Source organism: Schistocerca cancellata, chromosome 6 (assembly GCF_023864275.1).
Source record: "Schistocerca cancellata isolate TAMUIC-IGC-003103 chromosome 6, iqSchCanc2.1, whole genome shotgun sequence".
In the NCBI taxonomy this organism is placed as follows: domain Eukaryota; kingdom Metazoa; phylum Arthropoda; class Insecta; order Orthoptera; family Acrididae; genus Schistocerca; species Schistocerca cancellata.
In genome coordinates, this window is record NC_064631.1 from 219,491,150 (window position 1) to 219,563,238 (window position 72,089).

The window sequence follows — 72,089 nt, forward strand, 5'->3', positions numbered from 1 at the left end:
GGAAGCTAAGGGGAAATGTAAAAAGGAAGGTTTTCCTGAAGGGCTGACTCAGCATATAGAAAATGAAAGTAACCTTCTGTGAAATTAAAAGCAAGTGTAATAACGGTGAGAGTACAATGGAAATACCACTGTTAAATGCAGAAGAGAGAGAGAGGATAGTACACTGAAAGCCTCTATGTGGGGGGGGGGGGGGGGGGAAGGCTGTCTGATGACGTGACAAAAGAAGGAACAGGAAACAATATAGAAAAGACAGGGGATAAAGTATTAGAATCAGAATTTGAGAGAGCTTTGGAAGCCGTATAAAGCTGGAGGGATAGATAACATTCCGTCAGAATTTCTAAAATCGTTGGGGAAAGTGGCAATAAAACAACTGTTCACATTGCTGTTTGGAATGTATGAGACTGGCGATATACCATCTGACTTTCAGTAAAAACATCATACACAATTCCGAGGACTGCAAGAGTCGACAAGTGTGCAAATTACTGCACAATCAGCTTAACGGCTAATGCAGGCAAGTTACTGACAAGAATAATGTACAGAAGAGTGAAAAGTAAAACTGAGTGACTGTTAGATGACGATCAGTTTTGCTTTAGAGAAGGTAAAGACACCAGAGAGTAAATTCTGACGTTGAGGTTGACAATAGATGCAAGACTGAAGAAAAATCAAGACAGGTTCGTAGGATTTCTCGACCTGGGAAAAGCGTTTGACACTGTAAAACGGTGGAAGACGTTCGAAGTCCTGAGAAAAATAGGGGTAAGTTATAGGGAAAGGAGGGTAATGTACAACACGTGCAAGAGTGAAGAGGGAACAGTAATAGTAGAAGACGAAGAACGAAGTGCTCGGACTAAATTTAGTGTAAGACAGGGATATAGTCTTCCGCCCTGCTGTTCAATCTACACATGGAAGAAGCAACGATAGAAATAAAATAAAGGTTCAAGAGTGGAATCAAAATTTAAATTGAAAGGATGTCAATTGATAAGATTCGCTGTTGACATTGCCATCGTCAGTGTATGTGCAGCAGAATTACAGGATCTGCTGAATGGTATGAACAGTATAATGAGTTCAGAGTATGGGCTGAGAGTAAATTGAAGGAAGACGAAAGTAATGAGCCGGCAGCGGCGGCCGAGGGGTTCTAGGCGCTGCAGTCTGGAACCGCGCGACCGCTACGGTCGCAGGTTCGAATCCTGCCTCGGGAATGGATGTGTGTGATGCCCTTAGGTTAGTTCGGTTTAAGTAGTTCTAAGTTCTAGGGGACTCATGACCTCAGAAGTTAAGTCCCATAGTGCTCAGAGCCATTTGAACCATTTGAATGTAATGAGAAATAGCAGTAGTGAGAACAACATAACATAACATCAGGATTGGTGATCACGAAGTAGATGAAGATATGGAATTCTGCTGCCTAGGCCACAAACAACCCATCATGGACGGAGCAAGCAGGACATAAAAAACAGGCTAGCACTGGACAAAAGGACGTTCCTGGCCATGATAACTCTTCTATTATCAGATAGGCCTTAATTTGAGGAAGAAATTTCTGAGAACGTACGTTTGGACTGTGAATCTGGACTGCGACCAAACCGGAAAAGAAAAGGATCGAAGCATTTGAGATGTGATGGTAGAGAAGAATATTTAAAATTAGTTGGACTAATAAGATAAGAAATAAGGAGATTCTGCGTAGAATCGGTGAGGTAAGAAATACATGGGAAACACTGAAAAGAAGGAAGGACAGCATGGTAGGACATCTGTTAAGACGTCACGGAACATGTTACTAGACAGAGCTGTAGGGTGTTAAAACTGTTGAGGAAAGCAGAGATTGGAATACATCAAGCAAATAATTGAAGACTTATGTAAACATATTTATGCACGTAACATATTTCATGTGCAGATACACGTGGTGAATATTAATAAAGCCGACAATCTGCAGGGACGGATTCTTTACTAGAAATGGAAGGAAGAAGAGGTTACCACCATGTGTTCTAAAATGGACGGCGATCTAGCAAAGAAAACAAATCGTCCCGGGACACAGTAGAGAGCTGTATCGCATTTACGTCACAAATATTCGACTTCTTGTAGGTCATAGGAATAGCACCGGTTGTCATGCTGGATACGCATAATCGTACTGTGGCTTACATCACGTTGACGGAACCTTGCCTGCATTTGTACTAGAATTCGTCTTAATATCCTGTGGAACCCGGTGCCCCAAATCTGGTATACGCACAAACCGCGACCTCCATGCACGTTTGCCTGTATGAAAGGACCCATGATCATAAAAACGCTCAAACAGAGCAAACACGAAAATGTAGCAGAAATGTGGAAAGGCAGCCACAATTTCGTCACAGTCGAGAACTAAATATGAAAAAATGCCCATTTCACTATCAGAAGACACGGCGTCGTTACTCTTGACCAGATTGACAGGTCGTCATAACGAAAGCAGAAAGACGAGAGAGTGTCTTTGAGTGCCTGCTACGAATCCCCGCGAAAATGAATTTTGTGTCATAGCCTTGCTACTGACTGACTCGCGCCAAAGCACGCACGCCCTGTCAACACAATAATATCATCATATTTATATGTGTGGTGTCTGATATTTCGTACATGTACACTAAGGAGCCAAACGACGGAGCTGATCCTCCTTGGTACACAAAACGGGTCAGGACACTGTTGCAGAAACAACGAAACAGACATGCCAAATTTAAACAGACGCCAAATCCCCAAGATTGGCGACCTTTTACAGAAGCTCGAAATTTAGCGCGGACTTCAATGTGAGATGCTTATAGCAGTTTTCACAACGAAACTTTGTCTCGAAACCTGGCAGAAAATCCAAAGTGATTCTGGTCATATGTGAAGTATATTAGCGGCAAGAAACAATCAATGCCTTCTCTGTGCGATAGCAATGGAGATACTATCGAAGACAGTGCTGCCAACGCACAGTTACTATACACAGCCTTCCGAAATGCCTTCACAAAATAAGACGAAATAAATATTCCAGAAGTCGAATCAAGAACAGCTGCCAACATGAGTAACGTACAAGTAAATATCCTCGGAGTGGTGAAGCATCTTAAATCAATAAAAGCAACTCATCGGGTCCAGACTGTATACCAATTAGGTTGCTTTCGGAGTATGCTGATGCATGAGCTCCATACTTAGCAATCATATACAACCGTTCGCTCGACGAAAGATCCGTACCGAAAGACTGGAAAGTTGCACACGTCACACCAATATTCAAGAAAGTTAATAGGAGTAAGCCACTAAATTACAGGCCCGTATCATTAACGTCAATATGCAGCAGGACTCTGGAACATATATTGTGTTCGAACATTATGAATTACCTCGAAGAAAACGGTCTATTAACACACAGTCAACATAGGTTTAGGAAACATCGTTCTTGTGAAACACAACTAGCTCTTTATTCGGATGAAGTGTTGAGTGCTACTGACAAGCGATTTCAGATCGATTCCGTATATCTGGATTTTCGGAAGGCTTTTGACACTGTACCACACATGCGGCATGTAGTGAAATTGCGTGCCTATGGAATATCGTCAGTTGCGTGATTGGATTCGTGACTTCCTGTCAGAGAGGTAACAGTTCGTAGTAACTGACAGAAAGTCATCGAGTAAAACAGAAGATAGTGTTATAGGCCCTTTGCTGTTCCTTATCTATATAAACGATTTGGTGTAAAAATTGGCAGTTGACCATAAATAACGAAAAGTGTGAGGTCATCCACATGAGGGCTAAAAGGAATTCGTTAAGCTTCACGATAAATCAGTCAAACCTAAAGGCCGTAAATTCAACTAAATACCTAGGAGTTACTATTACTAACAACTTATATTGGAAGGAACACATAGAAAATGTTGTGGAGAAGGCTAACCAAAGATTGCGTTTTATTGGCAGGACACTTAGAAAATGTAACAGATCTACTAAGGAGACTGCCTACGCTACGCTTGTCCGTCCTCTTTTAGAATACTGCTGCGCAGTGTGGAATCCTTACCAGATAGGACTGACGGAGTATATCGAGGAAGTTCAAAGAAGGGCAGCACGTTATGTAAGATCGCGAAATATGAGAGAGTGTCACTGAAATGATACAGGATCTGGGCTGGACATCATTAAAACAAAGGCGTTTTTCGTTGCGACGGCATCTTCTCATGAAATTCCAATCACCAGCTTTCTCCTCCGAATGCGAAAATATTATGTTGACACCGACCTACATAGGGAGAAACGATCACCACGATAAAATAAGGGAAATCAGAGCTCGTACAGAAAGATATGGGTGGTCGTTCCTTCCGCGCGCTATACGAGACTGGAATAATAGAGACTTGTGAAGGTGGTTCAGTGAACCCTCTGCCAGGCACTTAAATGTGATTTGCAGAGTATCCATGTAGATGCAGATGAACATTATGGCCGCTGCACATCGCGACATTTGATGCCGCTTAATGGCGTTGCGGGCACATGACGCGGTAACAAATGTATATGAGCGGAGCAGACATGGATGGGGATCACCCTACACCTTAGGGAAGATATGGGCTGAAAATGGGGAAATCCATTGAGGTAAGCGAGTCTGTGAACGACTATCTAGAAAACGGCGAAGCTGGTCGAGTGTCCACGTGCTACTTTCGTGAGATTCTACGGAAAATAATGGGACAGTGAAACTACCACTAGGGACTAAGTGGTCAGACGTCCAAGACTCTTCCCACAACGTGAGGTTCGGAGGCTTGTCAGCTCTGTAATATAGGATCTCCGCCGAAAAGACACAATGCTGGTGCAAGCACAGGTGTTTCAGAGCACACCGTTCATCGCACACTGCTGAACATTGAGCTTCGCAGCAGACCAACCCCACGTGTTCACATGCTGACCCAACTGCATCGGCAATTACGAATGCGGTGGGCACGGGACCATCGGGATTCGATCAATGGAAACGTGTCGGCCAGGTGATTCACATTTTTGCTCCACTAGGTTGATATTCGTCTCCACAAACGCCGTCATCGAAGTGAACGGCAGCTCTAAACGTGCAGCGTGCTACGGATGCAGGCTGGTGGCAGCAGTGGGAGACGTTTTCCTGCGCTAGCATGTGTCCTGTGGTACTAATCGAAGACACGCTTACAGCTACGAACCACATGCATCCCTTAATGCTTGAGGTCTTCAGCAGTATAATTGTCCATTTCTCGGAGCCTGAACCCTGTTGCAGTGGTTTGAGGAGCATTATAATGAACTCAAGTTGATGTCTCGGTCCACAAAATTCGCCTGGTGTTAATCCTATGGCATCCATGTGGGTCGCTATTTGGCGCAATCACCGAGTACACGAATCAGCGGCCCGTTTTTTACGTGAATTACATAAGCTACGCGTAGACATCTAATGCCTCATTCCTCCACAAACCTACCAACAAACTGTCGGATACCTAATACGCAGAATCAGTGACGTATTTCGTTCCAAAGATGGAAAAACAAGCTATTGAGCAGGTGGTCATAATATTTTGGCTCATCAGTGTGCACGCATCTTGCGGCAATTAAAGGTCATTAACTGCTGATGCACTATTCGTCCAACCTGTTGTGGGAATCAACGTGATGCAGCGAGCAATGATGTTCAAATGGTTCAAATGGCTCTGATCACTATGGGACATCTTCTGAGGTAATCAGTACCCAAGAACTTAGAACTACTTAAACCTAACTAACCTAAGGACATCACACACATCCATGCCCGAGGCAGGACTTGAATCTGCGACCGTAGCGGTCGCGCTGTTCCAGACTGTAGCGCCTAGAGCCGCTCGGCCACCCCGGCCGGCGAGCAATGAGGGTAATGGACAGGGGTACTTAGTGTGTAGTGTGTGACAAGTTGGGAACTTGGGTAGGACCTAAAATGTGCTCAGGTAGCCGAAGCCGTTAAAGCGATCTCTTGCGTAAAGCAGGAAATCTGTGTTCGCTTCCTGGTCCAGCACATAATTTCACTTGTCACCACTGAATTTGTTACACTGTCCGACTGCAGCTAATGTTGGAATTTATAATTTGACACAAAGTTTTCAGTATCCACAAGAGCTGTACTGCCCGAGCAGACAGACAGATGACTACAAATCTTTGACGCAGACAAGTACCTATCATCGAATACAGGAATACGCGATATAAACTGATTTTTTACATAGTCGCAGATGCCTTTTATATTTGTCTGGCAAATAGTAGTGTTATCTGGAAACGAAGTAGTTCTACACATTATCCATGAACAGGTTTCCCATCCTCTTTTTTTTCCAGTGTAATGACTTGGGAATTTCCTCGGAAGTGGATGAGAATAGTTTTGGTGACTTGTGGCGTTATGGCCTGTCCGACTTAATCAATATCCTCTTCAGTGTTTCAGATGGTTCAAATGGCTCTAAGTACTATGGGACTTAACATCTGAGGTCATCAGTCCCCTACACTTGAACTACTTAAACCTAACTAACTTAAGGACATCCCACACAGCCATGCCCGAGGTAGGATTCGAACCTGCGACCGTAACAGCAGCGCGCTTCCGGACTGAAGCGCCTAGGACCGCTCGGCCACAAGGCCGACCCACAACAGTGTCTCAATTGTTTTTTCTCTGTGACTAACAGTCTTCCTACAAACATATCACGTAAGTTACTATCTAATGTTTCTGTACAGTCATAACTGTGCCACTAAGTGGACTGTGCCTGTTAGTATAGACTATCCGTTTCTCGTCCTCGTGTCCACACTTCAACTCCTGACCTGTTGCCCAGGGTAAAATAAGCATCAATGGTTTGCTCTTGCCGCATGTACTTGGTGCTACTAACCAACCTAATAGCTGTAATTATTAGTCGACAAATGAGGTGAATAATGATGTAATGTTGTTCAGTATATTGTCCGGAGTCACCAATAGAAAGATCTGTACTTATTGAAACGTGCTACATACTGGAATTAAGGAAAACGTGTAAGGGAACACCCATCAATATAACTTTCTTTTCACACAACCTATTTATTTAACAATATATAACCATATTTTTTTTTACAAATAAGCAAATTTGCAAAATTTCTTTGACTTTAAATCTTAAGATGAATAAACTTTTGCAAAAGAAATCAAAACAGCAAACAATATGACAATGATTACAAGATGGCCTGCAGCCCGCCCGTTATCGGGTGAAACAGCGGTATTTACTACCGCGCTGGGCGCAGTCTCTCTTATTAAATGCCCTTCTGCAACACATGAAAACTATATAAGTACCATTGATGACCAGAATGATTCAGTTACTCAGAAGAGATGACGTAACTTTCAGTATGAAAGCTGTATGTCGAAAGGTTCGGGGTTTAGATGCGGACCTGTGCTTAAAAGTTAAACAGATTAGGTAACAATATGACAATGATAAGGCTTACTTCAAAGCAACCAACCTCTTAATTTCAATCGGCAACCAAGGTGCGACTGGATCCCAACCTGTCCCTTTTGACAATCTTATTTGACTAAAGCCTGTTGGTTGTTAATATTTTCAAAGTTAAACTGATTGTCAATTACTAAGACCGCTCTGAAGGAACGTCTTTAAACATTACTTGTGAACAATTATTACAAGAGAACAATTATTACAAGAGAACAATTATTACAAGAGAACAATTATTACAAGATAACTCACTCGGCCGAACCGCGGGATCCAGCTAAAATACACCAATAATGTAGAACAGGTTGTTCAGATTATAACTAATGACAGAGAAATGCAATTACAATCAAAGAATTGAACCTGTTAACATCTAAATCTAACCACAAGGCCACTGTTTTGTTTAACGGCAACCTGTGCCTTAGTAAATTGTTCCAGCTGCATTTACGACCAGAAGCTGATTCATTAGAACGTTAATGATCGGGTACAAATTAGAAAGGAAAGGCAATATAATAACGGAACAAATTTTTAAACGACAACTAGTGCCTTAGTACAACACTACGGCCTATATTTACGAACAAAGAGCCGACAGACTAAAACTCTGAGGGTCGGGTACAAACTAGAAAATAATAAGGAAAGGCAATGTAATAGCGACACGAATTTTTAAACGACAACTAGCGTTTTAGTACAATACTGCGGCCTATATTTACGACCAAAGAGCCCACTGAGTAAAACTCTGAGGCTCGGGTACAAACCAGAAAATAATAAGGAGACAAGCAGACAACGACACAAATCACCACGAAGATTACAGAATATTACTCCCCTTTATCAGCAAACAGTTCCATGAATCCACGGTGCGTCGCAGCGGTTACTGAGTGGTGCCAGTGAAAACCAGGTAGAAGAGAGCAGTCGGCCACCAGTGGTCGTCCGACACGAATGTTGCCAACCAACTGACGGAATGTCAGTATGCTGCTTGTAGTCGAGGCTGACCCCAGTGAAGTACTCCGGATCTTTGCTCTACGCAGGCCCTCACTGCGCAGCTCGTGGCTTCAGCCGCTCGGACCTTGTGACCACCTCTTTTCGCGACGCTACCGCCAATCCCTAAACTTCGTGCCTTTTTCGCGGGCCAGCGAACCTCATATATATCGGCAAGCAAAGACCTTCTAAGGACACAATCCACAGATACCAACTCTTCCTCATAGATATTGGCAATGGAGCCGCAAGAGGGATAGTCGATGCTACACCTGAGCCAATGGCGCCAGACAGAACAGTCTACTAATTCAATGGCGCCTCGGCTCACTTATACCCCTGAAATCCTGTATATTATTCGACATACTAATATAAGTTGATGAGTGCAAAATTCGTCAGTGGCTGTCAAACAGAATTTATTGAAACTGAGGCAAAAGATTTCTCAGAATTTACCGCTCCAAGACAAAGGAGTAATCACACTCATTGTTTCTTGCTTAGTTTCGTTCACAATCCTGTGTGCTGCAAGTACTTTTGAAAGTAGTTTGCATTTTCACCTGATTAAAATCTTCTTCTACGCGATTAGCGAATTTCTTGTACATTACAGGAATAAGACTAGGTGGAATTGTCTTCTTCTTAAAGCCGAAAAATTACAACTTGATCCAGTATCTGGTAAATCACTTATTCTGTAAATCTCTCATTCTGTAAACTTTTTGGAAGATTGTTTTATATTGCTTTGATTCCTGCATTAACCATGTTTATTGAAACACCATTGCTCCCAGGTACCTATGCTTTCTTAAAATGTTGAATGCATTTATGCTTCTCATCCAGCATTACTCTCAAATTTTCATCGTGTAATAGGAAGGACTGTAGCACAGCTTGGAGCCAAAACCAGTGCACCAGGAAATGGGCATCGACCGCAACTTCCACTCCCCTTCGTACTCAGCAGTCCTTAGCAGCAGAAGTCGCAGCTCCCGTGTCTTCAGACTTCTGCGTGTCAGTGGCCCAGGACCAGCCCATCGGGCAGCTTCTGTGAGTTGACTGACAGCCGTATAACAACAGTCGCATTACAGCAGCAGCATGACAGCAGCCACTCCAGTCATTCTGTGTCTTCCAGAACATTTCTGGACCGACACAGGTATGCCGTCCTCCTTTGAAGTCACCATTCGTTGTCGCCGAACATCTGGTCAACGTCGAATTGATGATGTGGTCCTCTCTGACATCGCCGAGCTTCGAATCCCTGTCCGCTGTCTGTGCATCCGGGCACGCAGACACTCTCCCACCTTCACGCAACGTTGATGCTGGGATTCAGCCACACCACTCTCCCCTCTACCTACTCACTATTGAGGTACCAGCGAAGGACCATCATCACCTTGACCCACTAACGTGGGACACAGTCTGCCATATTCACAGTAGACAGACACATGGGGCCGATACGCTGCAGGTCGAGTAACAAGAGGCTTTAGCGAAACAGCAGTAGCTACAGAGGGAGCGAACGGTCAGCATTTCCACCAGTCAGGTCGCGTGGAGTTTCAAGTCCAAAGGGAAGCCTTACCATGCACTCGCTTCACTGACCATCGATGCTAACAACTTCAGAGTCCCATGATTGTAAGGTGAGAGTAATAAAGAAGTCCTTGTATCTACCAATTGTCTTTTGCTGCTGCACCTGCGGCCAGCTTCGCCAGAAAACAGCCGGCAGCTCCTAGGTATCCCAGAAACAACGTTATAATTGCTGTCAGAAATACCTCTTTGGCGTACCCATTGTAACTTTGAATTATACGAACGCGACATGACATCCTGGAACGCCTTTATAAATTTGTCTCTGATGTTTGTTACCGTACGCACCCAACACAACTTCCTCATTTGTTTCCATTATACAATTGTTTCCGTCTCAAACCCTCTCCAAGACATTCTGCGATATTTCTTTTTAACTCAAGGTATTCTATCGCACGTACGGTCACCCACCCGGCTATTCATTCACACAGGGAGACCTCTCTGAGTTTTACTGGTTATCACGTATTGCAGGAGACTTCTACTTTTAACGAGTAACGCCATTTTGTTTCTCATTACGAACAATTTTTTTTTAAGTAAAAGTGTGTCTTACAGTTCAATAGAGCGGTACCAAATAGGCCTGGTACAATGCCTTAACATTTCACCAACTCACTAGATATTTTGTTTGCGAAAAAAAATCAGTTTTATATATCATACAAGTATCTAGAGCAGTGGTCGTCAAACTGCGGCCCACGAGCCGCATGTACTCCGAATTAAGTTTTAGTGCAACCCGTAGTTCACAGCCGTATTTTATAACAACATTCAAGTAAAAACTAACAGCCGAATCCAAAAACGTCGACTAACATTAAAAGCTTCTTAAGACTGTAGTTTTCCTGCCCAATAATAAACAAAAATACAGGGACATTAATATTTCAAGATGTGTTTAATTGTAATTGACGGTGATGTATTGGGCCGTAAGCTAAGTACAAAAAATGGTTCAAATGGCTCTGAGCACTATGGGACTTAACTTCTGAGGTCATCAGTCCCCTAGAACTTAGAACTACTTAAACCTAATCAACCTAAGGACATCACTCACATCCATACCCGAGGCAGGATTCGAACCTGCGACCGTAGTGGTCACGCGGTTCAAGACTGTAGCGCCTAGAACCGCTCCCGGCCGGCAGCTAATTACAGTTGGTCACTTACCACAGAGGCAGAGGGGTAAGTAAAGCTGGATTAGAGGATTTGAGAGGGGGGATGTTTTATTGTTCGTATTCCAGTACAGACAACTCACGCGTTTGTGCGATTCGTACTGATCAGCTGCTGCGCTATAGATCTTGACATGGAAGGAACATGGACTCGTGAATACACATTACAAAGACGCTCATTCCCAGACGCGGCATTTATTTGTAGCAAAGAATAAGAGAATAAATTAAGGTTGTTCTAATACAACGCTATGAGTAGAAGAAAAGTAACATGAAAACTTTTAGTAAACATTCTTGATTCTGTCAGAAATTTTATAATGCATTTAAATGTAAGTACAGTTACTGTTTGCAACGTCCCCTTAGAAAAATTATACATGACTATGCTTAAACTGACACACAATATTTTTTAGCGCAACGCAATCTGACTTTCAAAAATCCCTACAAAAGAATGGCCCTGACTAACATTAACCTACACCTTTCACAAATCATTTACCTCACCAAAAATCTTCGTTACTCGAACTACTGCGAACAGCGAGCGCCACTACTGCCAGCTAAATAAAAGATTCAAACTACGGAAGGCACTAACTACTGATAAGCATAGTTAGCAAATGAAAGATTTTAATAGAGAACAAACAATGTATTTACCTTAATAGTGTTGAAAAATCATAATATACATAGCAGTTCATGACATCCAGTCTTACAAATTTCAAAACTCCGCCATTTCTCTCCCCACATCCACCTCAAACTGCGCCACGCTACGCGCTATTAACATCCAGCTGCCCAACACTACAATGGCAGACAACAATGCAAACTAGCCACAGACTGAACACAGCACAGCCAGTGATTTTCATAGAGACCGCTACGTGGCGTTACCAATACAAAAACCTAAACAGCCTAATTACATAGCCCGCATGCTCCCCACAAAAAATTTTACAAATTGTTTTAGGCAGTGGCCAATACTGATTTGAAAAAATTTTTCATAATTACAATAACAAAGAAATCAAATGCACACACTTATTGATACAATGTTGGTCAAAAGTTAAAATTTTCTCACAGTCCATAAAGACAGTCCTGATCATTCATCACAGTAAAATTGCAGTGGTTTTTTTTTTCTCAAAGTCTGAGCAGTAAAAGAAAATGCACACAGAAGTGGTGGATTTCCATGCAGTCTTGAAGAAGTAGTGTTGTCCTTCCAACGGAAAGACGGTGCTGACTCTTGACATGCAGACAGGTAATGGGCCACAACAGAGGAAACCCACAGCAGAGTCATTCGACGTTTTGAAGAATATTGGTAGGTAGGTCATCACACATAACGTGTATCCACAGGACATGTGGCCTGTAATTGAAGAGGTGTCATGATGATCTCTCCCTTGGTGGAAAAGATTCCGGAATAGTCCCCCATTCGGATCTCTGGGAGGGGACTGCCAAGGGGGAGGTTACCATAAGAAAAAGATTGAATAATCTACGAAAGGATAACGTTCTACCAGTCAGGGTGTGGAATGTCAGAAGCTTGAACGTGGTAGGGAAACTAGAAAATCTGAAAAGGGAAATGCAAAGGCTCAATCTAGATATAGTAGGGGTCAGTGAAGTGAAGTGGAAGGAAGACAAGGATTTCTGATAAGATGAGTATCGGGTAACATCAACAGCAGCAGAAAATGGCATAACAGGTGTAGGATTCGTTATGAATAGAAAGGTAGGGCAGAGGGTGTGTTACTGTGAACAGTTCAGTGACCGGGTTGTTCTAATCAGAATCGACAGCAGACCAACACCAACAACGATAGTTCAGGTATACATGCCGACGTCGCAAGGTGAATGTGAACAGACAAAGAAAGTGTATGAGGACATTGAAAGGATAATGCAGTATGTAAAGGGGGACGAAAATCTAATAGTCATAGGCGACTGGAATGCAGTTGTAGGGGAAGGAGTAGAAGAAAAGGTTACAGGAGAATACGGGCTAGGACAAGGAATGAAAGAGGACAAAGACTAATTGAGTTCTGTAACGAGTTTCAGTTAGTAATAGCGAATACCCTGTTCAAGAATCACAAGAGGAGGAGGTATACTTGGAAAAGGCCGGGAGATACGGGAAGATTTCAATTAGATTACATCATGGTCAGACAGAGATTCCGAAATCAGATACTGGATTGTAAGGAGTACCCAGGAGCAGATATAGACTCAGATCACATTATAGTAGTGATGAAGAGTAGGCTGAAGTTCAAGACATTAGTCAGGAAGAATCAATACGCAAAGAAGTGGGATACGGAAGTACTAAGGAATGACGAGATACGTTTGAAGTTCTCTAACGCTATAGATACAGCAATAAGGAATAGCGCAGTAGGCAGTACAGTTGAAGAGGAATGGACATCTCTATAAAGGGCCATCACAGAAGTTGGGAAGGAAAACATAGGTACAAAGAAGGTAGCTGCGAAGAAACCATGGGTAACAGAAGAGATACTTCAGTTGATTGATGGAAAGGAGGAAGTACAAACATGTTTCGGGAAAATCACGAATACAGAAATCAAGTCGCTGAGGAATGAAATAAATAGGAAGTGCAGGGAAGCTAAGACGAAATGGCTGCAGGAAAAATGTGAAGACATCGAAAAAGATATGATTGTTGGAAGGACAGACTCAGCATACAGGAAAGTCAAAACAACATTTGGTGACATTAAAAGCAACGATGGTAACATTAAGAGTGCAACGGGAATTCCGCTGTTAAATGCAGAGGAGAGAGCAGATAGGTGGAAAGAATACATTGAAAGCCTCTGTGAGGGTGAAGATTTGTCTGATGTGATAGAAGAAGAAACAGGAGTCGATTTAGAAGAGATAGTGGATCCAGTATTAGAATCGGAATTTAAAAGAGCTTTGGTGGACTTAGGTCAAATAAGGCAGAAGGGATAGATAACATTCCATCAGAATTTCTAAAATCATTGGGGTAAGTGGCAACAAAACGAGTATTCACGTTGGTGTGTAGAATATATGAGTCTGGCGACATACCATCTGACTTTCGGAAAAGCATCATCCACACAATTCCAAAGACGGCAAGAGCTTCCAAGTGCGAGAATTATCGCACAATCTGCTTAACAGGTCATGCATCAAAGCTGCTTACAAGAATAATACACAGAAGAATGGAAAAGAAAATTGAGAATGCGCTAGGTGACGATCAGTTTGGCTTTAGGAAAAGTAAAGGGACGAGAGAGGCAATTCTGATGTTACGGCTAATAATGGAAGCAAGGCTAAAGAAAAATCAAGACACGTTCATAGGGTTTGTCGACCTGGAAAAAGCGTTCGACAATATAAAATGCTGCAAGCTGTTCGAGATTCTGAAAAAAGTAGGATAAAGCTATAGGGTCAGACGGGTCATATACAATATGTACAACAACCAAGAGGGAATAATAAGAGTGGACGATCAAGAACTAAGTGCTCGTATTAAGAAGGGTGTAAGACAAGGCTGTAGCCTTTCGCCCCTACTCTTCAATCTGTACATCGAGGAAGCAATGATGGAAATAAAAGAAAGGTTCAGGAGTGGAATTAAAATACAAGGTGAAAGGATATCAATGATACGATTCGCTGATGACATTGCTATCCTGAGTGAAAGTGAAGCAGAATTAAATGATCTGCTGAACGGAATGAACAGTCTAATGAGTACACAGTATGGTTTGAGAGTAAATCGGAGAAAGACGAAGGTAATGAGAAGTAGCAGAAATGAGAACAGCGAGAAACTTATCAGGATTGATGGTCACGAAGTCAATGAAGTTAAGGAATTCTGCTACCTAGTCAGTAAAATAACCAATGACGGACGGAGCAAGGAGGACATCAAAAGCAGACTCGCTATGGAAAAAAGGGCATTTCTGGCCAAGAGAAGTCTACTAATATCAAATACCGGCCTTAACTTGAGGAAGAAATTGCTGAGGACGTACGTCTGGAGTACAGCATTGTATGGTAGTGAAACATGGACTGTGGGAAAAGCGGAACAGAAGAGAATCGAAGCATTTGAGATGTGGTGCTATAGACGAATGTTGAAAATTAGGTGGACTGATAAGGTAAGGAATGAGGAGGTTCTACGCAGAATCGGAAAGGAAAGGAATATGTGGAAAACACTGATAAGGAGAAGGGACAGGATGATAGGACATCTGCTAAGACATGAGGGAATGACTTCCATGGCACTAGAGGGAGCTGTAGAGGGCAAAAACTGTAGAAGAAGACCGAGATTGGAATATGTCAAGCAAATAATTGAGGACGTAGGTTGCAAGTGCTACTCTGAGATGAAGAGGTTAGCACAGGAAAGGAATTCGTGTCGGGCCACGTCAAACCAGTCAGTAGACTGATGACCAAAAATAAAAAAAAGGTCATCACAGAGCAGACCCACTATAGTCTTGGTAGAGAGTATGGTATTGGTGGGCCACCAGAGGTGCAGACCCACTGCAGTCCTTGTAGAAATAATGGTACTGGTGGGTCATCAAAGATGCAGACCCACTGTAGCCTTTGTAGAGATGTCCAGCAGCCATCTGTTGTGACTGTGCAGGTGCACAATCACCATTGAAGAGTCTTGCAGATAATATACCAAGTCCATAACCACCACTTGTGCACTCACAAAGTTTTGGAATTGTCCTTAGAACCAGCAATGCTGTTATCCAGTCCCTTGCTGAATTATTAACACACGTGCAAACACAACAGTCCCTACTTCTCACGTATTGTCCATATACTATGACCAACAGAAACGTGTGCAGTGAAATGGAACTTGCAAGTTAATAATATGATGAACTGGTGTTAATTACAATTTTATAACATAAGAATACGATTACAAAGGTACAAAATACATCATTAAAGAACATAACAATACAGATAACATTTGTAGTACAGGCTTTACAAAAGAATTGAAATAACATATACATAAGTGTTACGGGAATTATGACATGAGTACATACATAAAAGATCAGAATATGTTTCGAAACATCAACTTCACACATGAGCATTAAAACAGAACAGAATAAATAATGTCTAAACATCTTTACAAAGAAAATAACATATTATCAGAAAAATTCTACAACATAACTCTTATTAGCTAAACACATTAAGACAGGAAAAACACAAATTCACATAGTGTAATAACACAAAAATACAGGACAAGGTTTGTTTTCAGTGTGACATTTGGTACTGCAGTCCACCCCAAAACTTCATTCCATATATCTTTCCTCTTATTTCAACATTTGTTTACACCAAAAAAATCCTATCCAAGCATGCTTTCTGTATTTATATGTTCACACATTCCTTACCTCATTATTTATTTTCCATTATCTTACCTCATCATTCATTTCCAAGAAAATCCTCCCTAAACCTGTTGTCCCTAAACCCTACTTTTTTGGTTCATATCCTCTTTCAAAATACTTTTTTGGCCAAAACCATTTTCTTATAGCTTCTCAATGCATTTCTTCCAATTCATCACAACTTGTTTCTTATATGGCCTACACCATCTTAAGCTAACTTAAATCTACTGAGCTCAGATGCTAAACTAAGGGACGAGGCAATGCAGCAGCACAAAACAATTAACACAAACAGCAATGACAAAAAAACGCAAATTGGCTAAGCAAGCAGCAATATTACAACAAATATAAGGCAATGTGCAGCAACAAGAAAAATAAATCAGTAGTAAAACTGGCTTAACAGAGTAATACAAAGTGACATTCAGTAGCACTATGCAGGCAATCAGCAGCAGCAAATGCAATAACTTATACCTAAACATGACAAAGCTCAAGCAGAAAAAATATTACAGTAAAAATGGCCATGTTTAATACCTATGTCACATCTTAACACTGTGATGCATCACCTTGGTTTATCTACGAAGCAAGTTACCCAGTCATTGACAAAAATTATATATGCAATTCCTGTGAAGGGAAATGTCTTTTTGTGCTCCCTCATTTTTTTTTTTTTTGAAGTAGATCATAAAATGGTTATTTACTGGATCTGTAGCCATAAAATGTCTATATTAGTACATCTATTACATTTTATTTTAACCAATGCTGCAGTGCAGCTATAAAATAGATATTAAACGAAATGAGCAAATATATATATAAAGCAACATATGAAATGTCATTCACGAGGCAAATGGCATCTCCAAAGGCAAAAAAATCTCTCAACTAGAAAGACAATAGATGTAAAATGTTTCTCATCATTTCATTAGGCATTTTAGTAAATATCATAAATTAAGAGCTCCACAGTGTAATCATACATTTTCAAGTTTGAGTGTGTCGTACTTGCGATGCTTTCTACAAAGGAATGTCAATAGCGAGGTTAATGGTCTCTCTTTTTTCTTTTTTCCACCTAATGGCTTTTTCTCCAGGCAGGTGGCACAACTGGGCGTCCACGACGCATTACGTGAAGGTCACTTAACTTTCTTACCGAAATATTTACGACACCAGTTTGCACTACAGTGACAGTCTCATATAAAATTTCACAGGTCGAGAATTTGCGTTACAAATGTGTAGAAACAAAATCCTTTAAATACAATAGTGTCCAAAAAATTTTCGTCGTCATTGTGATACATTCACGCATTTACACACATTTCATAATTCTTTAAAAGTACGATTCTTGGTTTCCATCATCCTTTTTCAAAGGTCAGAGTCCCTAACTCCTATTCATTATTCATATACATATAAACACGTAATCACATTCCTCATATATGGTAGCATCATCTTATTGACATAAACATAACTCAACAGCATAATACACATCGTCATCATAATAATAACATCATAACACCTCAGTCAAATCTCAAAATCGTCGTAGCTTCCTCCAATAATTTCAAAACCTAAAGAAAATTCTCTGCTCATTTCAATAGTGTCATTTACCTCAAACGTACTTTAAAAATCATGATCCCATACCAAATACGACATTCAAAGCTCTCATAATATCACAATGGTTCTGAAAAAATATGAACAGTTCACAAAGTACAGACAAAATACAGTTTCATAAGTGTGAAGTTACCCAACTGTGCAATTGTGTAAACATGTGTCACTGATGTAGTAAAAAAATGTTTGTTTCTCTGTTAAATAATCAGATAGCTGTGTAATTTATGTGTTAGAGAAATATGGTACCAATGTGTAAAGTTGTATAAGCAAATACCATATTAGCTAGGGCTCCTTGTGCTTGCCAAACACATGGTATACAAAGTAGGCGTGTACCCCCTGAGGATTAATGTAATTATTACAGCAATGCAATGAAATTTATCACGGAAAACTTTCTTTGTAATTCAAAAATCTTGAAAAATAAATGGTTTAAGTACAAAATTAATCTCTGAAATGCGTGTCCTGTAGCGCTAAATGTGCGTCTTGCTGTAAGATAATTCTGTGGAAGTATCATAGTTATCGTCCTCTGTAAGCAAAGTTCTGCTGAAATCAATGTACTTACCCCGTCATAAACGAAAGTGAAATGCTTTGCGTATAGATATTGTAGTTATTACGTAACTTAGTGTGATCAAGAAAGTACTATAATGTATCGTATTGTGCTACGAAAAAGGCTGTCTCATTGTAGTTATACTACAAAAGGTACTACTAAAACATGTTTTACTTTCCAGAAGAATTCAGGAAAACTGTGCAGATACAAAGCAGAAACACTGCAAAAACAACATTGTAAATTGTCACTCATTAGTAGCGTCATGATAAAATCGTGTAGCTGTCACATAAACTAACCACTGTGTCATCTGGTATCTCACTGAAAGTACTTTAAATCCAGAATGTATTTTCAAGTAAACCAAAATGTTGCATTAAAATGTCATTAGCAGTACCAGTATATGTTCTAAGTATTTTAGCCTTATAGTCATTACGTAATTGTGCAACTAACAAGCAAGAATGTACACACACAATAACACTGCGACGTCTGTTCACTATAACAATGCATTCGTAATTTCTGTTTAAATAAGTTCTCTTGGTTCTTGATTGGATATTTAACTTCAAACATTGTTGCATGGTAACAGTTTCTAAGCCTGACAATGCATACTAGAAATGTGAAGTGAAAAGTTTTATGGCAAAGACAAAGTTAAAAAGCAGATTATCTCTCAATAAATAGTTTTACATGTGAAATGTGGTGCGATCCTTTACTCTTCATAGTACTCAGATTTTCAACTTCGACGCAATTATCATGTGGTATACGTCGGTAAAGAATACTGAAATTTTTCTCAAGGTTAGCGTCCATGCAATTTTCCCTGAGCCAGCCGGCGCACGTGGCTGCCTGCGGTGCAAGTCATTGTCTGTCTCTTTGTTGGCGTGCATCGTTATTGGGATTACGAGACCTAACGTCTACAAATTCACCTTGTCGAGAGTGCCCTGCTCTGTCTGAATCCCGCCAGTTCTGATGGAATTTAGGTCTGTCGTTTTGTCGGTAGTTTACAAAGTTTCTTGTTTGTCGGTCATGTGGTCGAGAATTTCTCCCGGAATCGTAACTGCGCGCTGGACCGTTGCGTCTAAAGTTATTCTGTCTCCCTTGATAATAATTATTTGGGTTCTCATATTGTCTGTTTCTCTGATTGTCTCTGTGATAGTCACTACCGCAGAGAGGTAATCTTTCCCTGTAACTATTGTTCTGCCGACGGTTGTCATACGGGTGGAGTCTGTTTTGGTCACGATTTGCGTTGTAAGAATAGCCTTGTCGGGTCCAGTTATTATTTCTTTCATCGCAGAATTGCGACGGATGTGACCTGTAATTGTTGTGTTCCTGTTTTCGCGTTCCGCGATTGTCAGTGTCAATTTCTAATTCTTGTAAGAGTCCCTAAAAAGCTTCAATGTCGTCTTTGCAATGTCCTGCCAAAATAATATGTTGTAAATGTTCAGGTAATTTGATTAAGCAAATGCGCATGAGTTCTGAGGGGCTGTATGGGTTTGACAGGTACTGATTCTTGTGCAACATATCTACAAAATATTTCACAAGACTGGAGAATTCAGATTGTTCGAAATGTTTCATCATTATGATGCTATGTTTTACTCGGTCTTGTGTAGCTTAAGACCAATATGCTGAAAGGAAGGCATGATAAAATTCTCCTTCACTGTGGCAATCGTGAATGACTGATCGCATTCTTACAGCTGGTTCATTCTCTAAATAGTCACACATAAATTCTAATCTGTGCTGTAATGACCAGTTGGGAGGAAAACAATGAGAGAATTGATGGAGCCATGCTTGTGGATGAATGTCGTTGCCAGAATTCTTAAATGTTTTGAATTTACGTGTAGTAATGAACAGCTTACAGTCAAAATCATCGTGTCGGCGAGTAGCATATCGGTCATTGTTACGTCGTGTTGGCGGTTCCATCTCAAAATTCTGTGCACCTTGCCAATTTCTTTCATAATTTCCGAAATGCCCTGTGTTATTATTTTGTGGCTGTTCCGTATTTCTAAGTCCCTCTTCGCGTGTTGGAGTGCGAGTGTCCTCTGAAATATGTAATTTTTGTAATACTTGTGCCAACTGATCTTGTACTTCCCTTATTTCTCTTTTGTGTTGCGTATTACTTTGATTCTGATTTTGTTTGAATTTCTTAATTTGTTCATACACTTCTGTGTCAGTGATGGCTACAGGTCTTGTGTCATTCAGATCATCATCTACCTTTGCAGGTAAGTTAGTGAACTGATATGAAAGTTCGGCTACTTTCTCCGATAGCGTACTTATTTCCTCAGTGTGTTTTTCTGAACCAAATTTCAGAGTGTCCATTTGTGTTGAAATCGTATCTACCCTGTCCTTTAAGTTTTCTTGAGTTTTTGCAAGTAGCGTAACCGAATCGGTAGATGCAACTGAGTCAGTTTTAGCCCACATGGTCTCATGATTTTCATAAGCAATGGTTTGCAGTTTTTTTATGGCTGCTTCGTGATTCTGTAATGCATTTTCATGCCGCGAAAAAATAGGTTGAAAATGCTCACAAATTTGTGTTTTACGTCATTACAGACTTTTTGACATTTGGATTCAATGTTATGTAACTCAGTAGTTAAATCTTCATGTGTTTGTTCAAGCGTGGTGTCTAACTTCCGAAGATTTTGTTTCATTGTGTCTAACTTTTGAAGCTTTTGCTGTGTTTGTCTCTGATTTTGTTCCATTGTGTCAAACTTTCGAAGATTTTGTTCCACTGTGTCTAACTTTTGAAGCTTTTGCTGTGTTTGTCCCATTTGTTGTATTAATTGTAATAACAATGCACTGGTCTCTGAAACATGTTCCTCAGTGCTTTTCGGCAGTGAATTTGCACCGGCAACATTCACATTTTGACAACCAGAAAATGTGTCTTGACTTATTTGAGAAAACAGTGAAAATCCAAAACTTGAATCTAGAGTATTTGCGAGATTGTGTCCTGTCATTTCGGATTCCTGAGGCGAGCTATTGCCGACCGATCGATCGATAATGCTTCCCTGTTCACTAATTGTTTCACTGTCTACGCCATTATTTGCCGCCCGCTCCATTTCCCTACGCACAGTTACCAAATTACTACTTTGAACATTAGTTAATTCATTACACGGTGGCGCTAACACACTGCTTTCGTCTTCACTGTCATTTCTCAGTTTACTTTGGAGCCTAGTATTACGTTTTTCACACGCCATTATTGTCACAATATTTCACACAACACAGAAAAGCACAATTTGAAGAGCAAAATAAGAAAACACATTAACATAGCACTGAAAATAATATCTAGTTAATTGCAAGCGCAGCTGCGAAATACTTAGTGCAAATCTACATGCATGCCACAACAATAATGAAAGACTGCAACTACAAAGGAGATTCTCTCTACAATTACACACTAGCAATAAACAATAGCTACACTAATTACACAAACTAAAAGAGAAAAATCAGAAGATTCCAGTGAGGTATCCTGGGCTAAGGGTCGACATATGCAACGTCCCCTTAGAAAAATTATACATGACTATGCTTAAACTGACACACAATATATCCTGGCAGGGTCGCCATATGCAACGTCCCCTTAGAAAAATTGTACATGACTGTGCTTAAACTGACACACAATATTTTTTAGCGCAACGCAATCTGACTTTCAAAAATCCCTACAAGAGAATGGCCCTGACTAACATTAACCTATACCTTTCACAACTCATTTACCTCACCAAAAATCTTCGTTACTCGAACTACTGCAATACAGCGAGCGCCACTACTGCCAGCCAAATAAAAGATTCAAACTATGGAAGGCACTAACTGCTGATAGGCATAGTTAGCAAATGAAAGATTTTAATAGAGAACAAACAATGTATTTACCTTAATAGTGTTGAAAAATCATAATATACATAGCAGTTCATGGCATCCAGTCTTACAAATTTCAAAACTCTGCCATTTCTCTCCCCACATCCACCACCGCCGGCGGCTCACCTCCAACTACGCCACGCTACGCGCTATTAACATCCAGCTGCCCAACACTACAATGGCAGACAACAATGCAAACTAGCCACAGACTGCACACAGCACAGCCAGTGATTTTCATACAGAGCGCTACGTGGCGTTACCAATATAAAAACCTAAACAGCCTAATTACATGTTATTAATCCAGTAATCATTCATCCCCAAAAAAGACGGCACGGTGACGCCACTTTGGGTTCGTTCAGGCTGGCAGCAATCTCAAAAAGGGAACACAGTCGACACTAAGTGATCAGAATGATGATGAATTTTAACGAGCCAGACTTGGGGGCCAGGGGACAACTTATCACACCCTGAATGTGGTCTACTGCTCCTCAACAGAATAGGCCAAACTATACTCAAAAAATTCCCTATAGAACAAGCAGGATTCCGTCCCTATCACTGCTGTACAGATCAAGTCCTATCACTGACAACATATATAGAGGCGGGGTTGCAGAAGAAACATAAAGTATCTGCAGCATTCATAGACCTAACAGCAGCCTACGATACAGCTTGGAAACAGGGAAATTAATCTCTGTCGTCCCCTGTAAGAAGATAACCAACCTCATTGACGATATGTTGTCAAATAGAACCTTCCAAGTAATAATGTGGAATGAGAGAAGTAAACAGATAAAACTCAATAATGGATTCCCACAAGGCTCTGTCCTTGCGCCCCTTCTTTTCAGCCTTTACATCGCTGACATGCCTGCAACCAGATCGCGCAAATTTGGTTATGCTGACGACTGGGCTCTGGCAACAGCCCACAGATGTATAGAAACTGCCGAAGATATCCTTACGAGTGACCTAGGGATTATCAGCGAGTACTTTAGAAAATGGAGGCTACAACCTAGTGCTACAAAGACGGAAGTATCTGCCTTCCATTTGAACAACAAAATGGCCAACAGAGAACTACATGTATATCTAGACGGGAAAATACTAAATCACAACAAACACCCAAAGTACATTGGGGTTACCCTAGATAGGACACTAACATTCAAGGAACACCTGACGAAGACTGCAGCGGAACTTAAAACACACAACAACATATTGCAGAAGCTCTGTGGCACCACTTGGGGCTCCACAGCATCTACCTTAAGAACATCCGCACTTGGCTTGGTGTATCCAGTGGCAGAATACTGTGCCCCAATGTGGCTCAACAGTAAACACACACACATGGTGGATAGCCAACTTAATGCAACAATGTGTATTATATCAGGCACAATCAGGCCAACTCCTACAGTGTGGCTGCCCGTTCTCAGTAACATAGCCCCTCCTAACCTGCACCGAGAACACGCTCTAGTTATAGAATTTCAAAAAATCATGACCAACCCTCAATTACAAATCCATGAAGATGCTCACGATATCCAAGGAAACCGACTCCAGTCTAGGCATCCTCCACTAAAGACCGCACAGGCGCGGCACTCTGGTACACGCATTGTGACATTACAGCCTTTATCACTGCGATTTTTAACATGTAAAAGTTTTTTTTTCTGTATTCGCGTCAGTATGTGCGAACTTTTAACATATACCAATGAATGTTGTAACAAGATATCTTTGCCGCGCTCCTGAAAAGCGCAGAATATCACGATAGCTATAAACTGTTATACGCTGCTATCGATCAGTAAAAAAACGATGCACCTATGTTTCAAAATAACAATTGCCAATTTTTACTTCTGCAGGGAGCCGCGCCGCTCTCTAGCTGTTCTTCTGTGAATGTGTTGCGAGTCTGACGCAAAAGTATTGTGCTCCATACTGATATAATCATTTTATTGTAAATTTAAGAGTTTAAGTGATTAAAAATATATGTAGCCACAAACAAGCGAAAATATGTATCATGAAAATTCGCTCCACCGCCACAATGGGTGGCCATGTTAATGTAAGTTTCCGTTTCATAATATAATACTTGAAGCCTTGAAGTTTATTTAATTTCAAAGAAAATCTCTCAACCTTATTTTCATTAATTATACTTGTGATAATCTTTTCTGTTTAAAAGATTTATGCAGCTTATGATCCAGCGTGTTATCTGTCGGAACAGGAGGCTGTCGTCACGACATCGTTATAGTATTTATTCCAAGTTCTTTCAGTTCCGTTTATATGTTCCTACAAATCCAATTAGTTGGTCCCTTAGGTTTCTTTCATGTAACTTCCGTCTGTTTTCTCCGCGCGATCTTCCTCCGAAAAAAAAAATTCTGTTCATTTTTTAGTAATTTTCGATATCGCGAATGAGAAAAGACAGCCGCCTCCTGCTCCGAACGGAACACCACGACTTTTCTAACGTCGGAGAGTACCGCACGAATTTTCCGCTAAAAGGTAATAGAATTTCTTAAAGCTGGATCAATTACACATGTTGCTGCTGTTCTCCGACAAATCTGGTGTGATTAATAGTAATTTATTCTGTCACGACAAAAAGAACCAATTTTAATTTTACCAAAGCAATAAAGCTTTCAATTAAATTACTAAAAAAGAAAAACAAATCATACCAGAGCACCAAACCAACCTTAAAATAAATGACCGATGGAAAGAGGAATGGGAGAGCAGAACAGCAGTAAATTGCCACAGTATGCCATGTATATTTAGCAAACCAAAAGGATTTGATTGCCCTCGCAAAGTTTGGTCAACTCTTAATCGCATCAGAACCAACTACGGGAGATGCGCCGACTCCTTACACAGATGGGGTAAACTTCCTTCGGCCACTTGCGACTGTGGCGCTGAGAGACAGACGGTCAAACACATCGTGCACGAATGCCCACTAAGGACATATGAGGGTGACCAACAAGATTTCCTAATGGCGACCCAAGAGGCAATCGTATATATATATATTATCTAAGCTGGACGTTTGTTTGTGATTGCTCTTCTGTGAGTGTAAATTTACAATTGGTGGTGTCCTTAGATACAAACTGTTATTTATTGTTCTATTTATACATATGTGATTCTTTTTTAAATCGTGTTGATTCTGTAATTTTTACTGTTATGTTATGAGCCATACGCTAAATAAATAAATAATAAATGGGTGCATATAACATTCGAATTTACGAATTAATAAGAAAATCTATTCCTATGCGATCCAACGTCACACCGAACAATAACTTCAGCAAAAGAGACAACATGATGTACAAATTACATAAGTAATTGCATTACAGATAAATCGAAAGCTTACACTGCTTCGCTACCAGCATAAAGACGCGACCTCTCGTCACATCTAATTCAGTAATAAAACTTCTATACTATTCGTTTACTAGATTCGCTTCGTCTAGATTCCGCATAAAGACTTCTATCTGAAACAGAACAGAGGAAAGAGAAAACAAATGACGCAACTTCTTGTTGTGTACATAATTCCGCGTAGTCAGCGCGTTCACAACTTTCCCAATAGAGCGCGCCCCGCTGAGCACAACAGTGCAGGCGCAGGGCTCGTCCGACTCCACACTACGAGATGGTGCTGTCTTAGAGATGGACCAAATTCTGCTTCCGCCGATCCACGTATTAATATGTAACGCAGCCAATGAGATTGCTGCTAACGTAGAACCTTTTCTTCTCGCGGATCACACTCGCGTAGTGATACCTGAGCGCGTGAGGTATTATAATGAGTGTACAGACCTCCGATTAGTCAGTCTGCATCAGTCTGCCTTAGTCTGCATTAGTCTGCATTTGTCTGCTCCAGTCTCTACCAGTCTATAGTCAAGTTTCAGTCTGCGCCTAATAAGATTATCATATTCCTGTACATAGCCATGAAGATAAATGTATAGACACTTTGTCAAGTATCAGAGATGTGTGAGAATAAGATTAACGTACCAAGACCAAAGGAACTTCAGATTGTCAATTGTAAACAGCATCCAGAATCAAGTTAAGTAACGTCTATGCTTTTTATTATTTTAATAAATGTGTGTGAAAATTAATCAAGTTCTGTTTAAAGTTAGTCACCGTCAATCTGCTACTCTAAGCGTGCAAGTGGCATTTCTATCGTCTGACCTGACGGCAGAAGATAAACACGCCACGATAAGACCACGAGACATATTGCTGACAGTTGCCTACTTCGTTAGAGCGACAAGTCAAATAATCTGATGATGTGTGTACCGAAGGTCTTACAGTACGCACACCACATTGGCGAAGAGGTACTAAGGAAACAGATGATTTCAGCACAATTACGGATGACCACGTGTGAGCCTGAAATAAAATAGAATTACAGTGGACTTTGGGAAGATACATACTTGCTGTTAACCCGCTCTCTTGCAGCTAAAATATCATTATTGCAGTAATCTAGTCGCACTTGGAATTTTCAGATAACCATGGACCTCACGGCGCAGATCGTAAATCTCATGGCACAAATACAACAGACGCAACAGGCGTTGCTTACAAGAGTGGAACGTTTGGAGTCGCAGCCTGCCGTCGCGTCTCCGTTACAAATTAAACTTCCGCCACCACCTTTCGCAGTTTACAACAGCAAGGAAGAAGCGTGGCCGGACTATGCAGCACGCCTGGAACAGCACTTCCTCACACACCAGATATCAGGTGATGTAGAAAAAATATCTTATTTTTTGGCAAATTGCGGCGCAGCTATCTACAACCTTCTCTTAAAACTGAGTCCGACTTGTGAACCGACAAATTTGTCATTCCCAGCTATTAAAGACTTGCTCGAAAAATACTTCGACAAGCAAACGCATGTCGCTGCTGCAAGGCATAAATTTTACTTACGCAAGAAAAAGGCACAGCAGACATGCACGGAATGGATTATACAGTTGCAAGGATTAATTAGGAACTGCCAATTTATTTGTGAAAACGAAAAGTGTAAAAAGTCCTACGCAGATTCTTTAATACGTGATATGCTCGTAATGCATCACCAGACGAGAAATTAAGGAGAGAGCTCCTTAGTTTAATCAAAGCGTCCTTGCAAGATTGTTTACCAATCATTCGAGCACACGAACAAAGACAAGCTTCTGTGAGTGTCGTACAAGACGGCTGCTGTGACGTGTTCGCGACACAGGCACGCGACACGGGGCAACGCGGCCCACGTACCCAAGGCCGTAAACAGGACAGCAAGGTTAGGCTCATGCGATCTAAGAAGGGATCACACACCCAAACTAAAAGACTAAAGTTGAAAACATGTCGTAAATGTGAAATCAATCATCACAGAGACAATTGTTACTATCGTAACGCACATTGTGACTTTTGCAAACGAAAAGGGCACAAATCAGAAGTGTGTAATATGAAAAGTGTACAGCCTAGAAATAAGTTTAGCAATAAGAAAGTGCTTAATTTTCAGAAGTATAAAAAAAATGGTTCAGATGGCTCTGAGCACTATGGGACTTAAGGGGAGTTGGAATGCCCTATCTCGCCAATGTTAAATTTGCTAACTTTGTGTACCTTTTTCTTTGGAACTATTATCTTCAGAACTTTGAAATTCTGGCAGAGGTTTTCAGCATATATTGTGAGCCCACTGAACTAGAACCAATGTTTTCTTTTTGTTGGTATAGTATTTATGAATTTTTTACCATTAAGCCATTTTTTATTGGAAAAAGTATAACATAAACTTCCCTAGTTCAGAGAATAAGCCAGTTCTTGTCATGATTCTAGTTCAGTGGCCTCTTTGAACTGTTTTGCAGCATTTCTGAAAATTTGAATGTTGTTGGTTGAGTGGTTTATGAGATAAAGGTACATGTAACACTAAAAATGTCAAATGCCAGAAAATGCGATTAAAGTAATTTATTATGAAAATTCACAAATACCTTTTATTCTATTATCAAAAGTGTCCAGCAGAGTAATCAGGGTCATCTTCTAGTTCTTCTTCTTCACCTAGAAGCTTTCTTCTCCTTGCTGCCCTTGCTTTTTTTGTATTAAATTCAGCTGCATACTGAGCCTTCCTTACTCGCACGCTGTCCAGAAGCTGAAGACCTCTGATGGTGTTGATACCAGGAGCAATGCCGAGCCTTGCCATGACCTTTAGCCTACCCATATGACCATCATTGAATGAAATAACAGCATCACTGACTCCCCATTTCAATGTTTTTATCCCAACAAATACATTCTTAGGTACACGAGTCCAAATGAGGTTGTTGAACGACTCGTTTTGATTCTGGGTACAACCATGAAGACATTTTCGCAGAAGATCAGGATGCCCCAAGTCTCTATATATTGGTTTAATTACTTCCATAACAGCCAATGGAATATAATTTTTATGGTGATAAGGATCCCCAGTAGCTTGAGATTTTCTATAATTGCACCATGACTGAGGACCATCTGGACAAGCAAAATGTTGAGGATTATCATCAGTTGATGATCGATGTAAATATGTGGCCCATACAGCTTGTCTCATTTCCTGCAAATTATTTGCATTATTTCTTATTGCCATACCATAGTATTGTTGTAATTCATTTATAATTTTATCTGACAGGCGACCTCTAATGGTTTTACCATCTGACAAAATTTTGTCCTTCAGATTCTGTTTCAGTTTCCTTAGACGAGTGCCCATTCGTTTCTGAACATGACCGACACATTCTAGTTTAGTTATTGTCTTATTGACATATGGCATGGATTCTGTAACACTTTTGTATGCCTTGGAGTCCCCATCTCCAAGGAATTTTGTGTAAAATACTCCCCGTTCTTTTTCTGATCTGCTAAACATTTTCACAGCAGCGGCAGCCTCCATGCCTCCACTCGTACCTTCATAATTCTTGCTACATATGTGAGCTGCTTCTATCTTACCAGATGCACAATGGTAACAATGTTTAGTGAGCACTTCATAGTCCAAAACTTTACCGCTGTCCACACTAGTAACAGTAGCAACAGCATTTTTGGATGTGTGACCCCTTTTCTGCCAGGTTCCATCAAAAGCAACAGGGATATCTGGGTTTCCTTCATTTATATATTTTGCTTCACTGGCAGCAGCTTTCATTGATAAATCTGCTACAGACTGAACAGCATCTCCTATCACTTCAGTGTAATTGTCAATTTTAGCAGGTGGAGGTGGAAGATTCATTATGGCACAAAATGTTTGAGCAGCAGTATGTCCTTTACCAATTGCTCTCATTGCATACATTAGCCTGATATTACTCTCAAACAAATTGCTACTGCATGTTTTAGAGCTCCAAAAACAGGTCTCATTTTCACAACTGGCACAAACTATAGCAATTTTGCAGGAAAGTCCTATAGATTTTGTTATGTTCATATCAAAAGAACCTCCACAAAGATTACAACACAAACATTTCTTCATAAACTCAGTAAAAACAGGAAAGTCGACTAAAACATATTGTTCATTAGAAGCTTCATCTGTAATTTCACTTGCACAGTTTGATAACTTCTTTTTTGATGCACTGGTGGGCGTGTCTCCTTCACACATCTCAGCTGTACAAACGTCAGAACTTTCACCAGCATCAACAGGTGCTGAAGCAGAATCACTTGAACAAACGTTATTTGTAAATCTATTACCGCGAAACTTTCGCTTTTTAAATAATGATGCACTCCTAGGCATCGTAGAAACTACGCACTCACCACTGAAAGTCAAAACAAGACAGATAACAAACTCCAAATGAGCGACAAACTAAACTCGAGGCTCAAAACAAACACTCACAGATCAAAAACTGAACAATAAACACAGCTAGTCGTAAAAACAATGGTACCTATGGAAGGATCAAAGATTCTACAACTGAAGAGTGAAATCCACAGCCTTCTATATGTAATGTTTTCGGAAATGCGAAGATTTAAATGTGTACAAATCACAAGATGGGTAACTTTGCTGGGCGCACATGTAATTTTGAAAAATTAAATAAAAATACTTCCAATTGGAATTTCTTAACAAATTTTGCACCATTTTAAGCAGAAAATTTCAAATTAAGTTATAAGGTTAAAAACTGAAAATGTGAATTTTTTCCATTTTCCGGCATTCCAACTCCCCTTAACATCTATGGTCATCAGTCCCCTAGAACTTAGAACTACTTAAACCTAACTAACCTAAGGGCAGCACACAACACCCAGCCATCACGAGGCAGAGAAAATCCCTGACCCCGCCGGGAATCGAACCCGGGAACCCGGGCATGGGAAGCGAGAACGCTACCGCACGACCACGAGATGCGGACTCAGAAGTATACCTCCAATGCGTTTGACGATATGAATAGGCAAGACTATATAGGTTTCAAATGTTAAACATAAAGTTAATGCTATTGTACAAAACAGGGACAAATCTTTGTATGTCATATTACTGGTGAACAAAATACTTATCAAATTCCAGATTGACACAGGATCGTCGATCTCTATCATAAATCTGCACTCGCATAAACGACTAGGTTCTCCTAAATTGCAGCATTTTGACAGCTCACTGTACAGCTACAGTAATGAACAAATTCCAGTCAAAGGTGCACTGACGACGGCAGTAACTTACAGTTTACCAAGACAGCTACTTTAGCAGTAGTTAACACCCATAAGCCATCATACTTGCTGGGTCTGGATCTCTTTAACGAATTAGGTTTCACAATCCATGAAGCGAAACAGGTCACACATGACGTTCCGAAAGGAAAAGTACAAACAGTGTTGCAGAAGTACGACGATATTTTTTCCTCCGCGACAGGCAGTGTAACAGATTACCAGGCACACATTACGCTGACACCGAATGCAGTGCCGAAGTTTCGCAAAGCTAGAACTGTCCCTTACGCAATGAAAGAACGCGTAAAACAAGAACTTGACCGTTCAGAAGGTAATGGTATTATTGAACCAGTCACATGTAGCGCCTGGGCAACACTAATCGTTGTCATTGAAAAGCCAAATGGATCATTACGTATGTGTGGAGATTTCAAGAATACTGTCAATTCACAGTGCATTATAGGTACATACCCGATTCCGAAACCGGAAGAACTGATGTATAAATTAGCAGGGGGTGTGTATTTCACCAAGCTGGATTTAAAGGAAGCATATCTGCAGATCCCTTTAGACAACGATACACAAAAGTTTATGGTCATACCGTTCCACAGATTGCTTTGCAAAGGAGTCGCGTGGAATTGGTCCAAAGAATGCCAGCGCGCATTCCACAAACTGAAACAAAGTTTAGTAGACGCAAAATTTCTTAAGACATATGACCCGCAAAAGTTGATCACTATTGCGACGGACTCGTCAGATTACGGGATCGGTGCAGTCATGTCCCATAAACATCAAGGAATTGAACGACCGATTACACACGCGTCGAAAACATTAAACACAAGTCAACGAAACTATAGCCAAGTAGAAAAAGAGGCACTAGCAATTATCTTTGCAGTGAAGATGTTTCCTGACTACATACACGGACGAAAATTTATTCTGCTCACAGATCATAAGCCATTGGTGACAATATTCGGACCACATAATAGTGTATCCACTAAGACAGCTCAACGTTTACGACGTTGGGCATTGCTACTGTCTAATTACAACTAAGAGATCTTATATCGACCGACGGCAAAACATGCCAACGCCGATGTACTTTCACGTCTACCGGCAGGTCAAGATGAACATTTTGACAAATCAGAGGACGTATGTTTTCAGATAGACATAATCAGTGAGGACGTCATGGAAAATTTCTCCGTCAATGCCACCTTAATAGCTAAGTTGGTGCGCAAAGATCCAGTGTTATCAAAGATAAAGCAGTATATTCTTACGGAATGGCCAACCGATAAGAACATGTTAGCTCAGCCAGAAGTGAAATCTTATTGGAACATGAGACATGCTCTCACAGTGCACAAAGGCGTCATATCAGTTGACAGTGAAACGGGAAAAACAAGAGTAGTTATACCCAAAGCTCTCAGTACTAAAGTGCTAACAATGTTACACCAATGTCATTGGGGAATAGTACGCCCGAAACGCATGGCCAGAGAACATTGCTACTGGAAGAAAATTGATAAAGATATTGAAACAATGCTTTCTAACTGTAAATTATGTCAGACGCATCAATCAGCTCCGCCAAGACAATATTTTCCGTGGCCACAGGCAACAGAACCTTGGTCAAGATTGTATATTGACTATGCAGGTCCTTTTCTTGGAATTTCCTGGTTAATTGTCATTGATGCGTTTTCAAAATTCCCTTTTGTACTACAAATGCGTACAACTTCTTCAGCGACAACAATTCAAGCGTTGTCAAAGAACTTTTCCATTGAAGGATTGCCTCAAACCATAGTGACCGATAACGGCACATAATTTACGCCGCAAGAATTCCAGTCATTCTGTCAGCTGAACGGAATTGCTCATTACAGGACGGCACCATTTCACCCTGAGGCTAATGGACTCGCCGAACGATTCGTACAAACGTTCAAGGCACACATGACAAAGTTGGTGCAACAGTACAACAAAGAGACTTCCTTATTAATTTTTCTGTCACAATACAGAGCTACTCCGCACGAGGCACAGTCACCAGCAGAAAAACTGCATGGGCGACAACACAGGACTTTGATGTCTATCCTAAAACCCACAATGCATCCCGAAAATGATCAACGAACGTCGAACGGACGACGATTCCACGTAAACGACAAAGTCCTCGTAACTGTCTACAGTCGAGGAAAACGAACTTGGACACAAGGAATCATTGTAGAATGCATTGGAAATGTCATGTATAGAATAAGAACGCAAAGCGACATAGTTATTCGCCATACTAATCAACTACAGCAGCAAAGACAGCAGTCACATATAGGCAGAACTCCTAGGCTGTTTCATTTTGCAGACTCAGAAGAAGATGTCAATCCCGAGCAGCTCGCAGGATTCCAGACGCCGTCACCGGTAGCCGACGCCGCCGCCGACGCCGCCACTGCAGCCAACGCAGCCACCGCCGCCGACCTTCAGGGGCAGCCGACTACACCAGCCATCCACAGCCGACATCCCCCGAGAAGATGGACGTCGAAGAAGAATTAGATTTAAACTATGACCAATGTACCGATTCTGAAACGCAATTATGTAACAAAATTTTTGCTTCTCCGGATCCCTATTCCGTAGGTTTTGAGTGGGTTTTCCCAGCGGACCGCGGGCGAATGCCACGGGGAACAACATGTATGCACCCACAGACACATGCACGCCGGAAAGCAACGAAGCAGAAAAAAAGGCTTTTCAAGCAAACTTCAAAAGCTTTTTTTCTGCCCCCGGAAGGGAGGGATGTTGTGTACATAGTTCTGCGTAGTCAGCGTGTACACAACTTCCCCACTGAGCACAGCAGCGCAGGCGCAGCGCTGGTCCGTCTCCGCACTGCGAAATGGCGCTGTCTTAGAGACGGACCAAATTCTGCTTCCGCCAATTCATGTATTAATATGTAACGCAGCCAATGAGATTGCTGCTAACGTAGAACCTTTTCTCCTCGCGGAGCACACTCGCGCAGTGATACCTGAACGCGCGAGGTATTATAATGAGTGTACAGACCTCCGATTAGTCAGTCTGCATCAGTCTGCCTTAGTCTGCATTTGTCTGTACCAGTCTGTACCAGTTTATAGTCAAGTTTCAGTCCACACCTAATAAGATTATCATATTTGTGTACATAGCCATGAAGATAAATGTATAGACACTTTGTCAAGTATCATAGATATGTGAGAATAAGATTAACTTACCAAGACCAACCCCCCCCATGAACCATGGACCTTGCTGTTGGTGGGGAGGCTTGCGTGCCTCAGCGATACAGATAGCCATACCGTAGGTACAACCACAATGGAGGGGTATCTGTTGAGAGACCAGACAAACGTGTGGTTCCTGAAGAGGGGCAGCAGCCTTTTCAGTAGTTGCAAGGGCAACAGTCTGGATGATTGATTGATCTGGCCTTGTAACAATAACCAACACGGCCTTGCTGTGCTGGTACTGCAAACGGCTGAAAGCAAGGGGAAACTACGGCTGTAATTTTTCCCGAGGGCATGCAGCTTTACTGTATGATTAAATGATGATGGCGTCCTCTTGGGTAAAATATTCCGGAGGTAAAATAGTCCACCATTCGGATCTCCGGGTGGGGACTACTCAAGTGGATGTCATTATTAGGAGAAAGAAAACTGGCGTTCTACGGATCAGAGCGTGGAATGTCAGATCCCTTAATCGGGCAGGTAGGTTAGAAAATTTAAAAAGGGAAATGGATAGGTTAAAGTTAGATATAGTCGGAATTAGTGAAGTTCGGTGCCAGGAGGAACTAGACTTTTGGTCAGGTGACTACAGGGTTATAAACACAAAGTCAGATAGGGGTAATGCAGGAGTAGATTTAATAATGAATAGGAAAATATGAATGCGGGTAAGTTACTACAAACAGCATAGTGAACGTATTACTGTGGCCAAGATAGATACGAAGCCCACACCTACTATAGTAGTACAAGTTTATATGCCAACTAGCTCTGCAGATGACGAAGAAATTGAAGAAATGTATGCTGAAATAAAAGAAATTATTCAGATACTGAAGGGAGACGAAAATTTAATAGTCATAGGTGACTGGAATTCGAGTGTAGGAAAAGGGAGAAAAGGAAACGTAGTAGGTGAATATGGATTGGGGCTAAGAAATGAAAGAGGAAGCCGCCTGGTAGAATTTTGCACAGAGCACAACTTAATCATAGCTGACACTTGGTTTAAGAATCATTTTAGAAGGTTGTATACATGGAAGAACCGTGGAGATACTAAAAGGTATCAGATAGATTATATAATGGTAAGACAGAGATTTAGGAACCAGGTTTTAAATTGTAAGACATTTCCAGGGGCAGATGTTGACTCTGACCACAATCTATTGGTTATGAACTGTAGATTAAAACTGAAGAAACTGTAAAAAGGTGGGAATTTAAGGAGATGGGACCTGGATAAACTGAAAGAACCAGAGGTTGTACAGAGTTTCAGGGAGAGCATAAGGGAACAATTGACAGGAATGGGGGAAAGAAATACAGTAGAAGAAGAATGGGTAGCTTTGAGGGATGAAGTAGTGAAGGCAGCAGAGGATCAAGTAGGTAAAAAGACGAGGGTTAGTAGAAATCCTTGGGTAACAGAAAAAATATTGAATTTAATTGATGAAAGGAGAAAATATAAAAATGCAGTAAATGAAGCAGGCAAAAAGGAATACAAACGTCTCAAAAATGAGATCGACAGGAAGTGCAAAATGGCTAAGCAGGGATGGCTAGAGGACAACTGTAAGGATGTAGAGACTTATCTCACTAGGGGTAAGATAGATACTGCCTATAGGAAAATTAAAGAGACCTTTGGAGATAAGAGAACCACTTGTATGAACATCAAGAGCTCAGATGGAAACCTAGTTCTAAGCAAAGATGGGAAAGCAGAAAAGTGGAAGGAGTATATAGAGGGTCTATACAAGAGCGATGTACTTGAGGACAATATTATGGAAATGGAAGAGGATGTAGATGAAGATGAAATGGGAGATAAGATACTGCATGAAGAGTTTGACAGAGCACTGAAAGACCTGAGTCGAAACAAGGCCCCCAGAGTAGACAACATTCCATTGGAATTACTGACGGCCTTGAGAGAGCCAGTCCTGACAAAACTCTACCATCTGTTGAGCAATATATATGAAACAGGCGAAATACCCTCAGACTTCAAGAAGAATATAATAATTCCAATCCCAAAGAAAGCAGGTGTTGACAGATGTGAAAATTACCGAACAATCAGTTTAATAAGCCACAGCTGTAAAATACTAACACGAATTCTTTACAGACGAATGGAAAAACTAGTAGAAGCTGACCTCGGGGAAGATCAGTTTGGATTCCGTAGAAATACTGGAACACGTGAGGCAATACTGACCTTACGACTTATCTTAGAACAAAGATTAAGGAAAGGCAAACCTACGTTTCTAGCATTTGTAGACTTAGAGAAAGCTTTTGACAATGTTGACTGGAATACTCTCTTTCAAATTCTAAAGGTGGCAGGGGTAAAATACAGGGAGCGAAAGGCTATTTACAATTTGTACAGAAACCAGATGGCAGTTATAAGAGTCGAGGGACATGAAAGTAAGACAGGGTTGTAGCCTCTCCCCGATGTTATTCATTCTGTATATTGAGCAAGCAGTAAAGGAAACAAAAGAAAAATTCGGAATAGGTATTAAAATCCATGGAGAAGAAATGAAAACGTTGATGTTCGCCGACGACATTGTAATTCTGTCAGAGACAGCAAAGGACTTGGAAGAGCAGTTGAACGGAATGGATGCTGTCTTGAAGGGAGGATGTAAGATGAACATCAACAAAAGCAAAACGAGGATAATGGAATGTAGTCGAATTAAGTCGGGTGATGTTGAGGGTATTAGATTATAAAATGAGACACTTAAAGTAGTAAAGGAGTTTTGCTATTTGGGGAGCAAAATAACTCATGATGGTCGAAGTAGAGACGATATAAAATGTAGACTGGCAATGGCAAGGAAAGCGTTTCTGAAGAAGAGAAATTTGTTAACATCGAGTATAGATTTAAGTGTCAGGAAGTCATTTCTGAAAGTATTTGTATGGAGTGTACCCATGTATGGAAGTGAAACATGGACGGTAAATAGTTTGGACAAGAAGAGAATAGAAGCTTTCGAAATGTGTTGCTACAGAAGAATGCTGAAGATTAGATGGGTAGATCACATAACTAATGAGGAAGTATTGAATAGGATTGGGGAGAAGAGAAGTTTGTGGCACAACTTGACCAGAAGAAGGGATCGGTTGGTAGGACATGTTCTGAGGCATCAAGGGATCACCAATTTAGTATTGGAGGGCAGCGTGGAGGGTAAAAATCGTAGGGGGAAACCAAGAGATGAATACACTAAGCAGATTCAGAAGGATGTAGGTTGCAGTAGGTACTGGGAGATGAAGAAGCTTGCACAGGATAGAGTAGCATGGAGAGCTGCATCAAACCAGTCTCTGGACTGAAGACCACAACAACAACAACCAAGACCAAAGGAACTTCAGATTGTCAACTGTAAACAGCATCCAGAATCAAGTTAAGTAATGTTGTGAAAGTTAATCAAGTTCTGTTTAAAGTTGGTCACTGTCAATCTGCTACTCTAAGCGTGCAAGTGGCATTTCTATTGTCTGACCTAACGGCAGAAGATAAACACGCCACAATAAGACCACGAGACATATTGCTGACACTCGCCTACTTCGTTAGAGCGACAAGTCAAATAATCTGATGGTGTGTGTACCGAAGGTCTTACAGTACGCACACCACACTTCTATAAATAACATACATTAAATGTGAACACCTACTATCGGTATATAAAAATTCTGAATGTAAGTAAAACTGATTAGCATTTCTGTGAGCCAATACATTCACTTAAACTGTGAATAAATTTCTGAAGTAGACTGTTTTTACTCTGCTCTAAAATTCCATCTCACTTCCATTCCACAGAGTCAGTGGATTATTATAACGTGGCCCGTGTGTCGGTCAGCAAGACTTTTTCTCAGTCGTTGTGCTTGCAGGCCAGCACGTACAGTCTATTGCAGCTCTGATAATTACTGTTAGTTTCCAGATATCCTAGGTTGGCTTTGACCATCAGTTCACACTTTAATATGTATGACAACATTACTGCAATCATACGTGCCTTTTTGATTTCTGCAGTGTGCGTAAGTGGCTTGCACCAAACAACGATTTTTTGTAATGAAAAAAGTTATTTTAAACAGCTACTAGTTTTCGCAGACTACTAGTCCATATGTTACAATGGACTGGAAGCACCCAGAACATGCCATTACGGCACTCTTTCTTGCTCTGCCACCAAGTATGGGGTTAAAGTTGATGTTTCCTAATCGAGAGCAATTTATTTTATTTTAACCGAATGTCAGACTAATAAGATTGTATTAGGTTGACGCACATGAGCGTATCGTTATTCCATAAGGTAAATAAACACAACATATACACATAACAAAGGTTTTATTCAGAAGTAATATATTCTGCTCTTTTCAATTCCGTGACTATAGAAATCATATGATTTTGACGCGAAGAACTCGTCTAGCTACGATCGGAGCGCATTTCCACTCGGAATCGAAGTTTCTTGAAAGTTGTTCGATAGAGAGCGGAAAGATGAAAATCTGAGGGCCTAAAAGATCATGTCAATAAGGTGGGTGCGAAATGACTTTCCATCCCAAATCCTGTACAGTGCATTATGTCAGGATGGGATCTGGGGGGAAAGGGGGGCAAGGATCAATCGGAGTATCTGACCAGGATGGCAATTTCAGAGGGCTCCAAATTCATGTTCTTCAAGAAAAAACATTGTTTCATAAAGCGCCTAGCACCCTCTGCAAGTTTGTCTATCGATTATTCATGTGGTTTTTAAATGCAGCGCTGTTCGTTTTTGAACATTTTAACACATTCTAAGTTGATTTCTGAAGGAATCATAGGTTAATTTTTTAATACATGCATAGGGTACGTAATGCCCCTGATAGGGGAATCCCCGTTGCACCTAGAAACAAAACACTTTCCCGCAGACAAAAGTGGATGCGGCTATACGAACTGAGCCGAATAAACCCGAACGGGTGAATGCCGTTTGTTTACGTGGTTGACTGGGTGTGCGAATGATCAGCGTTGTTATAATTATTAGCGAAATCCGTAGATTCGACCTACCAGAGTGGAAATAAACGACTAACAGGAATAAGAGCTAAGAAAGATTACATATTATCTTCTCGAAGTATCCGAGTAAAAGAAATTTTGACAGAAAATTTTTGTCATATCGCTACACACTACTAAGGGCCAATTATACAATCCGCAGCTAGCAGCCTCGTAAGTCCTATTGTCGGAATAGCGCGGGAAACGCGTTGTACGAAAACGGAATAACGGGTAACTGGAGAATAAACACAGGTAAACTGAACCGGTCATTCTGGCAGGGTTAGTGAAGTTAAGTAGAGAGTAAGTTTTGACAATGGCAGGAATAGTACAGAATTAGGATGAGAAGACTGTTTGTTAGAACGACGATGGAGAAGAGATGAGGACATCATACAAATTATCTGGAAGAATATGACAATTTAAAATTTATATAAAAATTTCGTGCTACTATTTTTCGATCTCATGCTTGAGAAACTGGAGCTTATGAATGAAATGTGAAACTATTTCCTAACGTAAGACTTTTTGCCTGTAGTACGTCTAATAGGCATTTGATATTGGTACTTCGTATTCTGTCGTGTTATTTGTGTAAAAGAAGTACATAAAAATGACCGTTTGTGGCAAAACAGTATCGCTTATTTGGCGTATGTTACAATTGCTGCAATACTGGAAAGGCTAATTTCGTTTTATATAGCAGACACTGACAAAATTGACGTAATGAGATCTTCGGTACTATACGTGAACTTGCCTACTACACGTATTAACAGCTCTTTCAGTATTACACAGCGACATTTTGATTTTTTATGTAGTGTAACGCCTGAAAAACTTTTATGGGGTAATAGATCCTTTGACTGAAAGAAAGCAAGCCATGTGAAGCTGTAGCAAGATTAGAGAGAAAGAACTGCTGGACCTAATTATTGTAGAAATGTGCACCGTACTGTCTTGCTTGCCTTGTGTCTTTACCGGTTTTATGTTTCATTTTGTGTCACACAAAGAGAAAGTTATTAGCTAATAGGCTAATTTTCTGAAGAGTACTTATCCTCCTGATCTTAAATAAGCCCACCTAGTATTAACTGTGAGTTTTTTAAAGGGCGGTAGGATGTCAAACCGGCTGACTGGGAGCAAGAGGGGCACCACAGGACATTAATTTCCACTGTCCTGAATATAGGTTTGATGGCTTCCATTACAAAATATACACGTTTGAATTCCAAAGAGCGTAATACACTACACTTTCGCACAGTTAAGACAAAATAACATGTCTTACATTTCCTCGAACATATATGTTTTATACAGCAAAATCTTCAGAAAGTTGTGCGCTACAAAATGAACATATTTTAGAAAAATCGATTTTTTTAAATGTTTTACGTCCTACTTCAAACAGTCGAAGGATGGATAAGCGGGTGGGGTGGGAGAAGGGGGGGGGGGTGAAGGTCGCGCCCATAAGTTCCTGCCCCGTTTAGGAAGTACCATATATCCGTGGCTACTTTTGTCGATCTATCAGAATATGGGTGGGTGTTATTGTAGAGTAGGATCTCTTCACCACTCTTCCTGGTCGTTGTTCCGGGACTGCGTCCGCAAGCCGTCTCAACTATTGATAATAAATGTCAGAAATGATGATTACACCACGGGAAAACAGTTCCTTTTACACCAACCAACGGTGCTCCACCAGATGTAAACATTATCTGTTGGGACTTACTGCTTCGTTTGGGCTCAGTCATTCCTTTATTTTGCTTATGTCAGCATAAAGAAAACATTACTCGTAATCAGTAAAGACAAAGAACAGGAATGGTCGGTGTTGTTCACGAGCCAATTGATTACGAGAAAGCAGAGATACACAAAATGGTGACATACTGATTTTCGCAATTTTAGCTTAGGACATGCATTACACGTACACTCGATTTCTGAACCTTCTCCATGGCAATGAAATGTCACATGATGTTGCAATGATCATAGTTTGTCGCATTTACCAGCTCGTGTGTGCACTGCCATGGATCAGTGTGGATTAAAGCGGTTAAATAATCTTCATCAAATCCTGAAGATCTTCCTGAATGCGCAAAGACACTAATGTCAAAATGATCCTCCTTAGAACGAACAACTGTTTTTTTCTCGGACCTATCCAATGGCATTATCCTCAAACATGGCCGCCTCCGTTGCTGTCACCATTCTACTGTACTCCATCAGAAGAATATATCGCAGCTATACCACTTGGTACTCCATTTTCTAGCATCTGCCTACTTCCTCTAAAAGACAAAATGTTAATAAATAATCTCAAATTACAACGGTGAACTACAAAAAGAAAATGACAATCGCTATGTAAACCCATAGTAACCGGAATACAAACATGCACAACGAATAAGCGACGTATGTATTCACCAAACAAAGACAATGAGACTACAGACTTGAAAAGTTAAGCGGTAGTTATTCATAAGGACTCTTTTATGTCCATAGTATTAGAAAAGTGTTACTTCACAAGCATTTGGATTATGGCTATGGTGTCTGACAACTAACTGAAAGTCGTTTATGTAAATGAAAAACAGCTAAAGACACAGTGCACTGATTTATGGTGCTTCTAGTGTTTCTTCCTTTTCATCATGTGCCAATCTGACTTTGTCATCATATCCCCTGCACTGTTTTCTCGATACTACTGAACCATTTCTACTCTTCCAATCTCTGTAAAAGTACTCTACTGAAAGCTTTAGATATCTTTAAGAAGACTGTCGCAGCATTTTTGTTATTGTCTAGATTTTTTTATTATTTCGTCACTGTCGACCTTTATTGACTTCTGTTTGCTCATGCTTGATCGCTACACCTGCTAATTACTGTTCCGAAACTTGTGGTCGTTTCAGTATTTATTTATTTGATTCGCTGCTTCAGCAATCGTTCAAAACCTTAGGAGAATTTGGATAGGCCACATATGATTCGACAGTTTTCACCTTTGTCCCTGTTACTGTTCGAAAAATGGCATCACTATTGAATTTTTTAATATCTGGAATAATGCTTTCTTCACCAAATTTGTAAAACAACTTGTTGTTGTTATTGCCTCCGATATTTTACCTAAGATGTATGACATTTTCATTTCAGGCTTCTGATCACAGACTTTGTGTTTTATGTTGGAACTGCTCTCGTATTATCAGCAATAGTATATTTCGTGTTTTAATAATTGCTAAAGTTGATGTTTAACCCTTTCATGTACATGGGACACATTTGTCCCACATATAAATCACCTTACTAATTGGACTGTAATCACGTCTGGATATGTTCTGGACTGTAATCACAGTTGATGTGCTGCAGATGCTCTACTTGAAGCAGAGATATTTGGTTTCTTTAATATCGTATATCTTTGGCGGCAACAATTACTATAACTACCATTAGTCGTCTGTTATTGTTGGTGGTTCTTAATTCGAGCAGACATACAAATTTATTCACTTATTGTTCGCGTATTGTGTTCTCTGCTTTACTGTCAAAGCTTGAAAGTATATTCAGGTAAGTTTCTCTTTTACTTTAGACCATCATTTAGAAAATAACCGTATTTAAGCAGTGGAAATCTTTATTTTCATTCTTTGAGACATTGCTGTCCCAATGTACCACAATGGTAATTTGTGTACTTGTTTTTGAATGTCATGAAATCGTTATTATTACATTTTAAAAACTGAGCAGAATGGTATTTAAAATTCGGTTCAAAATATATTATCTTTCATTTTATTAAATAAGCGGAAAAAATTTGTACTGGTATAATTTCAAATCTGCTTTTAGGTCATGTGCTCCAGAAAAAGAGAATTTTTCATCACTGATGAAAGTGTTATGCAGATTTTGGAGGCTTGCAGTAGTGATAACGAAGGTAATCTGTTACTGGATGTACTGGTTTTTTCTTGAAGGAGATATGGAAGATGAAAGAGAACATGTTATTATTGAAGATCCTGAAAAAGAAATACGTAGCCCACCTAGCAAAAGAAGGCATACAGACGAAATATCAGAACCAAATGCTGAGGTACCTGATTCCCTTCCAGATTTACCAGCATTTAAATGGTCCAGAACTTACCAACCAAGACAGTTCAGTGATAACATGAATCATGAATTTGGGAACGTGCATTTGTTTAGTGTCAGTGAAAATCATGAAATGCCACAGCCATTTGAAATTTTTTCTTCCACTATTGGCCTAAAATATTTGGTGCATGATATATTAATTCCTGAAAGTATTCGGTATGCAGAACAATCAGGCAACACATTCAGCACAAATGAAGATGAAATCAAGGCATCTCTTGGTATTAACCTGGTAATGGGGTACCATATTTTGCCTACATTTAGAAGCTACTGGGCAACTGAACCCAATTATGTGTTCCTTATAGAGCTCAGATTATGCCACTACATCGGTTTGAAGAGATTCGAAAGCACTTACATTTTTCCAACAATGCAGATCAGTCAATAAAGGAAGACCGCACATACAAAATGAGACCTGTAATTACCCATTTGAACAAAACCTTCCAGGAATCTCTTAGTGCAACTAGAGCTCAATCTGATGCATATGATCAGATTCAATGGACATAATATTATGCGACAGTATGTCAAAAATAAGCCAGTCAAATGGGGTTTCAAAACGTGGTGCAGATGTGATTCGGAAACTGGCTACCTGTTTGAGTGTGATTTATACACTGGCAAAAAAAACTAAGGTCCTGAAGTAGGGCTTGGTGAGTCAGTAGTTCTGCAACTGACAAAATCAATATCCGGACTGGGATGTGAAATTTAGATAGATAACTTTTTTTAACTCTCCAGCTTTGCAGTATTACCTTGGTTTACAAAATATCAGATCATGTGGAACAGTGCGCACCAATCGTAAAAACATCCCAAAGACATTCCCTCCAGACTAGGAAATGAAAAGAGGTGATTCATACAGTCTCACTGGCAATCTTCTAACAATCCTCAAATGGATGGATAACAAGCCAGTTTTTCTACTGGCTGATTTTATTTCCCCAATACCATGTACGACAGTGAAGAGGCGTCAGTCTGGTTCTTCTGAAAAGATCAATGTTCAGTGTCCTATTATGATAAGAAAGTACAAGAAGTGGATGGGAGGGGTGGACCTTATGGACCAGAAGAAAGTGACTTATGAGATCGACGGGAATGCAAAGGTTAAGTATTACCTGAGAATTTTCTTTGATCTTCTTGACATTGGTGTAGACAATGCGTATGTAATATATTCAAAATTGGCAGAAGAATCAGGATTCAAATAAACACTATCATCCCTAGAGTTCAGACAATGCACTGCGAGAAATCTAATTGGAAATTATTCAAGTCGACAAAGGAATTTATCAACAGTAGTGAAAACATCAAGAAGATTGCAGACCAGTTGCAATCCAAAGAGTCCAGAGCACCGAATGATAAAATCAGACGTAAGGAAGAGATGTGTTCATTGTGCTTCAAAGTGTGTTGAAAATCGCACTTACAATATTTGTGAACAGTGTGGTGTTTATTTTTGCTTTACTTCAAGCAGAAACTGTTTTGCAGAATTTCTCATCAAATAGACAACATATACACAGCCTCTGTCATTTTTCGATGTATTAAGTGTAACGTGTTCTGTAACTGTCCGTTAAGGACCACAGGGACAGGTACATCCCAGCTCTTTTTTTTAGCAGTACAAATAAAAATGTTTGAAATAAGAACATATTTTGTTTATAAAACCTCCAGTTACCACAGAGATACAAAAACTTTAATCACTAGCACTTTGGTTTTCTTATGTACCTGAAAGGGTTAAATGATGAGAAGTGTATTTAAATGACCTCAGCATAACTGCTTATTCTGCAACACGACATACAAGTCCATTTCGAACCAACTGTCTGTGAAGAGCAGGAAGGGAGCCAACGTTCGAGGTTTGTTGGCGCATGCTTCTGATCTAAAAGTGGAGAGAGACATTGTCAAAATGTTTTCATGTGGAATCATGACATTCCTCTTAGTCCTCATTTAAATGCCATCTGACGGCGAAACATAACTATCCCGCACTGTCGGTAAAAGTAGCTTTGCCAGAATGTCTGTGTAGAAGGGATGTGGCGCGTTTGTGCCTGCTGTACTACTGCTTCTAGTCACGGCCCCGACAGATAAATTAAAACTAATTCCAGCGTCTGAGTAATTGAAACATCTTGCCAGCGCTGCACTAACCGCACTTGTCGCTATCATTCCACTGTCACACTTGTCTTTCCTTCGCAGTGCCGTTCTTTTAGCAATTTGTAGTACACACTCCGCCAGAGTGGGAACGGAGCCCAGAGACACATTCATATATGCTGACTGCACATTTTGTATTTTTACTTGTTATGGTAGTTCACTGGTGTACGTGAATATTTTGTGTTGAATTTTATTTGTCTCTCTCTTGGTGCTCAGTATGCAATATACTGTTGGATAAATCCTTTGATACGCCAGCATTCTTTCATTGAAACTCTTTTCTTATTCATGGCTGAATACTGGAGCCTCAAATGCCATACGTAGTACGTGTTCGCATCTGTAAGTACCAGGTGGCTATAATTAATTAAAATGAAGCAGCTCAATTGATTTAGAGTGTGGACTGGAGTTACAGCATGGCAGTAGAACACGCTTATGCGTTAATGCAAAACAGATTTATGCTGTGATAGAGTTGGTTCCAATTTTGACCACCAGGTGCAAATCTCTGTGTGTTTAGCATCTCAACGACGTCTCCGGTGCTCATCTAGAACAAATTTTGTAAGCGTTAGTTAATAATAAAATCAACATTACACTTTTCTCACTTGTTTGACCTTTTCTACCCAAGGTCCCTTCCTAATCATTACATACGAAAACCTTTCTTTCTGCCTTTATTGCATTCAGCACACCAGTTTTGAACATGGTTGCCTAATTTGCATGAGCATACTAATTTTCATCCTTCCCTGCGGCCAGCAATGAGTTTGAACGTCCTAACGCAAACCGTTCAGAAATTAGGATGATTTTATTTCACATAGTTCAATAACTGTCACCCTAGGGACCGCGAAGACAGCATCAGGCTACCAAAAAAAAGCTCTCGAGCTTCCATCTGGGTGGCAATCTTCTACATCTACATCTAAATACATACTTCGCAAGCCATCGTATATTGCGTGGTGGAAGGTACCCTGTACCAGTACTAGTCATTCCCTTCCTATTTCACTCCCCAATACAGCGAGGGAAAAACGACTATCTTTATGACTCCATATGGACCATAACTTCTCGTATCTTAATTTCGTGGTTCTTAGGCCCAATGTATGGTGAGGATAGTAGAATCGTCGGGAAGTCTGCTTCAAATGCCGGTTCTCTAAATGTTGAGACAGCGACGGTCCTAAGAGCATCAAATTTATCACATTATTGCAAAATAATAGGCAAACTATGAAATGTGTGATACTGGTCGAATCGTCACGCTATCTCAACATCGCCACGCTTTTCATGACTAGTCCCATTTTGTCTCTATGGGGGCAACATGGAGGCCTGAAATTTTACATCTCGTCCACAAGTCATTTAGAAGGCTCACGGAGTTGCGCATCCAGGAAAATTGGCACTCATTTGAACGCGCTGGAGGGGACTAATTAGTTTTTGTCGCATGGTAAAGTATAGCTGTATTTACTGGTATCTTGTATGTGTGGTAAAGTGATGCTGAACTCGTGATTTGAACAGGTTGACCAAACGTCCGGATGAATCTGCACATGTCCTCCAGTTTACCTGTTTGCCCAGAGTCAGGGCGGATTTTTACATTGTGCTCCCTTACCGCAAAGTTGTCTGTAAAAAAATTACATTTGCAGTTATTCCCGTTCTGTTGCCCTTTCCTTAAATACCTTTTCTACAGATGGCAGCAGGACCGTCGATTTTATCGAGTTTTCCCTATTGATCATAGACTGATGAATAAGCGCGTCCAAATGCCGATTATTTAAAACTTCGGTTCCGTATTTTCAGTTCCAAATTTACATTGTCTTGGCTTGGCGTCGTAGCTTTAACGTCATGTACTCAGTACTGTTCATTGATAGTGTTTCTGTTGTTTAGGAGTGTGGCATTGAGAAAGAAGTTAAACTTTTTTATGGAAAGATGCTGTGTTAATGCATCAATAGTGCCATGATTATTTAAAATATGACTCCATATGTTCGATGACTGTTCCCGTTTCAGGTGGGTGTCCCTTAAAAAAGTTTTTAACTACAGTGATGTTAAAAACATCTTTTTGTGTTTGGAGGCTAAATTTTAAGCTTTTGATATTGGAGATGTAAAATGTTTTGACAAATTCTGTAATTTTAGGCCATTTCTGAATCAGAATAGTAATGATCCTGAATTCAGTGGCATACCCTGTAGTAAAAAGAGGGCCACGTATTTTAGTGGAAGTAAGTCTGTTGAGTGTCATGCAGAATTATCAAAACTTGCTGAATACTTTTTCAGTATATCAGGTCACGATGCAAGTGCAGAAAGAGTATTTTTGCTCAGTACAACACGGTGGACTAGTGACAGGAATTGGGTAAACCTTGAATCTCTTAAAAGTATGTTCATGGTCCAGAAAAATTTAAAAGAATTTTTATGTCAATCTTTTTACAGCTCTCTGCTAAGTAGTTCTACACTTCTTCAGAAAATGTGATCTTCAGAGCAGTATCAATTTTTCTAACACTCTCCTCTCGTAATTCTTGAAAAGTGATGACCAATGCAAAAGTTAATCAGAAATGTTAGATTGAACTGTGTCCTACAATGCTAGTGGCGAAATTACAGTCTCTTCTGTTAAATTTCAGGAAACTGCCCTCTTAGCAATAATACAAGCAATCTGACTGTGAGAAAAATGTGAAATATAAATCACTACCAAAATTGCCCTCTCTGAAAAGTATGTCACTGTCGAAATGTTCATTGTATCACATGTAAATTATAAATGACCTACCTATTTAAACAGTGAATAAATTCTGTGTTGCTGCTGTCTCCAAACCACTGTGTCCATTGCTGCTATACTAGTTAAAAAGTAAATATTCAAAGTACTAGCAATGTGATGCGCAATACATGCTTTTTAAATATAGAGAAATGAACAAAACTTATGTGCTAATAAATCTCATTACTGCTATGATCATTGTCAATTAAAATTCTGTTACTGAGAAAGCAAAATTATGTATGTGAAACTTGATAAAAATAGATGAATGCTGATCGATGGAAAAACAATAACTGTATTAACATAACTTTAAATCACTAAGACCAAATATTTTAACACTTGAAATATTAAAAATTCGCTTTACATTAATAGTGGCAAAACCAGAACAAATTCTCTTTACTACCCTAAAAACACATATGCTATCCATCTTTGAACAAAAATCTGTAAATCTCACATTGTTACATTATCATAAAAATCTCCAGTTCTAAGTCCCTTACCAAATCAATTACTAGTCTTGGATACCTCGGAAATTTCGCTATTACTGTGCCTTTTCGAGTCTTCTGAATGAATTTACAATATATCTATAGATGAAAAGCAATATAAGAAATTTATTGGTGGCAAACAGCACTGCCTTAAGACATCTTACTCCATCACAAGATACAACTCGACTCATTCTCTCTCTCTCTCTCTCTCTCTCTCTCTCTCTCTCTCTCTCCCCAAAGTGGCACTCCACTACAAAGTAAATGTTCTACTAACAGTGCCTTGCAATACCATCTCTTTGTCAGAGATGTTGCCCACTATTACTCAGATGCAGGATGACTACTGTTTGTTTAGGCAAATCAGACTGAAATATCCTACACTAAAAGCAAAACAAGACGGAATCACATTTAACATAAAAGGAAAACTATAAAATTAAGGTTATTTGCTTGAACAATGTACATATTTGTAACTGTAATGCATTCATGCAGAAAGCAGGTTATTGAACATTACGTAAATTACACTGCAAAACTCTACACTACTCATAAAAAAGAAAAACTACAAGAAAAAATAATCACATTTAACATGAAAGGAAAACTATAAAATTAAAGTTATTGGTTTGTACCATGTACACATTTGTAGCTGCAATGTACTGATCCAGAAAGCAGGTCATGTACTTAAACATGAAATGAATACTTGAAAACTTTGAGCTTCATTTTAAACAGTCCTTCTCTAAGATACATCATTTCACTTATTCACTGTTCGTACAACAAAAATGTTGCTAACAGTTAATGACCATCAGCACTGTAGATTGTCGTTTGAAAATCGTTGAATAGAAAAGCAAAAGTTTCTAATGACAAAACGCTGAGTATTACATGAATTGCAGTACACTTCATTGAAATCAAATGCTATTAAGCAGTAGTCAATAGGAAAGCCTGCTTCCCACTGGCATTTTTCCATAGTGAATATGTAACTGAATATACTGATGGCAGACTCAGAAGAAGGACCCCATTGTTGTGTCCATGTTATCATAACCTCAACTGATAACCACTGAATAATGTTTCACTGCAATGTCAGCAAATAGTACCATTCAAATCTGTCATGTATGTTGTCACTTGAAGCCTGCTGTTGTTTAATTACATATATATATATATCCTGATTAAAAGTGCTCAGATCATCACTTACTGATCATTACATTGCTCTGTCATTAAAAGTCCATTAATGATATAAGTATTGGCTGCATCTCAATGTTCCTATGTGCAATACTGTTCAATCAAAAAGAGACCAAGTAATATTTACATCTCAGTGCAGAAAAGAACACATCAAGAAACCAGTATGAGAAATTGTCCATACTTACATTATGTTGTGCAATGTGGCACATAATATGTTGGCATTCAATTTGCATTTCAAAAATACACAAGAAATGAAACCTTAATTCTATACAAAGGCGAGAAAGAAATGTTGATTTATAGTTAAAATTATTTACAGTATTTTATGAGAAATTATATGATAATATAACTTTACACCTGCCATTACACAATTACACTATACATAGAAAATAGATGATAATACATGAAATATGACTTACATAAAAATGCAGAAATGTTAACAGTAGTACATGAAACGAAACTGCATGGTAAAACAAGTAATGCAAAATTTTTTTGGCGATATGAGAAAAAAAATGTGCTTTATTAGTCAAGGGGAAAAAGATTGCAATTTTGTACTGTAAATCTTTCAGTAAATGTGTGTGTTGTCTTATATGTAGGAGTAAAAACTTGCTGAACAACAGATTGCATAAAGAAATCACATCTCTCTCTCCATTCAAGTTTTGCAATGTATCATTCATGTATTTCAGTTTCTTCACTTGTGTCAACCAAATACTGTAATCCATACTAGCATACACCATCACATGAACATTGTTTCCACTCATAACTGTAGTTTATTAATCACTGTAATCTTTGCTCACATATTTTTAACATTGCACATAGTACTTTTTATTTCTCTTAAAACTACAATAAACTACCTGAGCTCATTTATACTAACACAGTTCTAATTAAATTACTCCAAAGGAAATGGAGAAAGGAAAGTGTGAGTCATAACATGTGTGCATGGCAGTAAAAGAAAAAGGTAAAGTATATCAGCAAAACCAAAGTAGTCATATGGATGAAAAAAATGTATCTCAGCAATCATTAAGGCACAGTGCAATGTAAAGAAAGTACCAGTACAAAATACTTAATATAAAAGCCAGGTCGTAACTCAACTGGCTCGCTTCTGTCTCACCAGCCCAAATTTTCCTAAGCTTTACATTGTACTATAAGCTCAATTTTCGGCTCTCGCTCATTTTCATATAAAAACACTTATTTCATTATAAAATCGATACAAAATAATGAGAAGGAAAAGCTTTTATTTTCTTATGTTCACTTCTCAGAAAACTACATTGTTTTTATAATAGGTGAATGTAATAAAATAAAAATCGAATTAGCAAAATAGATGTATAAATCTTATCTAACTGAGCAGTTAGATTTAATTTTTAAAAAATTCACAAAGTGAATTCCCGATCGTATTTTGTACGAAATACTCAACGAACTCATGGAGTAAATTCCAGGCCATGGAACTCATTATTATTCTTTTTATTCTTCTTAATTTCTTTATTCCTCAATTTAATATTACCTTCTTCAAAAAAACTGAAAGTCCCAGTTAGTAATTATTTTATGGAACCTCTCTGGAAAAACAATTTCAAATTTGCTATCAAGCTCCATACATACTTTTTCTTCAAATCTAGTATTTAAATATTCGCTACCTGTAATGTAATATAATTCATTTACTTCTGGCTCACTAATGTTTTTAAAGAATTAGAGCTGTTTGCATTATTGAGCTTCTTCAGAAGGTTTCCATTCCTATAGAAAAAATTTATTAGATTTTTTATGAAGTGTAAAGTGAATGCTGAAGCAGTCTCAGACAGTGTAATGTCCCTAAGGCTATAAATATTTTTTTTATTTTTCATAACATATCTTTTATCATCATGGGGGCTCCATGCTTTCTTGTTTACCTCAAATGTCTAGATTCCATCTTTTCCATTTTGAATCATATTGATATTTCTAATACTGTTCTTTACTGTCAAACAAAAAATCTTTACAGTTTTCTTGACTTATTCTGTATTAACAAAAGTGTAAAGTGAATGCTGAAGCAGTCTCAGACAGTGTAATGTCCCTAAGGCTATAAATATTTTTTTTATTTTTCATAACACATCTTTTATCATCATGGGGGCTCCATGCTTTCTTGTTTACCTCAAATGTCTAGATTCCATCTTTTCCATTTTGAATCATATTGATATTTCTAATACTGTTCTTTACTGTCAAACAAAAAATCTTTACAGTTTTCTTGACTTATTCTGTATTAACAAAACATTTCTCGACGCTTTTAGACATTTTCCTCTGTTTTATCACCAACTTTATAAGCATAGATTTTTATTTATCCATTGTACTCATCTTGCATTTTTCCAGAAATATTATCTGCTGAATAATCACTTGTATCAAAGTAATCAATCACTGACTTCATGTCTTCACAAAAGTCTTCAGTTTATTTATTGTAAATACAACTGTCCATATCTTCCTAACAAAACTCGATTTTTCCATATATTTTGGTTTCATTATTCTATAGTGAAAATCATACATCAATTCTTTAGATAACTCTAGTGTACACTTACCGACATACATGGGTTTATTGAATGTGAATTTATTTTTATTCATAGGAATAGCAACAAGATTTACATAAAATAGAGTTCTTTGTTTAAAGTTTGTCTTAGTTATTAATTTATCACACTTTTCTCCATGTGATACTAATTTTATATCCAATCTGTTTCTTATATTTACCACTGTCTTAACAAACAGATAATTATTTTTCAGTTCATAATTTTTTTTTTCAAAATCATTCTCTGATTGCATCCTCATTTGAGTATTCAAACCTATATATTTCTTTAAGTAATCAGATCGTTTAATTTTTAAGACTCTATGTATTTTTGCTATTTTCATGCCTACTGATAGATGCTGTTTAAGATTTCTATAGTAAACTACATTAATTAGGTCTATCCTTCAAAGTAACTTATTTTCTTTAGTTCCTAATAGTGTTTTGTTTTCTATAGTAAGTGGCAAATCTTTTCGTAAACATGCATCTATTTTGATATTCTAAATCTACTCCCAAAATACAATAAATTTTATCAGTGTCTGAAATTTCACTCTTTTTGCACAATCAGGAGAATCTGGATTATCGCACTCAAATCCATTGTATAATAAATACTGACACATAGCATAACTATATAAACTGTTCACATTTAAAAAAGCTTGAAAATTTGATACCTTTTTACATTGTAATCTTTCATATATTTATTATTCACTTTCACATATCAACTCATATTACATTTTCAATCACAAGATTCATATCCTAATCATGTAACAATTGTAGTGGTTTTCCACTCAATTTTAATACTATGATAAACCAGGTGCAGAAAAGAACCAAAATGGATCTAAATCATATACTTTTGTACACATTTTTCTAAAATTTTCAGTTACAATAGACAGTAACAATACATCAGTTTCATGATATAAATCATGATATTCACCAGGATTTTTCGTATTATATTTTTCCCGAACTAATTTTGAATATTTATAATCCATTTGACACCTTTTATGATCACTAAATTGAATAACTATTCTGAGAAAAATTTTCTAATGTTTGTTACTCAACTCGTTTTCAAATTTGACGAAAGTTTGTCCAAGTGAAGAGACGTAAATTTAAAAGTGTGAATAAGTATCATATTCAAAATTTCTAACCTTTCACCAAACCTAATACATTTGTCTTCTTGTTTGGTACTAAATCTATGTTTTTAATATCATAAACAAATTATTTCACAGGCAAATGAGAATCATACCGTCACAAATTATGTGAATAAATTGATACAAAACTCAGATAGTAAATTACAATTATTACATAAACGATTGATATATTTTCCTGTTAAATAATCATGATGACAAACGCTTTTATTATTTCTCATATAATGACATCTACACAGTGTGCTGATCTTAAATTTATCATGCCTTGATTGTTCTTCGCCTGTTCATGGTCTCATTTCTTCAGTTTCAGAATAGATTTCCCCGATTTCTTCTACCTCTTTTTCAAAACAGTCAATCAATTTTTTATAGCAATTTGGTCCTGAATATACAACAGTACCTTTGTAATGCCCTTTAACATTATTTATATAATAACAGAATCCACTTGTTTCACGTTTTTGATATTTCACTGTAAATGAATGTTCTGTATTTCATTGAGGATTTCTGATCAAGAGCAAGACCAACATTTTTATATTTTCTAACTTATGTTGAATTCTTATCTACATGATGTAAAGCAGATTTTAAAGTCCACAGAAACCACTTCTGATCTTTACTTTAACATTAGATAATACCCTTTCACTTTCCAGTTTACCTGTTAATTCAATGTAAGATTATCATCTCAATGGAACATACACTATGTGATCAAAAGTACCTGGACACCTGGCTGAAAAGAACTCACAAATTTATGGCGCCTTCCATCGGTAATGCTGGAATTCAGTATGGTGTTGGCCCAGTCTTAGCCTTTACAGCTTCCATCCACACAGGCATACATTCAATCAGGTGCTAGAAGGTTTCTTGCGGAATGGCATCCCATTCTTCAAAAAGTGCTGCACTGAGAAGAGGTATCGCTGTCACTCAGTTAGGCCTGGCACGAAGCCAGCGTTATAAAACATAGCAAAGGTGTTCTATACGATTCAGGTCAGGACTCTGTGCAGGCAGTCCATTACAGGGATGTTACTGTTAAGTAACGACTCTGCCACAGGGTGTGCATTATGAATAAGTGCTCCAACGTGTTCAAGGATAAAATCGCCATCCCTGAACTGCTGTTCAACAATGGGAAGCAAGAAGGTACTTAAAACATCAATGTAGCCATGTGCTGTGATAGTGCCACACAAAACAATAAGGTGTGAAAAACACGAACACATCATAACACCACAACCTCCGAATTTTACTGTTGGCACTATACACGCTGGCAGATGACATTCACCAGGCATTCGCCATACCAACATCCTGCCATCGGATCACCACATTGTGTACGGTGATTTGTCACTCCATACAACGTTTTTCTGCTGTTCAATCGTCCAGTGTTTTCGGTCCTAACACAAGCGAGACGTCGTTTCGCATTTACCAGCATGATGTGTAGCTTATGAGCAGCAATTCGACCATGAAATCCAAGTTCTCTCACCTCCCACCTATCTGTTATAGCACTTGCAGTGGATCCTGACGCAGTTTGGAATTCCTGTGTGATGGTCTGGATAGATATCTCCCTATTACACGTTATGACCCTCTTCAACTCTCAGCAGTCTCTGTCAGTCAACAGGCGACGTGGACCTGTACGCTTTTGTGCTGTACGTGTCTGTTCATGTTTCCACTTCACTATCACATTGGAAACAGTATACCTATGGATGTTTAGGAGGGCTTAAATCTCGTGTATGGACATATGACACAAGTGACACCCAAACACCTGACGACATTAGAAGTCTGTGAGTTCCACTGAATGCCTCATTCTCTCTCACGATGTCTAATGATTAGTGAGGTCGCTGATATGGAGTACCTGGCAGCAGGTAGCAGCACAATGCACCTAATATGTTAAACAAATGTTTTTGGTGGTGTCTGGATACTTTTGATCACATAGTGTATCTGTTAACTCCTAGTTGTAAACCAATAATTCTGCTTAATGACCATCTTGATCCATGAGCTTCAAAATTATCCATTCTTGACTGAATACTTTGTTTACTATTTTCAAAATTTTTAATTAACCATCTTTCATTTTTGATCCTCCAGTTTTGTGTTTGGAAATTAAATTCCTTAATATTTTTATGTGTCTGTCTATGTCTTTTTAGATTACCTTTTACAATTTTCATATTTTTTTGTTTTACTGGAGTTAAGAAAAGATTACATTCAATTGAGTTCGTAATATTTTCCAAATTAATTGTTTGCAATCCGTTTACAAATGCATTACCACTAGATAACATGAACTGTTTTTCTGTTTTTTTTTTCTTTCTCAAAGATGTTGTTAGTAAGCAGGAAAAATTTTTCAGTGGCTTATATTGACTATTTTTGTAAACAAGATAAAAAATTTTAATTTTACAATAAGGCAATGTTCCTGAAGACTTCCACCTTGCATTAGATGGTGTACATTAATAACTATAATTAGAGCAGCTTTCCTTGGTTTAGTATATCCTCTTTTCTTTTACAATAATCATAAAAATGGACAACTGTGAAAATCTCCATTTGGTCTCCCTATGTACAAAAAAAATTATTAGATTTCAACATTTAATACCTCTCAGATTTCTTAATTAATAGATATTTAAAAATTAAGTATGAGATGAACCTCCTTCATTATTTTTCATATATCCTACAATACACATTGTATTTTTATTATTTTGTACATTTTATGTCAAGGATTTATATAAAAACAACTTAAAAATTTAATTTCTCTGAAACCATTTTTTTAAATTTTGTTTGGTTTCTTGTTTCATATAATTTTCCATTAACAATAGTATTTACGAATGTTCATCACTTATAAATGACTTATAATAATATTCAGAAACATTTTTTCAAATACTCAAAGAATTTTTCTACCATTGTAATTTTTTACATGATACTCATTTACACATTGTTGGCACATCAATTCCATAACAATCTTTTCTATATTTCTGTGAAGTAAAATTATCAATTGACTTCTCAGTGTTGTGATACTTGCATAGTTTAGATTTGACCTGTTATATTTATACATAAAAAATTTAAGTTTTTAAAACTTATATATAAACATATTTTATGATCAAAAATACGAATAATGTTTGTTTTCACGAACTGATAGTTTTATTTACTTAAGCACATAGAAAATTCATTACCTTCAGACTGATCTGTTATTTTATACTGTTTAAATATACGTGGTAAGATGAAATGAAATGAAATGTCGTGTGGCTAAGGCCTCCCGTCGGGTAGACCGTTCGCCTGGTGCAGGTCTTTCGAGTTGACGCCACTTCGGTGACCTGCGCGTCGATGGGGATGAAATGATGATGATTAGGACAACACAACACCCAGTCCCTGAGCGGAGAAAATCTCCGACCCAGCCGGGAATCGAACCTGGGACCTTAGGATTGACATTCCGTCACGCTGACCACTCAGCTACCGGGGCCGGACATGGTAAGATGATTCTTATAGATTTTGATAGATTAAAATGTATTCCAATTAACTTTTTCTTTATATTCTATTATAAATCATTTGTGCTGCCTCTGTCCACGAGGGGGCGACGGCTCCTGCAGCGCAAGTCAAACGCCGGCGGACTGAGAACGGTACAGATTTGGAGGACGCCCCACTCCAGACTCGTTCTTCGGATATGACGTTGAGAGAGGGTGCACCTTCTGGTGCTAATGAATTGTCTACTGATGTTAATTGTGAATCCAGTATTACCAGAGATGATGTATCTGCTTCTGTTGATTTTGATATGTGTGTTGCATCTGCGTCCCCCACTTCACCCGTAGACGCGAGTTCAGATGTTCCCGCAAAGACGTTGCCTGCTGGCCAGTCTTTATAGTGTTCCAGTGAAATACCACCTCTCCTCCACGCTGAGACGGTCGAGCAACAGGTTTCTACAGGTTCTCTTCCTAATGATCAGGAGATGCCATCCGACACCGGCACTGTAATACCTGTCTCTTCTGTACTTCATGATGCTGTTGGTCGTTCTGAGTTGTGCTCCCCGATTTCCGGTGAGTGCAGAGGCGATAGCTCCTCTATCAAATCGGAGCTTGACGTGCCCTCAACCCTTCCACATCAAGAGTGTATGTTTTCACGGAGTGGTGTGAAACAGCGTTTTCAACCTGTACGTGCAGCGACTCGTCGTAAAAAGGAAAACGAGGATTCTTCGGTTTCCGGTGGGGAGGATTAGAATTATACGTTTTTTCTGCCGCCTCCTGACGTTGAGGAGAGAAGGACGTGATGTGTGCTTTTACCTTAGTTTTGTTTCATTGTCCTTACATGTGCTAACGGATGCAGGCATATGTAACCCTCAATGTTAATAGGATATGTTCCCCATTACGGCTTGCTGCGTTACGCCAGTTTATTTACGAATCCCAAGTTGATATCGTCTGTTTACAAGAGGTATTCTTTGATTTGTTTTGTCTTCCTGGATACTCTATGTTTTTCAATGTCGCGCCTGAAAATTCTATCGGTATGCCTTTGCTTTATCGAGATGGTATCCCGCTGACGGACTTCGAAAAGCTAGATGATGGTCGCGGTATAGGCTGTAGTTCTTATGACCTCTCCCTAATTTTTCTTTACGCTCCGTCTAGACCCGGTCGTTCATTCGATCGCGCGCGGTTTTATAAGGAAGAAGTTGTTTATTTACCCCGACGGAACCCGCGCAAGGTTTTGTTGGGAGGCGATTTTAATTGCGTCTTATGTCATGTAGATCAGACCCCCAATTATACGTATTGTCGTGAACTTAATGATATAGTGACGTCCTTGGATCTCCAAGATGGTTGGTTTTGAAGGTATCCTACTTTGGTGCGGTTTACGTTTTTTACAGCTACTTCATCTAGCCGTCTGGGCCGCTTTTATTTATCTGCCCCCATATGTAGTCAGCTTCTATCGACTGATGTAATTCCTACTAGTTTCACTGTTCACTGTGCTCTTTCAATTACTTTTAACCACGTACTGCAGCGGGTCCACCTTCCGCGCCCTTTATGGAAGCTCAACACTCTACATCTCACGGACCCCTCTCTGGAAGGCATCATCGCAGGCGTATGGCGGCGGACAACCCAGTCCCAGGCGCGTTATTCCTCACTTTAGAATGGTGGGTTACCTTTGCTAAACCCCGGATTCGAAATACACTCAAGCATTTTAGCGCTGAAAAAGCGGCTGAAATAAGGTGAACCATGGAATTTTATTATGCTGTCCTTCGCGATCTTTAAGATAAGGTTCGTAATTCCCCCTTGAGAGACGTCGACGTGCACCGTGTGAAGGTAAAATTTCTACAACTCAAACGTAAGCAAATGAATGGTGTCAGATTGCGTTCCCATCCCCGTTCAATCGTATGAGTTGACCTGTCTCTATCATCTTCTTCGGCTTCACAAGCGATCTCAAAGGACGTGTCTTTCTACCATTCGTTCTCTAGATGGGCGTGAGTGGTCCTCCCAATCTGTTATCATGCGTGAACTTTACCAGTACTTTTCCGAACTTTATACTGAAGTGGATTCAGACGGTCCACCGTTTGTTGATTTCACCTCCATCCTTAGTAGTGTTGTTACACCAGCTCTTCAGGAAGAGTTTTTCTCTGTATTCAATCGCGAAGATAGGCTCGTTCTCCCTCCCACAAATCGCCTGGCTTCGATGGCCTTCCCAAAGAATTTTATATTCAATTTTGGCCCCTAATAGGAGATACGATAACTTCCATGCTGAATGAAGTGATCCACGGAGGCCTTCTCCCGCCCAGCATTAAGGTTGATAAAATAGTCCTGATCCCCAAAAAGCCGGGACGTTTGCGGGTGGGTCATGTCAGCCCGATAACTCTCTTCAACTATGATTATAAAATAGTGGCGCGAGCGGTAAATAGCTGACTATCAGTATTTTTGGCTACCATCATCGCGAGCCATCAAAGTTGTCTTCCGGATCGTACTCTCCTGACTCCCGTTGCTGAATGTCGTGATTTAATTTCGATTGCTTCCACTATTCCCGTGCCAAGCGCTTTGCTTTTTATTGATTTTCACCTAGCGTTCCTTACGCGAGTATTGACGACTGTTGGTTTTAACGATGCTGCACGACGGCTGTTTAGCTCTCCTAATTACTGGTATTCGAGCGTCTATGGACGTAAATGGCCGTCTTACTTCCCCCATCGCGGTGTGTCAGGGCGTCCTTCGCGGGAGACCATTATCTATGTCACTCTACGTGCTGTTTTTGGAACGCTTATTGCGATCTATAGCTGTTCGTTTGGGTGTCTGGTCGCTGTTGGGAGAAAGGTTTACCGTTCGTGCATATGCTGATGACGTTATGGTTCTTCTCCGTACCCATGATGATACATCACTGCTAAAGGAAGGGTTGGATGCCTTTGTCGTCTTACGGGAGCGCGGGTTAATGACCATAAATGTTGCTTACTCAGTTTGCGAGGATATGACGCTGTTGAAATTCCATGGGTTTTGAAGGTCACCCGATATCCATCGTTAGGTGTTATAATTGACAGTTGTCGATAAACTGGAAGTCTGTCAAGGATAAGATTCAGGGAGCAATCATTGAACACGAGCGTCGCTCCCTATCACTTCTTCATAAAGACCCGGCCTTGGAAACGTATGTGTTAATTATGGCTTATTTTACTGGACAAATCTGTCCACTTCCCGCGACGATGTACCGCAAGTTAAAAAGTTTAAATGGCAGGTTTATCTGTCACAACTGTATATTTCGCGTGCGTTATGGGGTCATGGCACGCCCCCGTCTGCTGCGAGGTTTGAGCCTCCCTGACATTCGGGTTAAGACATCTGTCTTATTCATCCGTCGCACCGTTTTAACATGTCTACGCACCCCCCAGTCACTTACAGCTCGCCTTCATGACTGTATCCGACCGGCGAATTTAACACCTCCAGTAGATATTGGTAGGATTCGTTACAAACTATGGCACATAAGGAATTTTTTCTTGAAATCAGTTATTTAGTTGTAAATATCCTTTCTCAAGCGAATCTCTCCCTAAAAATGTTGTTAAGCCGCTAGCCAATTTCTCATAGTACTCCCTGTGTGGAAGCCCTGCCGCCAGAAACGAATTGGAAGATCGTTTCGTCTAAAGTTAGCCTCCCGTTTTTCCCGATGGAAGTGGCGTTCTCGTGGTACCATTTTGTTCTTGATATTGTACCCACCAACGCGCGACTTTTTCGTATTGGCCTCAAGGGGCCATTCGTTGCAGTCGTTGCAATGAAACTGACACATTATATCATCGGTTGATCTTCTGCGGTCATGGTCATTGTAGATGGCTTCACCGACAGCTGCCTTTTCTCCTCAGGTCGTCGGAGGCGGCTATCTCGGCGGAGATTCTCGTGCGTCCCGATGCAACCTTCTTTCCCCGATCAAAGAACAATACCATCATGTGGCTTGTTGGACATTATGTCCGCTACGTGATGGTAAGTGGATATGACGCAGATCCGCGTGCCTTTTCCCAACATGTATGGCCAGAGCCCACTGGACGTGGCTCAGGATGCCACGTTATCGTGAAGTTTTTTCTAATATGCTGTATCTTGTTTTTCATCGACAAGGAGTTGGACGAGTTGAAAGCCCCCCTTTTTTGTGGCCATTCTTGTTTGGATTTAAATGCTCCACGATGTAGAAGTGACGGAGGAAAGAAGTGTGAGGACGTTAAAATTAACGTCATATTCCTCACACACGTATTTTTGATTTAACCCCCGTGTGTTTTTTGTCGAAATGACTCCTTTTTTTTATTTTAATTGATTGCCATAAGTAAGTACTTTGGAAAAAAAGGCTTAGTCTGTAGCATTAATGATTCACTGTGAAACTCGTGATATCGCGTACCGCTAGGTCTGAATTGGTTTTTTTCCCGAACGTTCAAAAAAAAAGTGGTAATTATCGTGCATTCTAAACTTATAGTCACGATCCAGCTGTATCTCCTTTTTTTTACATTTAGGCCCTCCTCTAAAGTTATGAGAAAAAAAGTGATGACATTGTTGTACTATAATGTGGATGAGCCAGGTCCGAAACTCCCTCCAGTCTTTTATATTTATTTTTATTTCTTTTATAACATTATGAACTGTCGGTTTAGTCATTGATAGGTTTGTTCTCTTTCTGTAATCTTGGCAGTTGTCGTACTGTACATTGGTTGTGGTGTATGAGCCATGCGGTAAGCATACGTTACCGCCCGAGTAAACGTGATGAATAATAAGAGCAGGCGAGATAGCATTCACAGTAATGAAAGCAACAAATAAATGGGTGTGAACTATGTTACAAGAAAGGAATTCAAAAGTCAAAACATCCCAAACGGAATGAAACTTCGAAAACGTTAAAAACGTGTGTTTTGACAAAGCACAGAGAAACGGTGTTATTGTGGAACTGTTGCGTTCATTTGTTGCAGCTTACGTGACAAACTATTATGTTTTCATCATTCCTTGGCAGTGATCATATACACATTCATACGAACACCTAAATCGGGCAAGAAGGCATTTCTCACTCACTTACCAGGCGTACAAGTTAGCTGCGTCGATAAGAGATTCCTATCATATGACACGTGCTGTCACTAATGCCATGTACGACAGACAAGGCGCGTTTTCCCGGTGAAGGATTCGATTGACTTGTCACCTTGTCATCAAACGTTAGCAGTTCCCATTCGAAAAACACTTCCTTTTGGCTGCTAACAGAGTAGTTGTGCAGAAGCAACTGTCATTATAGGTCCCTACCTTAGACCTTGCCATTCCAAACGGAAGTTACACCACGACACAGACACAAATTTGAATACAGTGAACAGCGAAAAAACAAAGTTTTTGGCACGAGGGAGGTTTCAACATGGATCGCCCGCTTGGTATTCCAATACCCTGAGCACTTCACCCCGACACCATTGTTTCTCAGGCTCCTTGATATTTAACTTCCTCTTCTTGGACCTTTCACTGCTTCTATTTTGCACTTTTCCACAGTTCAGTAACCCTTCTTCCTATTTTCATGCTTCATTTGCGTTCAGTTTTTGATGGGCTGTCCACTGGGCCCTCTTAGCACTATATGTGAGTGGAATGCGACCGGGAGTTTCCCTTGTTAGTACCCGTATCCAGTCCATGACGTGACACGTGCGCGCTCCGTGCATGCAGGGGCGAAGAGCAGCGTGACTCTTTGTCAGCAGCAACCTGAGACACTTTCGTCACCAAAAATACAGCGTCGTCTCTTTCAGTCACACAAGCACACGCACCCCCCCCCCCCTCCGTCACCTTCAAACACACACACACACACGCACACACACACACACACACACACACTCACACATACACACACACATACACACACACTCACACACATACACACACATGCACTTGCGTGTGTACATACAGCCTGCACTAAGGATCAAAATACGTAAAGATGATGCTGTGACACGCAAATGATTAGTTTTTCAGAGCAATCATACAAGGTTGGCGCCGGTGGCGACACTTACAACGTGCTGACATGGGGAAAGTTTCCAACTGATTTCTCATACACAAACAGCAGTTGACCGGCGTTGCCTGGTGAAACATTGTTGTGATGCCTCGTGTAAAGAGGAGAAATGCGTACCATCTCGTTTCCGACTTTGATGAAGGTCGCATTGTAGCCTATCGCGATTGCGGTTTATCGTATCGCGACATCACTGCTCACGTTGGTCGAGATCCGATGACTGTTAGCAGAATATGGAATCTGTGGGTTCAGGAGGGTAATACGGAACGCCGTGCTGGATCCCAATGGCCTCGTATCAGTAGCAGTCGAGATGACAGGCATCTTATCCGAATGACTGTAACGGATCGTGCAGCCACGTCTCGATCCCTGAATCAACAGATGGCGACATTTGCAAGACAACAACCATCTGCACGAACAGTTCAACGACGTTTGCAGCAGCGTGGACTATCATCTCGGAGACCATGGCTGCGGTTACCGTCACGCTGCATCAGAGACAGGAGCGCCTGAGATGGTGTACTCAACGACGAATGGCAAAACGTCATTTTTTCGGATGAATCCAGTTTCTGTTTACAGCATCATGATGGTCGCATCCATGTTTGGCGACATCGCGGTGAACGCACATTGGAAGCGTGTATTAGTCATCGCCATACTGGCGTATCACCCGGCGTGATGGTATGGGGTGCCATTGGTTACACGTCTCGGTCACCTCTTGTTCGCATTGACGGCACTTTGAATAGTGGACGTTACATTTCAGATGTGTTACGACCCATGGCTCTACCCTTCATTCGATCCCTGTGAAACCCTACATTTCAACTGGATAATGCACGACAGTATGTTGCAGGTCCTGTACGGGTCTTTCTGGATACAGAAAATGTTCGACTGCTGCCCTGGCCAGCACATTCTCCAGATCTCTCACCAATTGGAAACGTCTGGTCAATGGTATCCGAGTAACTGGCTCGTCACAATACGCCAATCACTACTCTTGATGAACTGTGGTATCGTGTTGAAGCTGCATGGGCAGCTGTACCTGTACACGCCATCCAAACTCCGTTTGACTCAATGCCCAGGCGTATAAAGGCCGTTATTACGACCAGAGGTGATTGTTCTGGGCACTGATTTCTCAGGATCTATGCGTGGAAATATAATCACATGTCAGTTCCAGTATAATATATTTGTGCTATGAATACCCGTTTATCATCTGTATTTCTTCTTGGTGTAGCAATTTTAATGGCCAGTAGTGTATTTAGCAAAAAATATATAAGCTTCACCAACAACATAGAGACACACATTGTCTGTGTCACCAGTCACAATGTTGTTTCCGAGTCTAATATGTTATTCAAAATACCTGGATATATTGACAATAATGAAGTAACTCACAATATTTCCACATCTAAAATGTCTGTATAATTTACCAAAAAAAAAAAAAAAAAAAAAAAAAAAAAAGAACTTGTTCAGTAATACGCACACACAGTTTTACTTCAAGTGGCGTAATGTTATTTCCACAAGTCAATTGTCTGTATTATTTACGAATAACCCGTAAAAGGCATTAACAATACCAGTATACGTACAGTATTTTCATAACTGAAACGTATGTATAGGCCAGTACAAACTTCGTCAGCAACACACACACACACACACACACACACACACACACACAGAAAGACACACAACCTCTCATTTGGCAATGAATAACGTTTGACACTTGTATCCCCCTCCCCCATCTCTGCCACCACTTGGTGCAGTGCACAATGTACACTATAATTAAATATTGGCGGCCGGTGTGGCCGTGCGGTTAAAGGCGCTTCAGTCTGGACTCGCGTGACCGTTCCGGTCGCAGGTTCGAATCCTGCCTCGGGCATGGATGTGTGTGATGTCCTTAGGTTAGTTAGGTTTAAGTAGTTCTAAGTTCTAGGGGAATGATGACCACAGATGTTAAGTCCCATAGTTCTCAGAGCCATTTGAACCATTTTGAACCATAATTAAATATTCGTTGTATTAAAAGAAAAAAGACCCACCACGAAAGAATTATCTGAATAGGATGTAAATTAGTAGGTGGAAGCTCACTGAATTGAATAAAATCGTCTTCAGTGATGATTCCTGTTTCGAACTGAGCCCCATAACCAGTGAATATGTGTCTGGAGATGCCCCAGACTACGTTGGGATACAAACCTGCCTGTCGTACTCCACGCTGCCCGACAGCCGAGAGTGATCGCATTGAGTGCCATTTCTTTTCATAGCAGCACCACTTTGGTAGTTATCTGCGGCAACCTCACTGCACCGCGGTATGTCGACGATATTCTACGCCTCGTTTTGTTGCCCTTCATGGCAAGACATGCTAGGATTACGTTTCAGCAAGATAATGCCCGCCCGCACACGACGACAGTTTCTTTTGCTTCGTGCTTGCCACACTTTGCCTTGGCCAACAAGATCGTGGAATCTCTGCCCAACGTTTGGAGAATTATGGGCATGGCTCTTCAATTAACTCGGTATTTTGACGACCTAACGCGCTAGTTGGACGGAATTTAGGACAATATCCAACAGGAGGACATTTAACAACTGTATCAATCAGTACACGAGTGCCTGAGGTGGACCAGTGCGTTATCGGTTTGCTCGTTTTGTGGAGTCCTTTCTCTTGAACAAAGTATATAATTTTTCTATGAGAACGCTACGTCTTTCAGTTCCCATCCCATTGGCATAATTCCTTCGTGGTGCGTTTTCTTTCTTTAGCTTTTTTGTTAAAATACATGTGGCGCTGCTGATATAATTTACAACCTAACTTGCGCTTAGCAACGAGAAAAGTACGACCTCTGTGGCACAGCTGGTGCAAAGCACAACAGTGCCTCAAATTGAATGTTTTCACATCTAAATTGTTTATAGTATTGTTCTATAAGTGTACAAAAGACAATTTATTTCAAATAATTTGCTAATCGGGAAAGGCAGCGATAGTTTAAAGTTCCAGGGAAACAAATGGGCAGTCTGTGTTATTTTTCTATAACTGTACGAAACACATGTTGCGAAAATAATATTCTAAATATGCAACGCATTGATAACTGACTGTCCCAATCAAACAGATAGGTATTCAGACTCAAATAGTGTTCTAACACCAGAAGCTGATTGCGTTTGTGTGCCATAATCTGACATTTGGTGTCAGCTACTGGAAGGAAGCAATAAGTATTGTGTAACTTGCAAGTTAAGATATACTTGGCGCATAAAATTTGAATGTGGACTCAAACTGTCTCCTACAATGCTCTCTGCTGACTCTCGTAGAGGTAACATGGTGAATAACGAAACGACGTTTGAACTCACGAGGATATCTGTGTGTTTCACCGCGACGTTGTTGACGCATTTTACAAAATCCACAGAATTGCGGCTGTGATTAATGTATTTGCCTAAATAACGGTTCAGCATCTGCGTCAGGTATTTTGCCATGTAGGTGCCCTAAAGTTGCTGACATTAGGGTGCAACGGCACCTCATCTTTGTGAAAGTAGGGAGTCCGTGAAGTCTTGGCGGTACAGGTCCTTAAGGTAACAGCATATAGACGACTCGCTATGGTAAATCCGCTTCCTTGACAAGAGCCCTATTCTTGCTCTCCAACTTCATTGTGCGGTTAGCGTTGACCTTCCTGTAGGAGTCGTCATCTAGCAGGTTCTTGTGGAAGAATTCTTGTGGGAAGAACAACAGTAGCGTTGTCTCTCTCAGCACGCATTGCAACAATCTCAGGACACTCAGTCAGGTCTCGAACAACCGCCCTGTTTGTAATGTTCGAATTCGCAGGCTTGGTACTCGTCACAGCACGTCTGCTTTCAAGACGTACGTCTTCGGCTGCTACAGGCGGTAGTCGCGCCGCAACCTGTTCAACTGCGCTGACGATGTCCGCGACCGATGTGAACGCATGGGTGGGAGCAATGTTAAGTTCCTTCTCCTGATTTGAAACCGCATCTTCGCTCAGCTCCACGTCAGCCAAATTGATGTCAGTCTTTCACGGGGCCTCCAGTGATGGTTTGTCAGGCAGATGTCAGAATTTTGACATGGGCGGAATCGGCTGCCACCCAGGTAACACCATCAATCCAATCCCAGGTCCAAGCATTAAAATGACTGACCAGCTGTGAATGTAGTGTAAAAAGTTCCTACGAGTTGTGCTCAAGGCTCTGACAGATAAAGTGCACGCTCTCACGAAGCTCGCTTCTTAATTCTCCTGGCTGCTGCTGAATCGGTATGATTGGTGACCTTAGCAAAGTTTTGCACAACATGCTTGGCACGATATCTCTTCAGAAATGCAAGAGCACTCATCAAACGGCATCTTCTGGGGCGCCGTTTGTCGAATTTCTTCATATTGCAATACATCTCTTCCCTCTAATGGTATACGATATGATTCCTCAGTCAGCATCATGATGGATATCAATGGCACCTTTGACAACCTGTGGTGGCCTTCGCCCTTCTCCCCCTTGCGGGAGAAGGAGCGTCCAGGGCAGCTATATGGCTGTCTTAGGAGCTATTGTGAGGAAAGGGAGGTCTGGCTATCGTCCCCTAGCGGGAGAATCAGTAAAAAGATTACAAAGGGGTGTCCACAGCGCTCTCTTCTGGGCCACTCTTTTGGGACATAAATATGGATCGCCTCTTGGATAACTTGCAGAAAAGCGACGATGTGCTAGAGGGCATAGCCTACGCAGACGACCTCCTCCTGATGGTTGGCAGTCGTAGCCGCGAGGACTTGGAACCGAAAATTGAAAGGGCCATATGCATCCTAACAACATGGTGCCGTACAACCAAAATGACAATCTCACCTAGCAAGTCCACATACCTACTACTCAAGGGTAGTTGTGTGACTGTATTCGTGATTTCATCTCAGATAGGTCACAGTTCGTAGTGATAGACGGTAAATCATCGAGTAGAACAGAAGTGATATCTAGCGCTCCGCAAGGTAGTGTCATAGGCCCTCTGCTGTTCCTGATTTATATAAATGATCTAGGTGATAATCTGAAGAGCCCCCTTGGATTGTTTGCAGAAGACGCTGTAATTTTCCGTCTAGTAAAATCATCAGACGATCAATTCCAATTACAAAATGATCTAGAGAGAATTTCTGTGTGGTGCGAAAAGTGGTAATTAGCACCAAACAAAGAAAAGTGCGAGGTCATCCACATGGGTACTAAAAGAAATTTGATAAATATTGGGTATATGATAAATCGCACAAATCTAAGGGCTGTCAGTTCGACTAAATACCTAGGAATTACAATTACGAGCAACTTAAATTGGTAAGACCACATAGATAATATTGTGGGGAAGGCGAAACAAAGACTGCGCTTTGTTGGCAGAACACTTATAAGATGCGACAAACCCACTTTGGAGACAGCCTACATTACACTTGTCCGTTCTCTGCTGGAATATTGCTGCGCCGTGTGGGATCCTTACGAGGTAGGATTGACGGAGGACATCGAAAAAGTGCAAAGAAGGGCAGCCCGTTTCGTGTCATCGCGCAATAAGGGTGAGAGTGTCACTGATATGATACGCGAGTTGGGGTGGCGTCCCTGAAACAAAGACGATCTTCTTTGCTGCGAGATCTATTTACGAAATTTCAATCACCAACTTCCCCTTCCGAATGGGTAAATATTTTTTCGACACCCACCTACGTAGGGAGAAATGATCATCGTAATAAAATAAGTGAAATCAGAGCTCGAACGGAAAGATTTACATGTTCCTTTTTCCCACGCGCCATTCGAAAGTGGAATGGTAGAGAAGTAGTAGGAAAATGGTTCGATGAACCCTCTGCCAGGCACTTAACTGTGAGTTGCAGAATAACCATGTAGATTTAGATTAGAAGGGTCAACTCGTAAGGAATCCAACAGTAAGAATAGATGGTTCACCAGTTCTTCGGCGACGCGAGAACTGGTGTAGTCGTCGATGAGAGGTGGATCTATACATAACATATTGACACTATGACGCAAGGATCCCTAGAAACACTTAATAATTTGATTGGGATAGGACATAAACGTTTCCACCTGCTACCAGACTTAATAAAACTTTACCATAATAGTATTCTGACATCAACTGTAGGATATGGGTCAGGAGTCTGGGCTCACAGGTTCACGAGGGTCATGCCCGCCATGGCCATAAGAAGAGTGCAGCGAAATATCATCTTGCGTTCTGTAGGGGCATACAAGGAGAACTCCGGGGGGAGCATTACTAGTACTAATGGGACTCTGTCCTCTTGATATAAAATTCAAACAACAGGTGGCATGGTATTTGGTAAAAAAGGAGAGGAGGGACAAAATAGTCGAACTAATAGGGATTCACGTAGGGAATAAATCTGAAATTAAACTAGAGGGGAGGAGCTATGGCAGGAGCAATGGGATAACGACGAAACGGGTCGTAGAATGCACATATTGCTGCCCAACATTATGTAGTTCAAAATGGCTCTGAGCACTATGGGACTCAACTTCTGAGGGCATTAGTCCCCTAGAACTTAGCACTAGTTAAACCTAACTAACCTAAGGACATCACACACATCCATGCCCGAGGCAGGATTCGAACCTGCGCCCGTAGCGGTCTCGCGGTTCCAGACTGCAGCGCCTAGAACCGCACGGCCAATTCGGCCGGCCATTATGTAGTGATTACAGCTCAAATACTTCAAGCCATCAAGAGGACTGCTGCACTTTCTTACGGGACATGAATCCTACCCGGCATACCTATGCCGGTTTGGGAAGCGGGCTACACCAACGTGTACCTGTGGGGCCGTACAGGCACCTCAGACCATGTGGTGTATGAGTACCACGTCTTCGACAATGTAGCGGCACAATTAAGACAACAATTACCAAATCACGACACGTACCACCCGCTCAGGCATGAGGACCATTATCAAACCCTAAATAAACTTGCCAATGATATATCGAGAACAATTTTACATTATCTTTTAGCTCATAGAAAAACAGATTAATGAGTGGAAATGAATCGAACCTGAGCTTATGAAGGACATATTACTTTCCTCCTGCACATGAAAAAGCTCTAGCTGATTATGTTTAAGTATCTTACCCTACAGTGTTTCTCGAGTCCTGTTACCCATGAAATGATGTCCAGTGACACTTCAGTTTTATGAAAACAGAGATAGTTATTAAAACTTGTTTATTTGCTGAAGGTATTTCATGTATTTACTCGAAATGTCGTAAGTTAAATATGAATTTAGTGCACGTGTGAAAATTTAAAAAATATTAAATACGATTTGTAGCCGATTTATTGCGTTAATACGTAAAAAAATTTGTAGTAAATTTATATCTAGAATATCTTTCATTTTCATATTTTTAAACTTTTTACACATTCCCTCTGTAATACACTGGGTGAACATTAATAAAAACCGACAAACTGAAGGGACGGATTCCTGACTGGAAATGGGAAATAGAGGAAAAAAGATGCTATGAACATGTGTTCGAAATGCATCGTTGCCACGGTAGATGGCGTTTGCAAATGACGGCTTCTCTGACCAAGTGCTGTATATTATATTTCTTGTGTGTTGCAGGCTTTGTGATTGACGCAGCATACTGTAAGCAGCAGAATGGCCCGTATTCATAGCGGCAACAAACCGAGACGGTGTTTGTGTACGGCCAGGCAGACAGAATCTGTCGAGAGGCAACACGGCTGTACCAAAACAAGTACAGTCACAGACACCAACCACATCGGAAAACATTTCAAACCCTTGATGGGAGTTTGTGGTATCATGAGTTACTTCATATAGACGTAAGTGCACGGAAGTGACGAACTATGCGTACACCAGATGTGGAGTAATGGGTTCTACAGGACATTGAGATGAATCCAGGCCCGCCTACGTGTGTATTCTGCATGACGACCATTATCAGCCCTGTCATCTGAAACACGGAAGGAACTGTCGTTCGCCATTGCTATCTATCGTGGCAACGATGCATTTCAGGACAAATGTTCATATGACCTCTTTTCCTCCATTTCAAGTCAGGGATGTTTCCCTGCAGTTTGTCAGTTTTTTTAATGTTCACCCCGTGGTGTTGGTGCTTCATTCAAGAGAGAGAGAGAGAGAGAAGGAGAGAGTGTGTAAAAAAGTGCGTGCGTGTTGTGTGTGAGAGAGAGGGGGAGAGAGAGAGAGAGAGGCAGGAGGCGTAGAGATGGAATTTGACTCAGTATTAGTGGAGGCGACATGAGTCACCTCTAAAATGTGGCCAGGGCGTATTATCAAACACCACTGATGTCAGGAGCTGTCTCCCTCGCACTAGCCCTTGGTCTGTCTCTGTCTCTGTCTCTCTCTCTCTCGCTCTCTCTCTCTCTCTCTCTCTCTCTCTCTCTCTGTGTGTGTGTGTGTGTGTGTGTGTGTCATCCAGTCATTAGCTGTACTGAGTTTATATTTTCTCAAATGAGCGGCTTTTTTTTAACACTATACCCATATTATGTGTCTGATATATATGTGACATGGAAAAAACAGTAGCCGGCCGGTATGGTCGTGCGGTTCTAGGCGCTTCAGTCTGGAGCCGCGTGACCGCTACGGTCGCAGGTTCGAATCCTGCCTCGGGCATGGATGTATGTGATGGCCTTAGGTTAGTTAAGTTTAAGTAGCTCTAAGTTCTAGGGGACTGATGACCACAGATGTTAAGTCCCATAGTGCTCAGAGCCATTTGAACCATTTTGAACCAAAAAACAGTAAAAGAGTGAAAATTAATGTAACATCTTTGGTGTTATGCGTGCGTTAAAATAGGAAGTACATTCAGTACTTAGCGTCGTTGTGTTGCGTAAACAAAGAAGTTCCACCAATAAAATAACTATATGGGAATGAAACATCGATAGCTTAATCACTATCAGGCTGAAAGTATGGACAGTGTGAGAGAAATAATGACAGCAGAGGTGACAGAAATTACTGAAGTTTCATATAACCAGAAAATACTACTCTAGGAATGTTGATCAGCCTTGCCAGAAAAAAAATTAAAAGAGGCCGCTGAATGAAATGAAGCTCTCTCACAATGGACTAACAGTCTACTTTTAAAGCTGTAGTGCGGCTGCAAACAAATCGAGAGATTGTGGCAACAGTCAACTTAATGCGAGAGCAGACCAACCAGCAATTAATGTGGCACAGGTTGGCATACCATGATAATAAAACTCCACATTTGATTATACGCAAAAATAAAAATATTTAAAAAATACAATACACAAAAGAGGTAGTCGACAGTCATATGCGTCTTTTCTGTAACTATTCCCTGATTAAAGTTTAACCACGGCATCTGTAAATGCTATTCGTTTCTAAAACGCATGGTGGATACGCCAAGTTGGTCCTGCGATGAAGATAATATTGTTACGTCGTAACCACATTCAGATGAAAATCCGGTAGCAGGGTCGTCAATGAAATAAAACACTTAGCTCAGAAAGTACGTTTCTTACGTTCACCAACGTACAGCTAGAGCAGAACTGAACCCCTGGGAGGGGAGCTATTTATACAAACAGTGAATATTTCGAAATGCTGGTATTTAAACAGACATCGAATATCGCCAAATGAGCAAACATTACAGACAAAAGAAATATTAAGAACCTTTCAGAAATGATAAATAATAAATAACAAACAATCACTGCAAGTTGGGTTTCAATTGGCGACCCGTATCATAACAACAAGTGACATTAAACACTAACTCCAGATTGCATGCAACAGAGGACTCGTCAATGTTAGAAATATCTCGTTAGGTGATGACAAAGCAAATC